Source organism: Mauremys mutica, chromosome 5, assembly GCF_020497125.1.
Source record: "Mauremys mutica isolate MM-2020 ecotype Southern chromosome 5, ASM2049712v1, whole genome shotgun sequence".
Classification (NCBI taxonomy): Eukaryota; Metazoa; Chordata; order Testudines; family Geoemydidae; genus Mauremys; species Mauremys mutica.
Genome location: NC_059076.1, coordinates 43,917,164 through 43,989,252, shown reverse-complemented (window position 1 = coordinate 43,989,252; position 72,089 = coordinate 43,917,164). Strand labels below are relative to the sequence as shown.

The 72,089-nt window shown below is 42.6% G+C and overlaps 1 protein-coding gene and 1 long non-coding RNA gene across 3 annotated transcripts; one reads left to right on the top strand and one right to left on the bottom strand.

The window, feature by feature from the left end:
* Positions 1–39,762: 39,762 nt before the first annotated feature.
* On the bottom strand, positions 39,763–66,899 carry LOC123370655. Of its 2 annotated transcripts, none has more exons than XR_006579497.1 (4): positions 66,781–66,899; positions 43,327–43,404; positions 41,712–42,014; positions 39,763–40,236 (listed from the first exon to the last, which is right to left on the bottom strand). It is a non-coding gene; the product is annotated as an uncharacterized LOC123370655 (long non-coding RNA). The 2 variants fall into 2 exon arrangements; XR_006579498.1 differs by lacking the exon at positions 66,781–66,899 and adding an exon at positions 66,688–66,753.
* Positions 66,900–67,018: 119 nt separating this feature from the next.
* Positions 67,019–71,352, top strand: MAD2L1 (mitotic arrest deficient 2 like 1). Its single transcript, XM_045017336.1, has 5 exons — positions 67,019–67,177; positions 67,687–67,833; positions 68,448–68,568; positions 69,275–69,378; positions 70,354–71,352. Exons 1-5 carry the CDS (start codon positions 67,105–67,107, stop codon positions 70,524–70,526), a joined length of 618 nt encoding a protein of 205 aa, XP_044873271.1. The 5' UTR covers positions 67,019–67,104; the 3' UTR covers positions 70,527–71,352.
* The last annotated feature ends 737 nt before the right edge of the window (positions 71,353–72,089 follow it).

The following is a 72,089-nucleotide window of genomic DNA, read 5'->3' as shown; positions in this document are numbered from 1 at the left end:
ACACTGACTTTCTCCATCTGGAAAGAGCATCAGAGGATAAAGGAGGGGCACCGCATGTTTACACCCCTCCACAAGAGGAGCACTGACCTCACTCACTTGGAATACAGAATAGGTTGCTGTTTGACTTTCCTTTGATTGGTTCTGTATTTATCGTTAATCCTTTTGGCTTAAGGTTTGTAACATAATTGAATCAAACATAGGGTCTGAACCTGCTCCTACTAAAGCAAACAGAAAAACATCTATTGACTACAAAGGGAGCAGGACGGGCCCAAAGTGGGCAAAGAGTTGTTGCTGCATCTGTACCTGTGTAATTGATTAAGAAGCTGAATGTGTTATTCTGGTGCAGGTCTTTGGTATAACACAGCATTCAGGAGCAATACCGAGCTCTATGCTATTTAGTGAGACCAGTAAATAAAGCATCAAAAGACATTCCAAAGCTAAACCAGTAGCAAAGACAATGCCGTGAATGAGGAGCAGGAAGTTCTATGTGGTAAAGTAAATTTGCAGAAGTGGTCCCAATGTCTTTGTAGTGAAGTGGATTAACCTATTTGTATAGACATAGATTTGACACAAACTTTGAGGCATGAGTACATCTGAACATAAATTAGCAGTTATGACATTAATTTAGGCGCAGGTTTCCACTGCCACCTTATTCAGCAGACTCTACAATTAAATGACAACTTTAATCTCCACTGAGAGATGTGGAGAAGGGTGCATCAACACTTTATTTGGCTGGCCTTCATTTTGGCCAGCAGCACATTTTCAGACTTTCCACCACCAGATGGTCTAAGTAGCGGTGCAAGACTCACCACCGTGGCACGTCCTGCTAGCCGCTCTGGAATTAGCTCTGGGCGCCTTCCACAGGGCGCCCTCCTCTTGCTCGCCGTTACTCCCACTTTGCTGTTTCCACCACTCTGTGACCCATGTCGCTCTTGGACTGTGGCATCCTCTTCTGGGCACAGCCCTCCAGCAGTGCCCCGCTCTGCTGTCTTCCCACCTTTTGGGGGAACCGGCAGTCTATAGTCCTGCGATTCACCTTGGTGGTCTGCTGCAGTCACCAGTCTAGTCCCTCCAGGGGCAAACTGCAGTCTGTGTTGGCCACTTCCCTCAGGGCAAGTGTGGGCAGCCTCACACATTATCTGCCCTTCCTCCAGGGCCTCAGTCTGGCAGCAGTCAGCCAGAAGTCCCTTCTGCTCTGCTACCCTGCCCAGCACTGTTCTAGTCATGGTGCTCCTAGGCAGCCAGTCCTCCTTCCTAGCAGGCTAGGGAGAGACTTCCCCTGCTGTGTTGATCAGCCCTTTATATATGGCTCCTGCAACAAGTCACCTCCCAATTGGCTCACTTAGTGAGCCCTCCTCTAATTGGAGGGTTCTGTGCAGGCTCCCTCTGGCCTGCTTTAACCCTTCCTCCCTGTGAGGGGCAGTTGCCCTACCACAGTCTGCCAGACAACTGGACAGCTTCTGTTGGCACAGACCCTCCAGTGAATTTGGCCCTGATACTAAAGGTTCATCCTGTTTATTATTTTATCCCTTAATTTTTAGAGTGTTTTTTTATTGCTTGTGAAGATCATTAACCTGCCACCTTAAGAGAATTCTATTTGGTTTTTAGCTATAGAACAGGTACAACAATGGCAATCAAGAGGCATTTCATAGAATCATAGAAGATTAGGGTTGAAAAAGACCTCAGGACACAATTCCCCCACCAATCTTCATGTGATGGGCCCACTTCTAGTGAATTTGCTTTCCCATTCCCATCACTGATTGGTCTCTCCTTTGAGAACATTAACAAAGGCATCTCTATTAATATCAATTGAGGTTTGTGATGGGCACTACCTATCCACTAGAGAAAGGACTGAGACCACCTACTCACTTAACTGGATAATCAAACAGCAATCAGATAGTAACAGACTTAGAAGGCCAGAGGATGCCAAAGGTCTGCTTAGCACTCTGAGTGGAGTACTGTCTTTGGTGATTTTCCACCTCTAAATTCTGGGGCAGCTGGAGGTTTGCTCACACCCCAGAGCAAGTTAGAGCAGCCCTGAGACTGCAGGCTGTTCTGCCAGTCCAAGATCTCAGCAGCATAGCAAGCTCCAAGCACACTCGCCATACAAGAAAGGCCAAAAGCGTGTGCCATTGAGCTGGCTTTACAACATCCCTGTGCAAGGAGGATTCCCAGCTGGTCCTTTTAGCCAGCTCTCTGTCTCTTTGCCCTACTGTTCCTGGGAGTATTTGAAACAGCAGTTTAGAAGAGAAGCTATAGCACTGAAATGGCATTTGTGGACTCCACTCCTTGGGGATTGTTTTCATAAGATTTCCTCAACATTACAAAATATTCTTAATTATTCTCTGAGTAACTTTGGTAATTAATCATTGGTCAGTAATTACTGATTGGTCAGTAATACTTTGGTAATTAATCATTGGTTCACAAGCAGTTTCTTGTGAGAGACACTGATAGTCAAAACCCAAGCTGTGCCTAGTCTGTTTTAATTGGACATATAGCTCTGTAAACGAGCTACTCACTGCCGCGGCGCCTCCCGCTGTTTTTTCCGGGGAATTAGCTCTTTTTCAGCCCGGAGCGCCCTCTGCTGGCCGGTGGTCTGCCTGTTTTCCTCTCGGCCCCGTGTCCCTCCCAGGATCCCGGTGCCCCTTTAACTGGGTTTCCCCCTCCCCGGGGCACCCCAACCCTGCTTTCCCCGCTTCGCCTCAGAATGGCTACTGCCCAGTCATGCTCTAGCCCCAGCTCCTGGGACAGACTGCAGTATCCGCCTTCTCATCACAGGCAAAGGGGTTTGGACCTGGTGCTCTTCCTACCCCTGGGTCGCCCCTTGCAACCCCCAGTACCTGGGGCCTACCGCTAGGCTGCAGCCTGGGGTTTTTCTGGCTCGAGCGCCCCAGCTCCCTAGCCTGTTACCAGTCCTGCTTCACCCAGGTACTTTAGCTCTGCTCATAAGCAGCCAGGCCCATCCCTCTCTGAAGGCAGAGAGAGACTGTCTGGGCTCTGGCTTCCCTGCCTTCTTATAAGCCCCAGGGCTTCAGTTTGGGGCGTGGCCCCAGCTGCGGCCACTTCCTTACTCAGCCCAGCTTCCAGAGCCACCCCTCTCAAGCCCTGGCAGGCAGCTTTTCAAGCCCCTCTGGGCAGGAGCAGGGTCCACCCTGCTACAAGCTCCCATGAGAATGATTTTATTTTCTGATTAGATGATGGGGAACTCTCAGAAATTGGTTTCAAGCTGCAGATAATGACATTTAGAAGTTCAACATTTGTTTTCCACTATTATTTTCTAATAGATGCTTAAAGGTCACTGTTTTTTCCAAATATTTGTCAGTGAACTTGTTTACTGGAATACTGGCAGAAAAGTGATCAACAAACTCATAGTTAGCCAGATTCAATTTTTTATTTCAGTGAACATTTGCAGGATTTCTTTTTAAAGAAAAGAAATAGTACATTTTCAAAAATATTTTCACAACTCTCACTTTAGATCTCTGAGGCTTGCCATTTTCTAACTCTCAAATCCTCTGATAGGTTTTCTTACATTAAAATTTAAATCATTCGTTGTGACGGGTTGAATCACAGAACCCCCCTTGGGCGCTGCCACCTGATGTGCCAAGACTACTTCTGCCCTTGCTTTCCCTGCCAGCTTGGGACCCCAGCAACCTGTCTTACTGAACCAGACACGCCCATCTGCTCCAACAGAGACCCAGGGCTGCAGACTTAACTGAAAGCAGCTTACAGAAGTGTTCTTGTCTTTAACACTCAGATGCCCAACTCCCACTGGGGTTTAAACCCAAATAAATTCATTTTACCCTGTATAAAGCTTGTACAGGGTAAACTCATAAATTGTTCGCCTTCTATAACACTGATAGATATGCACAGCTGTTTGCCCCCCCCCACACGTATTAATACATACTTTGAGTTAATTAATAAGTAAAAAGTGATTTTATTAAATACAGAAGATAGGATTTAAGTGGTTCCAAGTAGTAACAGACAGAACAAAGTGAGTTACCAAGCAAAATAAAATAAATCACTCAAATCTAAGCCTAATACAGTAATACAATTGAGTACAGATAATATCTCACCATGAAAGATGTTTTAATACATTTCTTTCACAGACTGGATGCCTTCCTACTCTGGGCACAATCCTTTCCCCTGGTAAAGCCCTTGTTCCAGCTCAGGTGGTAGCTAGGGGATTCCTCATGATGGCTCTCTTTTTTCTCTGTTCCACCCATGTATCTATCTTTTGCATAAGGTGGGAATCCTTTGTCTTCCCCCCCCCCAGTGGAAAAGCACCAGGTTAAAGATGGATTCCAGTTCAGGTGACATGATCACATGTCACTGTAAGACTTCATTACCCACTTGCCAGCATACACGTATCCAGGAAGACTTACAGGTAAAACAGAGCCATCTGCAGTCAATTGTCCTGGTTAATGGGAGTCATCAAGATTTCAAACCACCACTTTGCATAATTACAATAGGCCCTCAGAGTTATATTTCATATTTCTAGGTTCAGATACAAGAGTGGTACATTTATACAAATAGGATGATCACACTCAGTAGATTATAAGCTTTGTAGAGACCTTCTGCGTGAAGTTACATTAGCATATTTTCATAAAATCATATAGAGTGCAACGTCACATTTCTATCTTAACCACCCCAAGCTTTTTTATTTATATTGTCCAAAATCTCATTTAGTTAGAAGGTGTGAAATTAGACATACCTAAAACATTCCACTGCCCAGCAAAGTCAATATCTAGGTAGCTGTGATATCATCCTGCATATGACAGAGTGAAATGCTGAAGCCAAATAAAAAGGTGTTTTCCTTACTATTTTGAGGAAAATTCTATCTCCCACTTCATCTCAATGAACAGAGCTGTTGATCCCCCTCTTTTCTCCAACTCAGAGGTAATACTTCAATAAAATGGAATAGATATGAGTAAAATCTCAAGCACAATAATGCTAATAGCTTTGAAAGTCTTACACCATTATTGCTGCAATTATGAAAACATCACTCAGCATTAACTTCCTACACAAGGCATCATCTGATTTTCTTTCTCATTTCAACAGTAGTGCCTACCCAGCTAAAAGCTGATATGGACAGTAAGCTGAATCAATGCCTCACCAACCCTCCCTAAAATTGTAACAAGTTCATAATAGTAAAGGGGGAATGTTGGATAATGTTAGCACTTGTCACTTTCTTTTAATTTTTTATAGACATTAAGCCCGCAAGATATAAGACAAGAAGTTGCCAATGTTTCTTTTTTAGAATGTTCTGTGATCATGTACACTACACCACCTGCACATTCCTAAATTCTTTCATATCAGCTATTTCTGCTCTGATCTAAGCTTCTACTGAGTTAGAGTGAATTAGAAAGCAGTTAAAGCCCAGTACCCTCAAAACTGCAAAGAGATATTTCTGGCACAGAACTCTTTCTTGCTCACATATACATGTCCACGGACAGTTCTGGAAGCTCTGGATTCAATTTTACCATCACCTACCCACTCCAAAATAAAAGGTCTTCCAAACCGACTGAGAATGGACATGTTACTTGTGACACTGGCACCATCTACTGGAATGTGAATAAAAGGGAACATACTGAAGGACCCAGAAATGAAACATTCAAGGAACATTTCCCTCATTGCTTCCAATATAATATTGCACCTTGAAAAATTTAAAAATAATTTTCTCATCTCCTAAAAACTTTCCATTTACATCCTTACAAATTTTTTTGTTTAGAATTTTGTTACTGTTGACATTAAACTGGGCATGCAGTGATAGGTTTTAGGATCTTTCCAAATGTATAAGATTGCCTTTTTGGTTTTGTACGGGTTCTGATTTGGCATGTAACTATTCACCACCCACACACTGAGGAGGAACAAGACTGTCAGCCATGTTCTTAACTGTGCAAAATCCATTCAACTATGGTCACACATTAGGAAGAAATATGACCAGAAAACCGGAGTATGTAGCTTTAGTTCAAAAGGAAAATTTCCTATTTTTGCTTTTCTAGATATTTTATCCCCTAGATAAAACACATTTGCTATGCAGACATCATAATTAACCAAACAGTAAATTGTAGAATTTGTGATGAAAAATGAAGTGGAAAACTTTTGTACATAAAAAAACTTACAAGATTGGAGCTTTCCACTAGGTTTGTGTATATGTAGGAAATCACTAAATGGAGCTTTGCAAATTTTTACCACTAATGGAAAGTCAGTTTCCCAGAAAGGAAACAATTTGCAGCAACATTTTACAACAGTACTTGAAAAGGGCTGTGAAAATGAAGGTAAGATTGTGAAATCCATGACAACCAGCAACATTTCACACTGCATATTATTACATTTATTCTTTTCAATCTACACAAATTTTCTGCAGCAAAAGGTCAAGTAGCTCAAGAGAGACACTGTATGGTATCTCTGTCGCACCTTATTTCATTTGTGGTAATACAGAATCCTGAGAGACATCCAGAAGAAACTAAAAAGATCAAAGTGTATTTGGATAAAGTAAGTAGGAGAAAAGATTAAGAAAATTTGCCTAGGACCAAAATCTACACACAATAATTTCACATCAGAGGGAAAAAGAATTCACCCTGTTACACAAATCAGTGGTGACCAGTTAGGGTTTTATCCACATTAAGAAAGTGAAGGCACTCTAAGAAGATAGTAAATACAATTCCAATTATTATTCTGGAACAATAACAAGAATTGGTCATTTGCAGCTCTGAGCAAAGAAATGAAATGAAGGGAAGGGATATGGATATTGTCTTAAGCCTGCTGGACACTGGAAAGTACAGAGTTGTCATTGCTACGAGGGTTTGCTGATTAATGGTTGGCTTGAGCATAAGATTTATTGTATTAGACCTGCAGTGGATAATTGGATAATCCCTCTAAAATGCAATAATTTCCATAAAGTTCATAAAGTTAACATACTCCAAACCTCCAAGCAGCAGAATAAAGACAGCTAAGAATTTGGTTTCAAAAGTCATTGGCAGAAGTGTATAAATGAGCATATTTCTGTTAAAAGAAGCTTGTATCAGGATTATATTAACACACGAAGAAAAAAAGAAATAGAATTTTAAAATACTTCCTCCACATGTGCATGCGCTGGATCTGATTGAATGGGCAAGGGGCAGTTTCTGATCTCACCATTTTTGCACCAGAGTAATTCCACTGATTTCATGGAATTATACTCTGGGATCACTGGTGTAAGATCAGAAGCAAAGCCAAAGTCAGGTCTAACACAAATATTGCTGGTGTTTTCACTTTGGGGAACAATATATCTAACTGTTGTGTAATCTGGAGGCAAATTTTTGATGTAATGCTCAGGCTTTGTGGCTCTTATTAAAGTCAACAGGAGTCGTGCGGCTTACACCTGACCCTACACTTCTAAAAAAAACCACCTAAATAATGTTAGAGATGCTAATGCCAGAAAACTCAAAGTTTAAAAAAAACTAAATCACACCATGTTCTTCACTCTCCAGGTTATCAGGTGAGAAGGAGGTACAGTTGGGTTAGATAACAATAAAATTATTATTTGCATTACAATAGCACTTACGATCCCTAATCATGGACCAAAGTCCCATTGTGCTAGGTGCTATACAAAAACAGAACAAGCAAGTAGTCTCTGCCCCATAGAGCTTGTAGTCTATGCACTTGATCTTTTTCCTGGCCTTTGTCAAATTTGTATCACATACTTTAACTTAAGAAATGCAATGTCTTTGCATTGTAGTCATTGAGAGTATTCTTCAGAAATTTCCCTTTACCTATGTTAATACCTATGTACAGAAAATAGTTTCTAAATGAAATACTTTTAAAAATTTATCTTTTTTCCTTCATTCCCAATATCCAAGGGCTTTAAGGCCACATCATCTCAAATCCCAAAGCAGTTAAAACATCACCAGGCTTCATGTAAATTTGTCATGTTTAACATGATTTCAATGCCAACTTTAAAGTTGTCCCCTATTTGCTCAAGGAGGGCAACATGTTTGATGGAAAAGTCTGTGACTTCTACTGAAGACAGTGTAAGAATGGGTAGAGTTTGTTCAAAATATTTTGCAGTGTCATGGTTCAACCTGGATGGTTGTCACAGACTGGAATGTGTTATGGTATATGAAACAATCCAAATACAGGAGGAGATGCTGTGTGCTGGATCTTTAAATATATAACACTGCCTTTGGGGGAAGAGGGAAGAAGGCTCTGAATCAATTTCAGATGGCTATTACTAGAGAGAGACTCTCCATTTTCTATCCAGATGTAACTGTTAGAGAGTGAATAACAAATGCTTCTGTTTTTTTTTCCTGTTAAAAATAAAACAAATAGTTTTATTTGTTGTCTCTGTTTGTCTTAATTCAAAAGAAGTCATTCAGACTGACAGCACATCATTTGCTCCTGGTATGTACAGCTGTAACAATCAATCAGATTATCCTTTCACAAGGCCTGATCCAACTCTCAAAGTCAATGGGGGTCTATTTACTTTACTAGGAGTTGGACTGGGCTCATAACACACATTTTATAATCCCTAATATAGTATGATGTCATTTTTATATTTAGCATGATATGTCATCTGATGACACCGCCCAGATTTCTTCATGAAAATCAATTCTGGCACCACCACCCCAAACACCATTATACTGATTAAAACGAGGAGTCCAGTGGCACCTTAAAGACTAACCAATTTATTTGGGCATAAGCTTTCATGGGTAAAAAACCCACTTCTTCAGATGCATGGAGTGAAAATTACAGATGCAGGCATTATTATACTGACACATGAAGAGAAGCAACTTTGCCTCTCCTGGTATTGACATCTCCTCATCAATTACTGGGAGTGGACTACATCCACTCTGATTGAATTGGCCCTGTCAACACTGGTTCTCCACTTCTCTTCATGTGTCAGTATAATAATGCCTGCATCTGTAATTTTCACTCCACACATCTGAAGAAGTGGGTTTTTTACCCACAAAAACTTATGCCTAAATAAATGTTAGTCTTTAAGGTGCTACCAGACTCTTCATTGTTTTTGTATCTTGTGGATACAAAACCCCCCTGATATTTGACATTATATTGATAAGTACTCAAGTATGTTAGTTTTCTCAATAGGGAATTACTCTGCGTTTACAAACAAGAAAGCTTCCTAGCTTTATAATAGCTCACTTATGACTGAACAAAAAATGCCATGGTAAAGCATCTTTAAGTGAATTATCTCATGGCTCTCACTCTGTGAGTCTTTGCCTCTTGGCTTCCCAGGGATTTGACAGACTTCTAATAGAAGGAGTGGGTTATCCCATCCCACTAGAGACTGATTCACATGATTACAAGAGAGGACACGCCACTGAAAGTAGCACACTGTTACCACACAGAACCACGAGTGCTTAGACTTGTCTCATCAGAAGAGAAAAGCATTAGAGATTAAGCAAATCTGAATGCATTAAACAATGACACCAACTAAAAAATAGTGGCAGTTGCATTGTGATCCATTCTTTAATCATTATCCTTTTGTATACTTGAGAGCTGGCATAAGAATGATTTTTGGTGTGTCTTTTTAGAAGGTAGAGTCTCCTTTTTCTATTATTCTTCTTCCACACAGAGAGCATTAGTTACAACATAAGGAGTAATCTTACATTTGGTGGAAGTCACAAAGCTGTTTGTGATTTGTTGCTGGATCAGTTCCAAAAGGTGCTATGAATCAGCTGGGAATTTGTCCAGACAAATCACAGAAGAATTTATTAAACAAATAGACCATCAAATATAGTCTGTAGTGTAATCAAGCTTCAAGGTTTACGATCAAGAAATGGCCCCAAATATGTCAAATGATAATCCCTGGCTAAAGGATTCCTTGTATTCTACCTTGAATAGAGAAGTAGTGAGACTATCTTTGTTTACTTTGAGAGTAATTGTTTCACAGTTGGGTTCATTATCTACAGACTGATTGAAAATCCCTACAGAAATTCCCTTGAACTATAGTGATGCAGTCAGAAAGGGGGAGGGGGATCACTTCTGCAAAACTTTTGTTACTTTAATCTCTTTCAGCACATTTGGAAAGAAAAAGTAGCTAGAGTAAACTAGAGTCTTCTACTATATATCATAGCTATTCTCTAAACAAATAGTGAATCCTTTTGCTGCAATATCCCTTTAACTGCGCATGCTTCCTGTCTCTTCTAATTGTAGCCAGTAGCCAGTGCAGATGAAAGGCTAAAAGGTCCAGTGGCCAGAAATGAGACATGAGGCTCCAAGAGGCACAGGCAAGGGTTTAAATTAATGAGGAGGGAGCGAGGAGCCAATCCACTTCCATCTCCCTCTGTCTGGCCAATAGGAAAGCCAAGGAGAGGAGGGGTCTGGGACAGGAGGGGCAACCCTTGTATCCTGGTGGCTTTTGCTCCCCTTTCTCTCTGAATATTATCTACTCCCCTGCAGTCCATTTCCACCCATTGAAGTGGCACTCTAGGTCTGATTATTCAAACTGTAAGCTCTTCAAGGCAAGGAATATCTTTGTGTCTTGTACAGCACTAAGGGTGAGACTGTAACTTTGTGCCCACTCAGGGGAGTAAGGTGTACTGTCACTCACCTGTGCTGGATAGCTGTACCCCAGGTTGAGTATGTGGTGGGGAGGGCGGGAGGAGGGAAGAGAGCAGCTTCTATAGGGCTGCAATTCCCCAAGCCCATGCAGGTGAGTTGGGAGGGGGTGGAGCCATCCACATCTCCCTACACCAGAGCTCCAGCCAGCAGTGCAGAGGGGGAGAACTGGCACAGATTACTTTGCCCCTGGAGCAAAGGGTAGTGCACAGTTGAAATGCCCCAGGAGCAAGTAATAAAAACCACTATATAAGAGCTACCTGTCAGTCGATCTCAAACTTCTTTACAAAGAATGTCCATGTTATCCCCCGTTTTACAAATGAGAAATGGAATCACAGAGAGGAGAAGTGACTTGCCCAAGGTCATCCAGCAGGCTAGTAGCAAAGCTGGGGATAGAATCCAATTCTTCTATCAATGTCCACAATTGTTTGTTTTGTGGTAGCACTGAGACCTAAACACATGTAAGCATAGTTTGGGCCCAATCCTGTATTTTTTGTCACACCCAATTAACTAAAGGGTATTTTGGAGTTCACAATATATATGAAATCAGACCTTTTATTTGTGATACTAACTAATATTTCTTAAAATGCACAGCATTATCTGAAATAAACTACAATTATTTTCATAATTTTAAGGTTTTCAGTGTTTGGATCCTACATACACAAATTCCTCTCTTGTACTGTAAACATGTGTTGTGTATAGCACAAACTTCTGAAATAAAAACCATAGCCGCTAAAAAATAGCAAAGCCACTATATTCTGTCATATTGATATATATCATCTGTTTTAAAAGACATTTCACATATACAAGGAAACAGATGAGAACAAGAATATTGGAGTCTAGCCATATGTTATATATTTTTAAAAATGGAGATCACACTAGGAAAAAAGAGCCATCTAAATGGCTACTATAGGGGAAAAAAACTTCTCTATTTGTACTGTGCCTTCTGGGATGCATCAGTCCCTAAAATACTACAAGGGCAGTTGGCAGTGATTGCAGCTCTATGAAAAACAGTATTGCTAATTCTGAACTGTGGGGGATGGCTGCTCCCTTAGAGATAACATTGTATGAAACCCAGCCTGAGCTTGCAAACCAAGCAGCTAACTGCACCTGAAAGACAGTTTGTTTGGTTCAAGAAAAGAGATCAATCTCCCTTTTCTGAAAGTGGCCTTAGAGATGCAGCCTGCCTGCCACAAATCACTTCCAAAAAGTCAGAGTTTGTTTGAGGTCTTAGTGAACCAGCTGTCTAAAAAGTGGAAAAAATGATGCCAGAAATGAAAGGCAATTAACACTGAAGACCGGTTCAATGATTTGAGAGACTTCAGACCTAGGAAGATATTTCGGCTTGGGTTTGATCTGCATCTTTTCTCCAAGCCAAACTTAATCCCAGTGTTAACAGATGCAATCCCATTGACTGATATATGGTTGAGCTCGATACAGTACCTGGAACCAAATGCAGTTGGTTGGTTGAATGGTTCCAAAAATACAAATACTGGAAAATACAACCTTGGTGTTAGTGGACAGAACTCCACTATAGTCAATGAAATTGTACTCATTTCAACTACATTGCAGAGTTGTAAAATGTTTATTTGTGTTGAACAAATAGAGAAAGGTAACAGTCTCACGCTTTAAGAGTCCTTAAAAATATTGAAAGAGCCATAGAATAAGAACAGTTAATCAGCAAGAGCCTAGAAACAGAATAATTTGTAACAAAACCAATAAAACCTCACCCAAAAAACAAAGTTCCCATCTCTCAACTTCCCTAAATACCTCCCCTCTCATCACCACACACCTCAATCCTCTCTCAATGACTGCAGTGTTGGCCTTTGTAAAGTGAACTGAAGATCAACAGATTCAAGGCATTTGGACCAAGGACAGAAGACTGAATTCCAGAGCTGAGGAACTCTTAGAGAATGCTCTGCCAGCAGCCCCCAGCCATTAAATGAAAGGTCTATGTCTCAAGCACCTTCACTGATGCCAATGTCATTGAAGAGAGAAGCAATCCCTCAAACAGGCAGGTTCCAGACCATGTTATTATGTCTATACTGTCACTATTTTAATAGGTTTTTCTGTGAAACTGCCTGAACGTGACACTTAGAGATCCTCAAATGTATTTCTAGGGCCAAATCCTCAGCTGGCGTAAATCAGCATTCCACTGGAGTCAATGGAACTATGACTATTTACATCAGCTGGGGATTTGGTCCCTGGTTTTAAATCTTTATTTTTCACCCGGCACTGACAACAAAATGGCTTTCTGGCTGGGACATGCAACTCACACTTTTAATATTACCCTCCAAGGATCAGAGAGTTGAAAATGTTGTGATTCCATTTTCATTAGTGAAAAATGTCTCAGTCTGGGCTGCTAGTGATGCAATACATTTCAGGCATTCTTATTCTCTGAATTAATGCACGTGGGAGCAGCTAATGTCGTTCTTTTCACATAAAAGAGATAGTTATAGAACAAAAAGCACAGTCCAACTACACTAGCAATGCCACTGGAAAACTGGAATTCTGCATTCATTGATAGCCTTTGTTTTGAACCACCTGGTGTTTTCAACTTTGTACCACTCTAAAATGTGCACAGAAATATGGTACTCCAATATACATTCAGGATGCAGAAGTGAATTTTGAAAATCCCAGACAAAAGCATTCTTAAACAATGAGGAATATTTACATTTAGAGTTTGAATAAATTATACATGACACATGCAGATATAGAGCAATGAAAAATAAGGCCATGCTTTTTGTATTGGAGTTTACTGATGTAGACTGTAGGGCTACTGGTGGGTATGTCTACACTACAAAATTAGGTCGATTTTATAGAAGTCGATTTTTTAGAAATTGATTTTATACAGTTGACTGTGTGTGTCCCCACTAAGTGCATTAAGTCGGTGGGGTGCATCCACAGTAACAAGGCTAGTGTCGACTTTCGGAGCATTGCACTGTGGGTAGCTATCCCACAGTTCCTGCAGTCTCTGCTGCCCATTGGAATTCTGGGTTGAGCTCCCAATGCCTGATGGAACAAAAACGTTGCGGGTGGTTTTGGGTACATGTTGTCAGGCTTCCCTCCCTCATTCTCTCTGTGAAAGAAACGGCAAACAATCGTTTCTCGCCTTTTTTCCTGGGTTACCTGTGCAGATGACATTCCATGGCAAGCATGGAGCCCGCTCAGCTCACCGTACATCTCCTGGGTGCTGCTGGCAGATGTGGTACTGCATTGCTACACAGCAGCAGGTTCTTGCCTTCACGGCAGCAGACGGTGCAGTACAAGTGCTCGCTGTTGTCATCGTCTCCTGGGTGCTCCTGGCTGACCTCGGTGAGATCTGTTGGGGCAACTGGGTAGATATGGGTGCTCCTGGCAGACCTCGGTGAGGTCGGTCAGGGGCACCTGGACATAAATGGAAGTGACTCCAGGTCATTCTCTTCTTTAAGTTTCTTCTCATGGAGATTCAGTCCTGCCTGGAATATCATGCGAGCTGGAGGCTTCTGCCTCAGGCTGCTCTCCCAGCCAGAAGCACTGCGCAGTCACACCTACCCCAGCCTACCCTTTGCTCCCCTGGCTCATGAAGCCTGGACAGTAGTAAGGAACAGTTCAACTATAGGCTGAGCAAGTGCAGAATGGTGATAGAATGTGCCTTTGGACGTTTAAAAGGTCGCTGGCGTAGTTTACTGACTCGGTTAAACCTCAGCGAAACCAATATTCCCATTGTTATTACTGCTTGCTGTGTGCTCCACAATATCTGTGAGAGTAAGGGGGAGACATTTATGGTGGGGTGGGAGGTTGAGGCAAATCGGCTGGCCACTGATTATGCGCAGCCAGACACCAGGGCGGTTAGAACAGCACAGCAGGGTATGCTGCGCATCAGAAAAGCTTTGAAAACCAGTTTCATGACTGGCCAAGCTACGGTGTGAAAGTTCTGTTTGTTTCTCCTTGATGAAAATCCGCCCCCTTGGTTCACTCTACTTCCCTGTAAGCCAACTGCCCTCCCCTCCCCCCTTTGATCACCATATAACAATCAGATCCAGTACCTCCCATTCGGTCCATGCTGGAGCTCTTCTGCAATTCTGGGAGTCCATGGTCACCTCTGCTGATGAGATCTGCATGGTCACCTATGAGCTTGCCACGCTGAACAAACAGGAAATGAAATTCAAAAGTTCGAGGGGCTTTTCCTGTCTACCTGGCCAGTGCATCTGAGTTGAGAGTGCTGTCCAGAGCGGTCACAATGAAGCACTCTGGGATAGCTCCCGGAGGCCAACACTGTCAAATTGCATCCACACTACCCCAAATTTCACCCAGCAAGGTCGATTTCAGCACTAATCCTCTTGTCAGGGAGGAGTACAGAAATTGATTTTAAGAGCCCTTTACGTCGACAATAATGGCTTCGTCATGTGAACGGATGCAGGGTTAAATCGATCTAACGCTGCTAAAGTCGACCTAAACTCCTAGTGTAGATGTGGCATGTTTACAGTCATATTGCCTGGGGTGTTCCATACAAAAGACCATTTAAATTCTGAGCTATTGTTCCAAACTAGATCACTGGATGAGCTGTTCATTGTGACTCCATCAGAGCAGACCATTAGCATCATTCTAGTAAATGTGAGTGTGTGGCTGACCTAAGACAGAGAGAGGTGGAGGAGAGAGGTCATAGGGAAGCAACAGGGCCTTCAACATGACTCGTGGACTTCTCTTATTTTGAATAAAGTGTTGGTCTGAGAAGCCCCAGATGGGTTTCAGAGAAAATTGAGGTTTAAAAAAAAAAAAAGGAGCTCTTTACAGGAAGGACAGCCATACCCAGAGAAGTTAACATGCACCAGGAGATGCTATACTCAGTGACTGAGTCTTACTGTAATGAAAATCTATTCCACTTCTCAAGTGGTCATTTCTTTGCCTGAATATTCCTCCCAGTTCTTCCATCTGAAAAGCAATATGTTCTAGGCCAAATTCTGCTCTCAGTTAGGCCCCAATTCAGTAAAAGATAAAAGCATGTGCATATCCTTAAGCACCTTGTGGAATCAGGCCCTGAGATCAGGCTAAATCAGGAGGAATTAACCTAATGGAATTAATGTAAAGCTAGAGAGAGATCAGAATTAGACCCAAGAAAGGCAAGATGAGGATTTCTGGTACAGACACACATCTTAACAGCATAGCCCTGTGGAGTATAGCCATCATCCAGCCAGAAAGTATGAGAGGCTTCCTTTTTAAAAGAGTGAACATTTGTTGAAATTGTACAAGAATTGTAATTCCTTAAACTAATAAAATGAAACAAACTGGTGGCTAATAAAAATATGGACAGAGGTAGTTTGGAACTAACTGAATGTTGCACATTTGTCCTACTAACATTGCATTTTGCGTTAAGCCAGCAAATAGGAAATCTACCATTAAAAAAGGAGAACTTTGTAACACATTGTGTTATGTAGTAAGAAGTTCTATCATGACAGACACTAGCAGACAAGAAAATGGAAAAAGGAAGTGTAGACATGGGAAGCAAGTTACAATGAGCCACATGGGGAATTATATAATAGGATGGAAGTTAGTAATGGCTGATTTTTTTTGCAGAAACTTATGTAAAAAAAATAAAAAAACCTGGGGAGATGTGAGATACCAAGTCTTGCCAAAATTTATTTGCCTCTGAACTAAGCAGGAGAGATCTTCAGATGAAAAACTGTTCGTAACAGCGTTGGCTAATAAAAAGTAAAATTTATGGCCTTCTCATTGTAAATGTTGCCCCAGATGTTCAACCACAAAGTACATAGATTAATCACCCAAACTAACGAAGGGTTTTATTGATCTTTCTTCCAATGTCAAAGATATTCTTTTACCAAAGAGAGCATAATATTCAACCAAAGAGCAAGCAGCATATGGGATCTCAGCTGACACAAATATCTTGCTATAGAATTATTTAAGCAGTTTGTATGAGAATTATAACAAGACCAAAGTCTAGTTCATACTCTTCTTTTACAAGAGCAGAAACAGAGCAGTTTTCAGAAACTGGATTGGACGCTGATACTATCACTAATATGAGCAATATGGAAAGTTCATATAATATAAAACCTTAAAACATGAAAGTCCTAATCTGTGAGCCTCCTTCCACAGAATTCTACTGTACTTGTATTTTATCAGATACAATTTCAAGTGGAGTTAGGTTAATGTTATAACAGTAGCCTATTTTCTGAGTTTCTAGCTAGTTAAGACAATAATAGAATTATTAATATTCAGTGCTGCACACTGGAAGGCATTAAAGTGCAATCCTTCACATCATCCATCAGTTGCTTTCAAGACACACAGCTGCATTTTGATACATCTTCATTTCTATGTAACACTTGTGCTCTATAACCAAGTGCATCCCAGTGCTGAAGTTGTTGACATGAAATCCCATGCTGTTAGCTCAATAAGCTTGATAAAGCCTAAGCCCTCATCTCAAAATGCCTGTTATCAGTTGTAAATTAGATTTTTGCTGTTATTCATAGGGTTTAAGCTAGAAGGGACCATTACAATAATCCTCAGGGTAACATACTATAAAATGGAATCCAGTAAAGATGAATGGAACCCACAAAGGAAGATTTTTGGATGCTTATAGGAACTGAACAGTCAACTTTTTCATGCCTCCCCGCCCCCTCAGTAGTTTTATATGTAGCTCTTCAGTGTTGTGGCCTGTTTCTTGTGTGCTTTTACATCTATCTCAGTTTTAACGCTAAAGTTTGCACATCATTTTAAAATTATATCACCCTTGTAGACCTAGAAATAAGGCAAGAATTATGTAAAAGAGAAAAGACTTATTTTTACTCCAGGGGTCACACTTGAGCAAGGAAAACGTGGAGAGTATAAGATAGGCCTATAGACCAGGAGTCAAAAGCCAACATCTTTTCACCTCATCCCTGCTCTAGTTTTTGTATCTGGCAGCTATGTAAAAAAAACCCAGAACATGATTGGGCAGTAGTTGCCTCATTAATTTCATTTTATATATTGTCCCTGATAAAGGTGCTCTACACTTGATGGCATCTACTTTGGTGGCCCAGAGCTGGGCATGTAGGTGTAAGGCAGAGAACACCTTTGTGTACATTACAGTAGTTCTGATGTGTGAGTCAACCCCACAGCTAATCTCCTGCCTACCTTCTGTGCATTAAGAGTAATACGTGGAGAGGTAGTGTCGAGGGCACCAGAATGGAAGTCAGGAGAGCTAGTTTTAGTCCCAGCTCTGCCACTGACCTGCTGAGAAACACTGGGTAAGTCATTTAATTTCTGTGCCTCTGTTTCCTCCACATCCACTGTTTGTGCAGTGCCCAGCACAATGGGGCTGGGGCGCTATACACTACTGTAATGCAAATAAACATGCTCCATTCCTCATCCAAGGAAGACTTCGAAACCTGAAGATCTCTGCCCCACTGTGCTCTACTCTCAGCTATCATCTGCATCCTCCTCTGCTGCCTTCCTCCTTTCTGGCAACTCATTCCTGCCCCCCAACTTCTTCCTTTCCTCTTCTCAGTCTTGTTATACCCTTACACTGAATAATACTTAACATCATGAACAGGTCAGAGATCACATCTCTTATGTTTTATTTTGTTTACATGACTGTATACGTCCAAACTAGAAAGATGATGGATTGCAGCATTTAACACAGGCCAAATAAGGATTCATCACCACTGATTTTTTAAGTACTAGCAATATTGGTGCTGGTAAACATTTAAAGAAAAATATTGCCACTTATAATGGACAATGTAGGTTCCTAGTGTGATTTTTTTTCTTCTTCAATAAACATTTTTGGTGCTGTAAATAAGTTCCACACAACTGTTTTGAATCTGACAATATAAGGTCACGTAATTTAGACTTTATGGACTCAAGTTAAAACATATAGTCAGCCTACCACCTACTGTGTTTTCCTGCAAGATTATTCTATGACATTTGTAACAACAAAACTGTTAGCAACAGTAAATACAATCCAAATTTCGCTTCCTTTCACATTCTATTTTTGTTAATAGAAAATAGCTGAGAAAAATACTGAAACTTTAATAGGAATAATCTTATGCAGATGGAGGAGGCCCAGATGCATTTAAGCAAAGCAATTCTTTGCCAGTCAGGAGTAGTCCAGTGGACAGATGTGTTGTTTGCTAGTCATTCAGAACACCCTTGGGACAAGAATCTCTTAGACCTGACAAAGCAAGCCAATAGAAAAAAGATGCACAATACACCAGGACCATGGTGTTCCCTTAGGGAAAAGAAGAGCTTCCTCAGCCAGAAATCAGTAAGAACAATGTAAATGAGATTATGCATAAGAGTCAAATAGGCTACACTGGGGATGGAAAGATTTAAGTCCCATAAATCAAAGAGGAAGACCTGGTAAAGGGCAATATTCAACTATCTTACAAGTTAACAAGGCTGGAAGAAAAGAGACAAGAGAATTTCCTTTAAACTCTTACCCATGGAAAACAGAGATTGAGGCTTAGTCCTACACTAGCAACTTATGTCAGTATAACTGCATCACTCAAGGGGGTGACATATTTATACCGTCCTAACCCCCGGTATAGACAGCGTTATGTTGATGGGAGGGCTTCTGCCATTGATATAGCCAGGGCCGGCTCCAGACCCCAGCACGCCAAGCGCGCACTTGGGGCGGCATTTTGCCGGGAGGGCGGCAGGCGACTCCAATGGTCCTGCGGCTCTGGTGGACCTCCCGCAGGCATGACTGTGGAGGGTCCGCTGGTCCCGCGGCTCCGGTGGACCTCCCGCAGGCATGCCTGCGGATGCTCCACCGGAGCCGCGGGACCAGAGGACCCTCCGCAGGCACGTCTGCAAGAGGTCCCCCGGAGCCGCGGGACCGGCGTGCTTGGGGCGGCCAAATTCCTAGAGCCGCCCCTGGATATAGCTACCACCACTCAGGGAGGCGGATTACCTGCACCAATGGAAGAACCTTTCCTGTTCGTGTAGGTAGCATCTTCACAGCTGTATCAGTGCCGCTGTACCTTTTTAAGTGTAGACAAGCCCTTAGAACTAAGCTGGTAAGTTATGACTCCAGATAAAACACAAGTGGAAGCCTGCAGTACCAGAACCCCATAAAAGTCATGTTATAACCTCAACAGAAACTACTAACGAAATGAGTACCAGGGAGCAGGATAAATAGTGAGTATACAATCAGAACTGACATTAGTGATAGGCAAAGATTATGTGGAATGTGGAAATTGTTGAGCATGTACTGAAATATCACACTTGCCCAGTTTTCACTAAAATACCTGCACTTAACATGAGTCTAAAAATGGTTATGGTTAGAGAAGGCTGTTTTTTTTAAACCCAGCATCATGATTACAATAGCAAAACAGCACATGTTCCTCATAGTTCTGAATGCTAAAAAGGCAATGTTTAGTCTAACCACCATACAATAGCTTTCAAGTCATTTCGTCAAATATTGAAAACCTAACTTTCTCCTTCTCCACTATCTTGCTAATTGGCTTTCAATAACTAGGTCCGTGGGATGGATGAGACTTCAACATGTACCTCTTATATTCATCCCTTGCTGAAGAGAATACCTAGCCTCCTGAGAACAACAGGTCAAGCCCAGTGAGGTTAACTCACTCCTTTATTGTTCTGAGCTATGTAAGTAATTTTACTTATTCTCCAATGTGAACAAAATCATTTTTCATCCACTAATTGCCATTTGATACAGAGTTCTGGTGCAATGAGTAAAGTAAATGTAGATCAAGTATTCAGAAAGGAAGTGTAAGTTATTAGGTGACCACTGGGAATAAAAGCAGAAGATTGCACTCAAACAAAGTTAAAATTGGATTGATTCCTTGCTACTCATTCCAACATTTTGGTTCTCATTCATTTGACGCACCGCATTTATACATGCCAGGAACACACCACCACCAAATAATTCTATGCCAATAATATATATTTTGTTATATTGGCTAATAAGTAAATTAACTTACATTTCTATTCCTTTATTGTGATATTGTTAATACACTGTGGTGGACAGTAAACACAAGTAGGCCAATATGATGATCCTAAAACAAAATATATCTTGGACACAGTACGAAAATATCAATATACTTAAGCCAACATTTAGCTCTCACTTTTGGTTTTAACCAGCAGTGTTGCCAGCTGTCTCAAAATGTATAAACAGTTCATAAACTGTAATAGTTCTTTTAGGCAGCTGTAAGACCATTTTTCTTCCTCGAAAGCCTTTGTGAAACATAACAGTTTCCAGAGTGAGTAGATAATTCACAAAGGACATACAAGAAATGCAGAAAAAACATATTTTTTCTCTGTTGGATTAAATTTGGGTTTGTAGAACATATCTGCCACTTATTCCCAGAAATCAGTCCTAAAAAGGGCATATTTGCTAGATATATAAGGCTAGATTCTAAGGTAGTATAAAACAAAGTAGTTCCATTGCCTTTAATGGAGCCATGTCAATTTTCACCAGCTGAGGATCTGGCCTGTAGCCTTTTAGGTATTTGGCTTTTTTCCTTTTTCAGAAATGCAGCATTGGATCCTGACCCATATGTTTTTTTAAACATGTCATTTCTTTTATTAAAAAAAAAAGAGAGAGTAAAAATAGTGATTAATTACAACTGGGCGAAACAGTACCAGTTGTCAAAGTCTATTTGTCCATAAAAACAGTACCATTTATACTTGGAAAGAGGTTCAGTCCTTTTATCCTTCATGTCATTGATGTTCATTACAAAGGGCTATATTTTACTTCCCCCAACTGCCTTCAGAGGAGGGAAGCATATGGATATAAATGACTCCAAAAACCATAGCCACAATAATTTCTATATATAAATTATACAGCATAATGTATGCCATGTGGGGAAAATGGATAGTGGACCAGTAGAAGTGGGGAGGAGCAAAGGAATAGAAGCTCTATATGGCATGCACCCGTGGCAAACTAATAGCTAAAAGATATCCAGACATTTGTTCTGCTCTATGTAGCATTTACTTCCTCCTTACAAGTCATGTGACCCCATCAAAGGAGACATGAGTGTATGTCACAGAAGTACTAAGACAGCAGCAGCACCAGCCAGATCCCAGCATCTGGGGGAAGGGGAGAAAAGGAGAAGGGGAACTGGAGAGATGCCTGAGGGCAAGACATCTGGCCTGGGATCCATTGTTTTGGGGCCTTTTTCACCTTTGGGTCTTCATCTCCTCAGACTCACGAGACCATGCCTCTGCACCTTGCTAGAGGTGGTACTGCCTTACAGACAGGAAGATCTGACAAACCTTGGAGACCGCAAAGCTATAAGTGAGTTAATTCTTCCCTGGCATGTATTTTCCCATATAAAGTGATATACAAATATTAGTGCAGAATCGAGGGGTTGCAATCTCAGATCCTATGCTGATTCTATAAAGCAGTGAATTCATAATGGTAAATGTATGACAAGAATAAAGTTAATTGCCTCCATATTATATAATTTCTTTTTCCAAGTTTACTGCTGCTTCAGATTCTGCTGTAATCGATATATCTAAGGGTACATCCATACTACCCGCCGGGTCGGCGGGTAGCAATCGACTTCTCGGAGTTCGATATATCGCGTCTCATCTAGACCCGATATATCGAACTCCGAACGTGCTCCCGTCGACTCCGGAACTCCACCACCACGAACGGCGGTGGCGGAGTCGACAGGGGAGCCGCGGACTTCGATCCCGCGCCATGAGGATGGGTAAGTAGTTCGAACGAAGGTAGTTCGACTTCAGCTACACTATTCGCATAGCTGAAGTTGCGTACCTTAGTTCGACCCCCCCTGCAGTGTAGACCAGGCCTAAGTGTAATATCTCAAGCTGCTCATAACAAGTTTTCACCTTGAGGATTCTAATGCATCAGATTCTATCACTATTATAATGAAGTAGTTTCTAAAACTCACCTATTCAGTAAGCTACAGGGCAATAAAGTAAACTGCAGCATATACCACCCTGAATCAGATAAACAGTAGCATACAAACGCACAGCTAACATTTCAAAACTGACTAGTGAATGAGGGCCTTTTTTTTGGCTGCCCAACTAAAGACACCTTGAAGGATTTTGATTTTCAGAAGCGGTGGGTGTTTGTCCTCTAAAAAAATCAAGCCCAATAAGATGTCCAAAGTTGGACACCTAAAAAGGCAAGCCCCCAAAACACCAGCCTTTTTTGAAAGTTAGGCCTACATTGATAATCCTGGTCACACGGACAACAGAAAACCTAATAGGTAGATTTATGAAGCTTCTCTATCTAGTTATTACACTTTTTAAAGCACTCAGATGCTTTTAGGTATCTGACTACAACTTTATTCATTAAAGAAAGATTTAAAATATCACTTAGAAACTGAGCAAATAGTCTCTGCAGTTCACAGTCAGAAGACTCAGGCCTGAAGGAAAGACCACCATAATAGCCAGAGTCCCTTTGGCCTTTTCTGTAGGAGGATCAGCCTGCCGTTCCCTAGGTTCCTGCCTGACATAAATCCTGCAGCTAATACTAAGGCCCTCTTTCTGTAAAAAGATAACCAAAATCTTTGTCCCCTCTTTTGTTCCACCCCAGGGCAAAAAGGAACCCTTATCTTATTATATACTAAGAACCATGTCAAGTTTAAACATAATTGTCATGGGGTCACCTTAGCCAGTGGAACATCTCACAATGCTCACCTAACCTTACAGCAGTCCAAATAATCAACTCAGAATGGCCCACCTGGGCCTTACAACCCACAAAGCAAATAAAACGCTCCCACTGATTCAAACAAAAAGGTGCAGCCAGAGTTAGACCCTGACCAGGTTAGGCTTTTTAGGTTAAGACAGATAAAAGATCTTTCCTCCCCTGCCCCAGCTTCATACAGAACTAACCCCTTTAAGAAGCAGTCAGCCATTTTTATCCTACCTACTGGGCCCTGACTGATTTATGCCTGCTCTGCAGCCTTCTAGCCAGTAGAGAGGATCAGTACTCATTGGTTCTACCCACAGCTGATTCTGGCACTTCTAGACACCTCCTGGAAGACTCAACTTAGTGCTCTTTCCCCCCAAAGACTTTGAGGCAGAAGGTAACAGGGAGCTCATAGACAATATTTAGAGGATGCAACAGAGCCATGTCAAACTTGGTAGTTTTCCTTTGCAGGGTTTGTGTGAACATTTTCTTCTGTTTCATATTCCTGAGATTTTTGCATCTCCTGAGTTTCATTTGAGATGCACGGTTGAACCATCCCAAATTCTCATACAAAAACTTAGTCAAAACTGCCAAGTCCCACCTATCTTTCACATTGCTACCAAGCAAAACCACAACTTTTTTATGACTTGGATGTAAAATCAGTGGCCCTGATTAGCTTGAATGGCTTATAAACCATAATGATTCTTTTGACCAATACAATTTCAACATCAAGTTTATAACAAAATGTGAAACCTACTAAGATTCACTGAGTTTCAGAATCTCTTGTGATTCTTTGCATGGCCCTAGTTCTGAGAGAAAGTGAACACGAGAGCAGGATTTGTTTGGTGACTCTGGTATAACATGCTACCGTTTTGTAGCATAATATAAATATGAATTCCTCCACATTAGTCCCTTCTAGATACATTAATTAAGGTGATTAATGGAGGACATAATGTTATGAATGTTCTGCTTCTAAGAGCCTATTCCAGCTTCTACATGGCATGCAACAAAACAGATTTGTGGAATATCAAGCTGTTGGTACTGTGCCTCATTTAATTTGATGGCTTTCTTTGCAGTAATAAAGGTACTTACAATTTATAGATGAAGCCAGACTTTATAGCCTCCAAAGTTCAGGTTTCAACCTACAATAGGTGTTCAATTTCAGGTATTAAAACTTTTACTTTATTTTTCAGTAGCACACTTTCAATGGCACATTTTTATGGCTACAAATGTACTATTAACTTCAAATTAAATACCTTTCTCTTTTAAAATAATCATTATTATATAATCAGTGCCAGAGAAGAATTAATAGAAGTCTACTAGCAAAATCATGAAACTGAAATGTGCATGTTTTTACTAAGATACAATAAGATTAGAGGAAATAAATTATGAAACTATGTGCATCAAGTGGAAAAGTGTTTGGTGATACCTATTAAAATTGTTGCTGGAGGAGATGGCTTAGTCATGTTTGAACAGCCTACACTCTCTGAAACCGCAGGTCCAACACCCAACAGTCACCTCCGCATTTCATCCTTCCAAGATACAGCAGATACACTGATACTGTTTCTTTCAGCAGAGACTTTGATAGAGGAGGTTTTGTTTGTTATGCAACAGACGTTTGCCCGGTCTTGGACTGTCTTAGAAGGTCATTTAGAAATTACAATTGATTACGTAGCTGTGAGCCTGCTATGTGGAGTAATGAGATGGGAAAGCACAACACAATAGTGCTCCATGCTCTACAAAAGCTACCAATGCAATTCTGGAATCATTTAAAGGTTCCATTTCTTGTCAAGAAAGTACTAACAGGCTAACGTTTGGATACTGAAGAGACTGCAAATGCTTCTCTGTACTCCAGTTCGACAGCTCCACTCAGTACAGATGATGATGTTGACTGAGCCCAGGTCAGAAAATCATGTGTGGCAAAGTACCTGCTTCTCCCCAGCTGGCTCAGTCCCTTTTTGCCTTGGGGACACAGGCTTGGGCAAAGTAAAAACCTTCCCAGTCACGCAGGGTCTGGCTGATCCTCCTCTCAGTCAGCCCCTTGCTGTTTTTCTCCTCTTCTGGGGACAGAATGCAGTCTTCCTTGCTGGAAGAGGGCAGAGCCTTGCTGCACCTATTTGCTGGCAGCTTCTCAGCTTCTCTCACTCCCCCCCTGTTTCCCTGCCAGGGAGGGTTTAAAAAGGGCACCAGCAATTGGGGCCAGCTGAACCAAATTAGTTCCCTGGTAACCCTTGTTCCAGCTGAACCTAATGTCTCACAGCTGCCTCTCCTCAATGGATAGGGAGAAGCCTTTTAACCCCCCTGGGACTAATTCCTACCCCCCCCCCTTTGTAGCCATTTGGCCTGGGTTTGCCACATATCCCCCCCCCTGCTCAACACTACGGGGTTGGGCTACTTGGGTCGGAAAGCAGTGCACCCTTGACAGGCCATCTGCATTGCCATGTTGGGTTCCAGACCTATGTCGTACTTTGAAGTGAAAGGGTTGAAGCGACAGAAACCATCTTGTTACCCTCGCATTTTTGTCCTTGTTTTGGTGCATCCACTGCAAAGGGGCATGGTCCGTCACCAGGGTAAACCGCCGCCCAAGTAGATAGTAGCGGAGGCTTTCTATGGCCCACTTTACTGCCAGGCATTCCTTCTCCACTATGGCGTATTTCCGTTCCCTAGATAGGAGCTTCCTACTGAGGAAGAGGATGGGGTGCTCGTCATCTCCAACCATTTGTGAAAGCACCGCCCCCAGCCCTACTTCTGAGGCATCCGTTTGTAGGATAAACTCCTTCCCCCAGTCCGGAGCTACTAGTACGGGGTCTGTGCAAAGGGCCGTCCTCAGATCGGCAAAAGCGGCTTCTGCTGCAGCAGACCATTTTAATATGTCTGGGCCCCGAGCTTTGGTTAGGTCTGTTAATGGGCATGCCCTGGTGGCGAAGTGGGGAATGAACTGCCTATAGTACCCCACTAGTCCCAGGAACGCTCTGACCTGTTTTTTCCGGAGTGGTCGGGGCCACTTCTGTATAGCTTCCAACTTGTTGAGTTGGGGCTTCACCACGCCCCTCCCCACTACATACCCCAGGTACTTGGCCTCAGCTAACCCGAGTGAACATTTGGATGGATTTGCAGTCAGTCCTGCCTTCCTCAGGGTGTCCAGGACTGCCTCCACCTTCTCCATGTGTGTCTCCCAGTCGGGGCTATAGATAATGACGTCATCGAGATAGGCTGCCGCGTACTTTCCGTGGGGTCGTAACAGTTTGTCCATTAGCCGTTGGAAGGTAGCGGGAGCCCCATGCAACCCAAAGGGGAGAACAGTGTACTGATATAGTCCTTCTGGAGTTGCAAAGGCCGTCTTCTCCTTGTCGGCCTTGGCCAGGGGGATCTGCCAATAGCCCTTGGTAAGGTCCAGGGTAGACATAAACCGTGCCTTTCCCAATCGGTCAATCAGCTCGTCTATCCTGGGTATAGGGTATGCGTCGAATCGGGACACCTCATTCAGTTTGCGGAAGTCATTGCAGAACCTCGTACTGCCGTCTGGCTTAGGCACTAAAACCACGGGACTGGACCATTGACTATGAGATTCTTCGATGACTCCTAAGGCCAGCATCTTCCTGACCTCTCTCCTAATCTCTTCTCTCTGGGCCTCCGGGATCCGGTATGGCTTGATGTTCACCTTCACCCCGGGCTCTGTGAAGATGTGATGGTGAACCTCAGTCGTCCTGCCTGGTTTTTCTGAGAACACATCCTGGTTGCGTTCTATCAGGCTGATCACTTCTGACCGTTGTTCCGGAGTCAACTCCGAGGATATTCCCACCAGGTCGGGCTGGTTGCTTGTAGGGGATGGTGCCCCCAGCGCAACCACCGGAGTTTCTCTAGCCTGCCACGGTTTCAACAGATTTATATGGTAGATCTGCTCCAGCTTCCGGCGACCTGGCTGTCGGACCTTATAGTCGACTTCTCCTATAGCCTCTATTACCTCATATGGCCCCTGCCACCTGGCCAGGAGCTTGCTCTCCGCTGTGGGTATGAGCACCATCACCCGGTCCCCTACCTGGAACTTCCGGGTCCTCGCTTGACGATTGTAGTACGTCCGTTGTGCCCCTTGGGCCTTCTCCATGTGTTCGCGCACAAGGGGGGCGACTCGGGCTATTCTGTCTTTCATCTCCAGCACATGTTCTACAACGTTTCTCCCCAGGTTTGGCTGTTCTTCCCAGTCTTCTTTAGCCAGGTCCAGTATGCCCCTGGGGTGGCGACCATATAACAGCTCGAAGGGGGAGAATCCAGTGGAAGCCTGAGGAACCTCCCGTACAGCAAACAGGACATAAGGCAGGAGGGCATCCCAGTCTTTCCCATCACGACTAATCACTTTCCGTAACATGTTTTTCAATGTCCTATTAAAACGTTCAACAAGGCCGTCGGTCTGGGGATGGTAGACTGACGTTCTAAGGGTCCGTATATGGAGCATGGTACATAGGTCCTTCATCAGATTAGACACAAAGGGGGTCCCTTGGTCTGTCAGGATCTCCTTAGGTATTCCTACTCTGGAAAAAATTTGGACCAATTCTTTGGCTATGGTCTTGGACATGGTATTCCGTAGGGGTACGGCCTCGGGGTACCGGGTGGCATAATCTAGCACTACCAGAATGTACTGATGGCCCCGGGCTGACTTCTCCAATGGCCCTACAATGTCCATAGCTATTCGCTCAAATGGAACCTCGATAATTGGCAGAGGTACCAAAGGGGCCCTTAAGTATGGTCGGGGCCCATGTATTTGGCATTCCGGACAGGAGGTACAATATCGCCGGACGGCCGCATAAATGCCAGGCCAAAAAAACCTCTGTAGGATCCGATCAAGGGTCTTATCTACCCCTAGATGGGCCCCAAACAGATGACTGTGGGCCAGATCCATTACCGCCCTCTGATGCTTTCGGGGGACCAAGAGTTGTTCTATAACTTGGTCTTGGACCCGGACTACTCTATATAGCAGATCTTCCTTAATCATGTAATATGGCCCTGGGCCCTTAACTCTCCCCTCCACTGGGACCCCATTTACCTCGACTACTTCCTTGTGAATATTGTGGTATATGGGATCATTGGCCTGATCCTGACCAAAATTCCCGCGTGCGGTCACCATTTGACCAAATTCTGGGGGGTCTACCTCCGTCTCCTCCTCGGGGACAGCCCCTGGGGAACCAGGCCCAACGATAGGGTTTTGGATGGCCGACCCAGTCCCGCTGTCAGCCGAGCCCCTTCTTTCCCCTGCCAGCGTAGACTTCTGGTACTGGGTCAGGATCCTCGTCCCCCTCCTTTTATCCGCCCTCCGTTCCCTCCGAGTCTTCCTGGGCTTCCCCGGCGGGGAGAACAAATCCTGGCTAAACTCATGGAAGGCTGGGGAAGGGTCATCTATCTGGACCACACCTTGGGTCCCAGGGTCATTATTTTCTTCTACCTCGTCCCCGGGGAGTAGGCCATCAAACCCCGGGAAATCTCGTCCGATAAGGACAGGGTACGGGAGTTTCGGAACTACTCCCACTGTCAACTTCGTGGGGTTTCCGAGAACTTCTATGCTTACGGGGATGGTTGGATAATAGTTGACATCCCCATGCACACAGGATATTCCCGAGCGTTTGGCCCGGGATAGTTGGTCCTGCCTGACCAGCTTCCCCGAGACTAATGTGACTGCACTTCCCGAGTCAATTAATGCCGTGGTCTCTATACCGTTCATCTAAACAGGCCTAGTGTATCTATGCGGGACCATCGCAACCCCAACCAGACTTATTAGATCACATAGTCCCCTTATATCTCCCAGTTCACACTGCATAGGCTCTCCTAGATTTGGGCATTGGGCAGCAATATGCCCCAATTCGCCACAGGCATAGCATCGGTACCCCGCTTGGGGCAGCCCCCTATTTTTCGGGCTGCTGGGATTTATCCCCCGAGTCTTTCTCCCCCAGTCCTCCAGCCTCTCCGGGACTGCCGGCTGCTCTCCCGCCTCCTTCCTCCTCTCCATTGTCCGGCCTGGCGTTAGGGCAAACCGGGGCCTCGGCGCAGAGACTGGTCTCCGATTCTGGCGCCTCCCTTCCTCGGTGGTCCGAGAAAGTTCTTGGGCTGCCAAGTGTCTCTCTACGAGAGCAACTAATTCATCACAAGAGGAGGGATCATTTTGGCAGACCCACCCTCGTATGTCTGGCGGCAACCCCCTCATGTACCTGTCCAATACCAGGATTTCCACTACCTTCTCTGGCCCATGGGTCTCAGGGCGGAGCCACTTCCGGGCGAGGTGTATCAGGTCAAATAGCTGGGACTTTGGTGCTTTGTCGTCCCGGTATTTCCACTCATGGAAGCGCTGGGCCCTCATGGCCGGCGTCACGCCTGTCCTCGCCAGGATTTCCGCCTTCAGCTGGGGGTAATCCATAGCTGCGTCTGCGGTCAAGTCAAAGTAGGCCTTCTGGGCCTCCCCACACAGGAATGGGGCCAGGAGGCCTGCCCACTGGTCTTGGGGCCAGGCCTCCCGCAGTGCCGTCCTCTCGAATGCGAGGAGATATGCCTCTATATCGTCATCTGTAGTCATCTTCTGTAAATAGTTGCTAGCCCGTAGCAGCCGGGTCCCCTGGGCCCCGTGCGTCAGCGTGGCCAGGGCTTTCAGCTGGCCCACTACTTCATTCAGGGTGGCTCGATCTTGGGCCGCCTGGTTCATCAGCAGCTGGTTGGTCTCCTGTTGGACACGTACTGCCTCTTGCTGGGCCGCCGCCTGTACCCTGGTAGCCTCTTGCTGGGCTGCAGTGGCCTGTAACAGCGCCTTCACGACGTCCTCCTTTTTTTTTTTTAATTAATTTTTTTTTTTTTTTGTGATTTACCTTGCCCTGAGGTGGCTTGCCACAGAGCCACACTCACTAACACATCCCACCCCTGACACCACGTGTGGCAAAGTACCTGCTTCTCCCCAGCTGGCTCAGTCCCTTTTTGCCTTGGGGACACAGGCTTGGGCAAAGTAAAAACCTTCCCAGTCACGCAGGGTCTGGCTGATCCTCCTCTCAGTCAGCCCCTTGCTGTTTTTCTCCCCTTCTGGGGACAGAGTGCAGTCTTCCTTGCTGGAAGAGGGCAGAGCCTTGCTGCACCTATTTGCTGGCAGCTTCTCTGCTTCTCTCACTCCCCCCGTTTCCCTGCCAGGGAGGGTTTAAAAAGGTCACCAGCAATTGGGGCCAGCTGAACCAAATTAGTTCCCTGGTAACCCTTGTTCCAGCTGAACCTAATGTCTCACAGCTGCCTCTCCTCAATGGATAGGGAGAAGCCTTTTAACCCCCCTGGGACTAATTCCTACCCCCCCCCTTTGTAGTCATTTGGCCTGGGTTTGCCACACATGGAGGTGGGGGTTCGTGACGAGGCTTTCCCAATGGAGAGTCCCCAGCTGTGGAACTCACTACCACTAGAAATCATGCAAAGCCTGAGACTTTCAACCTGCTGAACATATTGCAAAGCGTATTTAATTCTACCTTTATAGGCCCCTTGATGTAGTAAAGTGAAAAACTGTGCCCTGGCAGTATGTGGTTCTAGTTTGAGTAAGAAGGGAAGAGTTCAGTTTATTTCCTAGAAGGAAATGCCTTTCTAAAGTTATAGAATGGAGCCTAAAGAAGGGGTGAATGTGAAAAATCATAAGTGAAAAAATGAAAGTCTCATGGTACTTCCAATGAGAGTTTTTTCTTCTGATGTCCTGGGGCAAAACTACTCTGCTCACCACTGCTGTCCAGTACCTGGTGCATTAATTAGCTCCCACACACAGGTGGCTGAATTTTGGCAGTTCTGCTTGTATACTGGTACAGGCAAAGATTCTGTAGGCTAACTCCCACCAGTCAAGCATAGGTGAGGCACATAAGTCTCAGCCACATTCTCTGCACTAGGGCCAAGCAGAGGGCTGGGGGTGCATGGGCAGTATGTCCAGGGAGACTGAAGTGTTCTACTGGCTTTTGTATGTTACCATTCCTGATGTCTGATTTGTGTCCATTTATTCCTTTACATAGAGACTGTCCAGTCTGGCCAATGTATATGGCCGAGAGGCATTGCTGGCACATGATGGCATATATCACATTAGTAGATGTGCAGGTGAATGAGCCCCTGATGATGTGGTTCATGTGGCTGGATCCTCTGATGGTGTCACTAGAGTAGATATGGGGACAGAGTAGGCAACGGGGTTTGTTACAGGGATTGATTGCTGGGTTAGTGTTTCTGTGGTGTGGTGTGTAGTTGCTGGTGAGTATTTGCTTCAGGCTGGGGGGCTGTCGGTAAGCGAGGACTGGCCTGCCTCCCAAGGTCTGTGAGAGTGAGGAATCATTTTCCAGGATAGATTGTGGATCGTTGATGATGTGCTGGAGAGGCAGGGAAGGCTCCAGGCCCCAGCATGCCAAGCGCGTACTTGGGGCGGCAAGCCGCGGAGGGCGCTCTGCTGGTGCTGCGAGGGCGGCTGGCAGGCTGCCTTCAGCGGCTTGCCTGCGGAGGGTCCGCTGGTCCCGCGGCGTCGGTGGACCTCCAGCAGGCATGCATGCGGAGGCAGCCTGCCTGCCGTGCTTGGGGCGGCAAAATGCCTAGAGGCATGCCTGTGGGAGGTCCGCCGAAGCCGCAGGATCAGCGGACCCTCCGCAGGCAAGCTGCCAAAGGCAGCCTGCCTGCCGTGCTTGGGGTGGCAAAATGCCTAGAGCCGCCCTTGTGGAGAGGTTTTAGCTGGGGGCTGTACGTGATGGCTAGTGGTGTTCTCTTATTTTCCTTGTTGGGCCGGTCCTGTAGTAGGTGACTTCTGGGTACCTGTCTCGCTCTGTCAATCTGTTTCCTCAGTTCCCAAGGTGGGTATTGTAGTTTTAAGAATGCTTGATAAAGATCTTGTAGGTGTTTGTCTCTGTCTGAGGGATTGGAGCAAATGCGGTTGTATCTTAGGGCTTGGCTATAAACAATAGATCATGTGATGTGTCCTGGATGGAAGCTGGAGGCATGTAGGTAAGTATAGTGGTCAGTAGATTTCCGGTATAGGGTGGTGTTTATGTGACCATCACTTATTTGCACTGTAGTGTCCAGGAAGTGGATCTCTTGTGTGGACTGTTCCAGGCTGAGGTTGATGGTGGGTTGGAAATTGATGAAATCCAGGTGGAATTCTTCAAGGGCCTCCTTCCCGTGGGTCCATATGATGAAGATGTCATCACTCTAGTGCAAGTAGAGGAGGGGCGCTAGGGGATGAGAGCTGAGGAAGCATTGTTCTAAGTCATCCATAAAAATGTTGGCATACTGTGGAGCCATGTGGGTACCCATAGCAGTGCCACTGACTTGAAAGTATAAGTTGTCCCCAAATCTGAAATGTGGGTGAGGACAAAGTCACAAAGCTCAGCCACCAGGGATACTGTTCCTGACAGCTTGTAGTCCATCCTTGTGTGGAATATTGGTGTAAAGAGCTTCTACATCCATGGTGGCCAAGATGGTGTTTTCAGGAAGATCACCAATGCATTGTAGTTTCCTCAGGAAGTCGTTGGTGTCTCGAAGATAGCTAGGAGTGCTGGTAGCATCTGAGGAGAGAGTCCAAATAGCCAGATAATCCTCCTGTCAGGGTACCAATGCCTGAGATGATGGGGTGTCCAGGATTTCCAGGTTTATGAATCTTGAGAAGCAGATAGAATACCCTTGGTCAGGGCTCTGGGGGGGTGTCTGTGTAGATTTGTTCCTGAGCTATAGCAGGGAGTTTCTTGAGTAGATGGCGTAGTTGCTTTTGGTACTCCTGAGTGAGATCGGAGGATAGTGGCCTGTAGAATGTGGTGTTGGAGAGTTGCCTGGAAGCCTCCTGTTCATAATCTGTCCTGTTCATGATGACTACAGCACCTCCTTTGTCAGCCCCTTTGATTATAATGTCAGAGTTGTTTCTGAGGCTGTGGATGGCGTTGCATTCTGTATGGCTGAGGTTATGGGGCAAGTGATGCTGTTTGTTCACAATTTCAGCCTGTGCACATCTGCGGAAGCACTCTATGTAGAAGTCCAGTCTGTCATTTCGACCGTCAGGAGGAGTCCATGCAGAATTCTTCTTCTTGTAGAATTGGTAGGAGGGTTCCTGTGGGTCAGTGCACTGTTCAGTAGTGTGTTGAAAATATTCCTTGAATCGGAGATGGCGAAAGTAGGCTTCCAGATCACCGCAGAACTGTATCATGTGCAAGGCGGTGGTGGGGCAGAAAGAGAGTCCCTGAGATAGGACAGACTCTTCTGCTGGGCTAAGTGTGTGGTTGGGTGAGTTAAGGGGACCACTGTTGTAGCCCCGTGGCATGTAGGAGTTTGGATCATTTAGTGTCCTTTTTCCTCTGTAGAGAAGTAAAGTGTGCATTGTAAATGGCTTGTCTCATTTTTGTAAAGTCCAGCCATGTGGAAGTTTGTGTGGTAAAATGTACATCTTTAAAGAACTCCCTTTGGTCTATCAATATTAGGACTCTGCAAGTTCAAAACTAGGTAGCTGAAGCTGAAGTTTGCCAGAAACTGTCTACAATGCCAAGGCAGCCACAGTGGCAAAGTAATCATACCTACCAGATGGGATACAGTCAGACTGAAAGAAGCTAGGTAAATAGGAGAGATGAATGAGAAGTAATGAAAAGTTTTTTTCCCCTCTCTCTGCATGTTTTCTTTTGGGACGTGGTTTGTGAGGCCTCTCTAGACTACCAGAAAACTTCAAATGTTCATAAGGGTTGTGATGAAGGCCCCATAGAGTTTACAGAGGTTGGTGACATTCTTTTCCATCTTGGGCTTCATGGAGTTTCCTGCTCATGCAGAAAGTCAAATCATTCAAGGATATGGAAAACTTCCTTTGTGCTTCATACAATGAAACTTGTCATAAGTAATCACTCAAGCAACCAACAGGGGTCCGCTGTTTAATGGAGATGGTCTTGCAATGAAAATGAAACAAATATATATTTGGGAAATAAGTTAGAACTGAGTCTTAAGACAGAAATTTAGCTAATAAGGATGGCTTGTTATACAGGTCTTGTATGGGATTCATATTTTGGTCCAAATTACAAAACTAGTCTTAGTATTTTGTTTACCATGAGTCTGTTAAAAATGGGTCTAGGTGTAGTCCTGTTCAGCCAAACTAGAGTTTCCTGTTGACACCATCAAGATCAAAAGAATCCTTTTGTCCATGTTCAAATTCATTCACCTCTGCCTGTGTCACCATGTGTGCGTATATCAACGCATGGCATCAGACTTGCCATTTTCTATTGTCAAAGTGAATTGGGTATTTCAAATGCAACCATAAATATTTCATGAGGGACAAAAGAAGGAAATGGCTCTAAACAGCACAACTCTTCCAAGCTATCATTATTTTACAAACCAACGAGTTTGTGACTCTTTATTTATGAAACCAGTAGAATGACAAATGGCCTATCACAGTTTCAGCCAGTACCCTAAAGCAATGTGTTCTTGGCTCACTCCTAGCAATCTGAGGAGTTCAGGCCTCCTAGTTCCAGCCTATATATATTTACCTTTCCCTCGTGCCCCCTTTTCTTTTTTTCCCCTCTTTAAAAAACTTTAGTACCCATGTCTTGACATATTGAACTCTGCACTCCAGGCTGCTTTTGATTTGTGAGGAGAGTTACAATAATTAATTACAGAGCATGGTCTTCTGTGACTAAACCTTTTGCATTTATAGGTTCTTGATGTAATCCAGAGCAGGAGGCTAAACCATATTTAATTTGTCCAACACGTTTTTGGTTAAAGCTCCATCAAATGAGTGACTGGATTCCCTCCGATTCAGCTGGAAGAGTCACTTTGAAGAAAGCGTTTATTAGCAACATTTTCCTTATCACAACAGGAGGCCCCGAGGGCCGGGTGGGGGAATCAGTTGTTGCTTGTAATAGTCAAATTTGGCTAATTCCTTGCTGGATAATGTGTCAATAATAGGTTAGATATTATTTGGACCTGCTTTTACAGGGAGCACACAATTAAAGAAAAAGAGTCAATTTCTATAGCTTGTAAAAGTCTATTCTTTGAAATGTCCTCAAGTTTGACCCTTACATCTGTGGTACTATAGGAACATTTTTGAGCTACAGCGGAGGTTTACCTACTGATCAGCACGTGGAATCTTTACACAGCTGTTATTGGTGGAATAGGGGATACATAACTGAAGAAACAAGGCACTTAACACAATTAAATCAACACTCTATAGCTCATTCCTCCAATCTGACAGAAAAAGATCAAACACGGACAGATTTCCCTTTTTTCCCTAGCCTAATATTTTTACCCTGACTTTTGTATCCTGCTCAGCACTATAGCACATTAACATGAAGAGTCAGTGGACATGTGGCTTAGACTGAAAAATCATAAGTTTAGAATATCACTCTTTTAAATATCATTCTTTTAAAATGCCATATTTGATATTTCATTACTTTTCTTTATTTTCAGAACAAAGCAAGGAGGGCATGGCACTGAACAGCAGCAAAGTCCAATCAGCAGCAAAGTCCAATAAGCAGCAAGACCCACTTCAGAGGAGTTTTATAAAGAATAACACCTAGATTTATTTTAAATCAATCAAAAAGAAGACGAAACAACAAGGAATACCTTCCATAACAGGGAAGGGCTAACTACAGTCCGTGGGCCGAATCCGGCCCATCAGGGTTTTCAATCCAGCCCAGGGGATTGCTAGCCCTATGGCACAGCAGGGCTAAGGCAGGCTCTCTGCCTGCCCTGGCCCTGCGCCGCTCCCGGAAGCGGCCAGCACCACATCCCTGCGGCCCTTGGGGGAGGGGAAGGCAGAGGGCTCCATGCCTGCAGGCACTGCCCCCCACAGCTCCTGGCCGGGAATGGGGAACTGCGGCCAATGGGAGCTTTGGGGGTGGTACCTGCAGGCGAGGGCAGCACACGGCGGAACTGCCTGCCCCACTCCACCCCCCAGGAGCCACTGCCGAACATGATGGCCACTTCTGGGAGCAGTGCAGGGTCAGGGCAGGCAGGGAGCCTGCCTTAGCCCTATTGCACACTGCTGCCACCTCGGAGCCGCTAAAGGTAAGCACACCCCAAACCCTTCCTGCACCCGCACCCCAACTCCATGCCCTGAGCCCCCTAGCCCCCTGCCTTGAGCCCCCTGCTGCACCCCGCACCCTTCCTGAACCCCAACCCCCTGCCCTGAGCCCCCTGCTGCACCCCACACCCCTCCTGAACTCCAACCCCCTGCCCTGAGCCCCTTCCTGCACACTGCACCCCCTCCCGCATGCCCAAGCCCTACATTCATGGCCCTGCATACAATTTCCCCATCCAGATGTGGCCTCGGGCCAAAATGTTTGCCCATCCCTCTTTCATAACTTAACTCCAACAGGCCAAATTCCTCTAAATAAGTCCTCCGCCCACACTGTAACACTCAAGTGCAAGCCAGGGAGTTTTATAGAGGGCTTCCTTACCCAGAACCCTTGGGAGTTAGGAAAGTCCAATCCTGAGCTCTCCAAATGATTGATAGCCCAGCTAGTCAATCAACTCTATTCTCACTCACTCTGGGCTCTACAAGAACTTCATCCTATCACAGAAAGTTTCTAACAGTTTTGTCCATATGCTGGAACTTGTTGTGCAGTCTATAATCACTTATATCTATTTCCGTTCTTATAAATGATCCCATGGGATCTGAGCATCTCCACAAAAAACAACAAAAATCACATGGCAAAGGTCTCATTCTAAGACTGTTTTCAAATTTCAGGAAGAAGAGTCTCCGGACTTAGGCACAGCTCCTCAGTTACTTAAGCTCCTAACTTCCACTGAAATGGAAATGGTTTCAGTAGAAATTAGGAGCACAAATACTTGTGAGGAGTTGGGCCTTAGTGCCTATGTCACTTGAAAAAAAGATTTAGGATAACATTTTCAAAAGTGCCTATGTGATGCCTAAGTCACTTCTGAAAAATGGGACTTAAGCTGCTAAATTTCTGAAAATTTTACTCATTGAGCTAAATTCAACCCTGGTGTAATCAGGTCCAACTCTATTAGCATATCTGGACTTATTCCCAATTGCATCAGATCTGAATTTGGCCTAATAAATTTAGAAACTTGAACAAATAAAATATCATTTAATTCCTTTAAACTTGGGCTGTCATTTTACTCTTCTACCCAGCAGTTTTCCCGCCTTTATTCCCTTATCTTCTTTCAAACTCTCCTTTTCATTCCTCTGTTTTGCTTGTTTTTCTATCCCCTTAGTGCCCCTTCACCATCTTTCTTTCAGCCTCGTTAAAAACCAGACAGTTTCTGGGCATGTCTACACTAGAAAAAATAGAAAGGAGTCTTAGGGTAAGCACAATCCACTTTAATGGTGCTAAACTCTGTCTACAGGAAGAACTAAGTGTTGTTTTTTTAATTGTGTTAGCTATCATGTTCAAAATGCTATTTAAAATGCTAATCTAGACAGGGCCCATGACTCAGAAGATGGTGGCTGCTGCTTTGATATTGAATAAGATGTAAAAACTTGCACAGCTATAGTGTACAATAAAGTGAGGGGAAACTCTCTCTGCCCATGTCAAAGTACATAGTGTATACCAAAATATACTTAGTTTTTGGTAAGCAGCTGATGTATCCTGGAGGACCTATTTATTTTTGTAAATAAATTTTATAATTTTCTCACATGAAGTTCCAGCAATTACAATTAAACAACATTCATATACAGGGTACATTTAAATTAATTAAATAGCTCTGGCAGAGTATCCGCACTTTTGCAATTGATCACCCTGGGCTGAATCCTGATTTTCTAACATGGCAGTAAGATGTGTGGTAGCTTCTTATAGCCATAGCTGCATAGCCTGGTTCCACAGTGGGCTGACCAATCCTAGAATGGTTGGGCCCAGGCACAGAAGAAAATCAGGGAGTTCTGTATTCATTCTATATTCAAAAGCCATGGAGTTGCTTGGCTATGCAAATAAACTCTGTTCCCTGAAGCACCCCTCTGAAGATCCTGTTGTGCCTATAGAAGAAGCCAGGGACACTGTAGTGGTTTCCCTAGGGTGACCAGACAGCAAATGTGAAAAATCAGGACGGGGGGTGGGGGTAATAGGAGCCTATATAAGAAAAATACCCCAAAATCGGGACTGTCCCTATAAAATCGGGACATCTGGTCACCCTAGGTTTCCCTCCATTTATGAATCCCAAAGTAACTGTTTATCTTTTGGGGTAAATGAGATCTTATCCTCAATGTTGGAGGGGTGTGTGTGAAGAGAGAGACAGTTGGCCCAGTGATGCCCTAGGTTGTCTCCAAGCCATCACCAGAGTGTGATTTTTCACATGTGAGACCTCTACGTTTTCCTCACTAAATGAGTCATCCTCCCCTCAAGAAAGCAATACATGTGCCCAGTGCCTGTCTGACATCAGCCCAACAGTGCTCAGGTTGGATTGGAACAGAAGGTAGGAAATGGGTAGTTGCATAAGGACTATACATGTCCCTGAGTAGGGACATTATACCCTTAAGTCATCGTAGTCATGGATCCTGGACACATCATGTAGATTATATATTGTGGAGACATGTAGGACCAGTATTTGGCCTCATGAAACTCTATTAATATTATTTATAATACTGTAGTGGTTAGAGGCCTCAGTAAGGATCAGGGCTTGTTGTATTAATGCTGAACAAATAATGAGTAGAGACAGTCTCTGCCCTAAGTAGCTTTCATATACAGCCTTAACAGACTCATCAATCATATAACAACCTTACCTACAATTTAATTACCCTAATAACTATGTGTGATTTATCAATTTAATTGTAAGCAGGTATTATACCACAACCATTCATCACTAAGCATGCCAAGTTTAAAAAAAAATATAGAAAACACCATGAGAAAAGGGAGGAGCAAATCTGAGCTGCATCAGTCTAATCAATTCACCCCTAAGCTTCCTCTCAGCTGTGTGTCCCTTTTTTGGTTCTTGAAATTAAAATAAATAAATCCCCACATAACCTTGATCTGAGTGAAATCATCATATAATAATCTATATATTAAATAGTTATTGGAGATGATCTTCAGCATGTCCTCATAACAGTATTTTCTGATGGAGTGTGTAAAGAAAAACCAGTTTGGACTATTAAGCATATGTGCTATTTAGAAATGTGTGCAAAAGGAACAAACAACCATATGTGACAGACAGATGAAAAGGCTAACAGTCAATTCTGTAAACTTAATATGTGCCAAATGTGGGAATCTGATTCTGATCCTACATGTGTGTAAAGCAGAGATAATTTAACTGAAATCTCTGATGTTACACTGGTACAAATATGGCAGGAAATCAGAATCAGGGAGCAGAGTGCTAAATGGTATCCCAAACTGAACCTAAAGTAGTCAGGGTCCTTTTCTTTTAAGAGAAAAAAAATTATTTATTTATTTAATGTAGCACAGTGTGAGATTTTTGTATAAGGTTCTGTGCTTTTATGTGCAAACCTGTCCACTTTAAATGAAATATTTGCTACTTTACTGAAAAGTTGCCTTTAATTTTCCTCCTATGATTAATATTTAAGAATTATTTTTGAAGAAAAAGTTTTATTTTCATAGCCATCTTGTAAATAATATTTTGAAGCCTATTTCGCTATTTTTATAATTGTAAACAATGAATCAATCATTTTTCAATAAAAAATATAGTAACCAAGCTAACCCAAAAAATTCCTTAGACTACGTTGGCTAGCTAGATTCATGCTGAAGAAAATAAATTGAAAATACAAATCTTGACTAAGCATAATTCTTGCCTTTAGGCATCATCAACACTGATATTTAAGACATTCAGTATTTTTATAGCAACACTCAGGTACACCATTTTTAATTTTCTGTTTGGTTTCGTTTATAAAAGAGTAGGTAATAGTGATAGCCCTGGCAGTAGTAATTACACATGGAAACAGAAAACCTGAAGTAAACCTGGTAGCATTTTAAGAATCCAGTCATTATGAATTCATCTGGTATTTATTGGAGTAGCCCTGTTCATAATGAATTCATGATGTACTGTTATCAATGTCACATGTACAATCGTTGTTCTACTGAAATCAACATTATTTAATGAACTCAGTGGTAATGTAAGATCAATTTTGTTTCAACAGTAATGGTCTGTGTAGCTTTTCTGCATGGTACTTCCTGTAATACAAAAAAGGAAGATGTCATAAGATAAAAAGTGCAGTATAGTATGTTCTTTGAACTTCAGTATACGCTTCCTGCCCCCCCTCCCCCCCCCGCAAGTGCAAAAGTGGCCATAACTTTAAGTATATACGGGCTATACAAAGTCAAGAGTGACTGAGATGCAGTTAAGTTAATGTGGCACAAGTTACTTCAGCTGAAAAGAAAATGATGGAGTCTCTCTGTACAAAGACACTGTATAGTGTGTGTCATTTCGGTATATTTGCTTTGTCAGACTTGCTAAAGAAGAAAAAAAGAGTATTAATATGCAGGTTTCTCAGATACCATGTGCACACTTGGGGCATGACAAATAATGAATTAAACAACAGATTCAGTAGCTTTGTTTGGAAGGGAAAGATGTTCTAACCTGCACTGCTATATTCTAGGAGCTGCACTAGAATGAGTAATTTTATTTTAAATATACTGTATCCAATTTGCTATAGTAATACACAAGGGAGATGCAAATTACAGGTGTACTGCTGTTTCTTATATAATTCCAGAAATGAGGGTAACTACAAACTGAAGTCACAGAGAAGAGTTTCAGCTCTCTATTGAAGATGTTTACATGCTCACTCAAAAATCCTAGTTTTTGAACTTTCTACTTCTAGATGACTTGGTGTTTCAGGTTATGACTCATTTTCAACACAATGTATTTTTGCTTGAAATTTTAAAATTCTAACTTAAAAAAAATGAGTTATGGCCACAGTGAAATATTACACATGATGTTTTATTGAACAAGAGTGTCAGATATCAAATATATTAGCCCTTTTTCAACTTAGGTCCTTTATATTTTTGGGCTTACATGACAGGCCCAGGGCCCAGACTTCCATGAGTTCTTTGGCTGAGTTGATGGCTCAGACCATCAAACTTCCTGGTCTGACATCGAGTGACATCCCTCAACATTGTAACTGGATCAGCACTTCTAGCTTCTTCAGACATAAAACAGAAATTCATAGATTCATATTCATAGATTCTAGGACTGGAAGGGACCTCGAGAGGTCATCGAGTCCAGTCCCCTGCCCTCATAGCAGGACCAAATACTGTCTAGACCATCCCTGATAGACATTTATCTAACCTACTCTTAAATATCTCCAGAAATGGAGACTCCACAACCTCCCCAGGCAACAGGCAATGTCTATGAGTTTACTGGCTCAGCACCAGTGGTTAAAGTAGATCCAAAAGGATGGGGGAAATTCACATATTATGATGTTTGGATGTTTTGATTTATAGATTCAAAAGCCAGAGGAGACTATTGTGGTCATCCAGTCTGACCACCTGTATAACACATGCCATAGAACTTTCCCCAAAATAATTCCTAGAGGATACCTTATAGAAAAACATCCAATCTTGATTTTAAAATTGCCAGTGATGGAGAATGCATAACCACCCATGGTAAACTGTTTCAGTGGTTAAACTCTCACTGTAAATATTTATACCTGATTTCCAGTCTGAATTCGTCTAGCTTCAGCTTCCAGCCATTGGATCATGTTACACCTTCCTCTACTAGATTGATGACCCCATTATCAAATATTTGTTTTCCATGGAGGTACTTATAGACTGGGATCAAATCATTAGTGCCAATATGAACCATCACCAATGGGTCCTTGCCCATGAACTTCAGAAGCCTATTCAATCTTAGTGTGGCATCTCATGTTCTGGCTCCAGAAAGGTAGCACACCATCCTGTTGTCCCTTGCAGAATGTTCTTTCTATTCTTCTGAGTACTGAATGCAAACATATCTGTTGAAAAGATGCAGAGAAGTGGCATTTATCATCTTGAATGATGAAAAATGGCACAGAGCAAAGAATGAGGACAAGGGAATGTGTATGAAAGAAGCAAGCTTTTAGAAAGCCAAAGTATGTGTACCAGTGTGCACATGCAAATACACTGTGGGGCTATGTAGGGGAACAACTCTTCTGCTCCTAACCACATTCCTTCTGTGGAGAGCCAGAAAAGATGAGGGCCACTGCATTTCCCCTGGATTCTAGGCAAGTAAGGGGAGTTGGATGTGCCATGATTTCCTTCTTTCCAGGGGATAGCTAGCTTGAACAATTTCTCTCCTCCCATCTGGTACACGTGCTGTTCCCCAATGAGCATGTAGGCTTGGAAACACCTTATCCAACAGCATCTTCTTAGGCTCCCATTTCAGATTCTTCTGCACAATAATTCCTCTCTCCACTGACCAATGGGAAAGCAGAAGGGAGGCAGAGCAAAGTTCCTTACGTGTGTGTCTTTAGGCCCTGTCTTTAAATAGAAACCATGAAGACCTAAAGGGCAGGGAAATGGGATGCAATGTGCTTTTTTTCCTTTTATCTCATTTTCAGATTTATATGAGGCACTAAACACTATGCTTTCACAGGTATCTCTTATATGGTATCTCTTTCACAGGTTCTTTCAGTTTTACTTATCATATGATCTGATACTATTATTCTATTACTACTTCCAGTTTTCAGCCATAGAAATTCATCTCCAACTTTAGTTCCTGTACTCTGCCTACTTCTATTTGCAGTTAGTATTTCTTTGGCTTAAAGACACATTTCATTGTTCTTTCTTTTAAATGGCAACTCACCTGGAAAAAATGTATCTACCTGTCTCTAGTTAATAAACTTGTTTTATTGTTTTATCTAAACCAGTGTGTTTGGACTGAAGTGTTTGGGAATCCCAATTTAGGATAAGAAGGCTGGTGCATAATCATTACCCAGTGTTGGAATGATGGACTTACTATGAGCTTGCACTATCCAGGAGAATACTGAGCAGTGCAAGATGCACATTTCTTGGGAACAAGGCTGGGACTGAAGAATTTGTGGATGTTGCCATGTATGTAGTTCATGAGTGGCTGGGAGAACATTCATGTATTTAGCTGGGAGTGAATTTACTGGCTGAAGGCTGCATGAGCAGACCAGGAGTGGCTGTTCTGGCAGTAAAGCAATCTAAAAGGCACCTCAGGGTAGAGTGTTCAGGGGACAACACTGTTGAACAGTCCAGATTGTACCCTGGGAAATGTCACAACGTCATGCATGTCTAACTTATTTCATCAGAGATTTCACCCACCTACTTCATATTCTCTATAGTGGTTTTACCATTCTCAGCAGGATTACATTTCACTTCAAATTGTTCTTCAATTTCATCCTGCAGAATAAAAATATTGGTCAGTAACAGAACCACATTGCTTCAGTTTAATAAGAACAGAAACATTCATAGACCTTCACATCCCATTTTCATAATATTTTGGTTTCATTCATCTTGTCCTTGATGAGATACTTGCTGACAGCTAACATTTCTCAGAATACCACTAGACAGACAAGCACATATTGTGGCTATTGATGATGTCTTCTCATTAAAGTATTATATATTCCCTTGAAAATATGAAACAGACAATAAGCACTACATTGGCTTTTGATCAAGCTCTTGATCCTGTAACCTACCTCTCTGTTTTAATACCTACCTCAAGTTCCTCCTATATAGGGCCACTACCTTCATCTATATACTGGACAGTACATTTCCTCAGGCAACCATCGAATTAAATGTTCCTTTTCAAAGCGGGTGCATTGCCTTCATCAAGCACAGCCACAAAGTGTTTATAATGCTTTAAATGCAGTCTTTAATTAGCAATGGTAAGATCAGCAGGTGTGCTGATGAAAATGGCATGCAACACAGCCTATCACTTTTAGATGTGCAAATAAATGCCCAGTGGATATGATTTTTTAAAAATTTCATGGGACACAAGAATTTCTCCATAAAATTGTCACTTCAAGGGAGGAAGTGTTAATTTCATGCAAGTGTAGGTGAAAAATATATTTAATTAAATTTAGTGGCATGAAGTTCATGGAATATATAGTAAGCATAGAAAAACGACAGCCCTGTTATATGAGGAACGGAAAGGCACAGTCTTCGAGTTTTCCTGCATAGTCCTCATGAAACAATGAGTTTGCTGAGTCAAACAGGTAAAAATGAATGCAAATATAAAACTATGCCTCAAAAAAATGAAAATATCCCAGTATTTCATTTTAAATTAATATTAATATTCTAATAATACAGTTGCTCCAAGGTTTTCATATTTTCCTGCTAAACTTCTCTAGAATTTGCTATTATGCACCAAAGGATCTTTCTCAATTATTATTTGTATTACCATGGTTCCTAGGATCCCCAGTCATGGACCAGGACCCAATTGTCTGTACAAATACAGAACAAAAAATGGCCCCTGCCCTCTTTTCTAGATGGGTAAAAAGTTTCTCTAATTCAGGCCCCCCATCCCTTTCTTGTATAATGCTGTGTATAAAACAAGAAACAATGTACCGCTTAGCCCAGATCTTTGATTTTTAGCAGGATATGCCAGTGGAATATGAACAAGCTTCCCAGCTCTGGGCTCTATGTATTACTTGAATTCACCAAAACTGAAGAAGTCTGTTTCCTCTCCCTCTTTGCCCACCACCAGTACACTCTGACCTTTTTATACATACTGGTATACCATGTGCACTCAGGTAATTTCATTAACATATGTTAGTTGGAGGTATCAGGGTTTGTTCCATAAGCTTGTGCTCAGTATTAATAGAAAGTAAGCCCAGGAATCTTCCTAATTGAATAGATATGTTGTTATCTTAGGCATTAATAGGCAAATAGATTTACCAACGAGCTGATCAGCTATATAATGAAATACATTGAGAAGTCATAGCATAACTGAACATGAAAGGGGAAAGAGAAATCTGCTCTCTGCAGGAAATACATTATGCGGCATTTACAGTATTTATTGTAAATAAACAAACTGATATGTTGGGCTGGTTTACTAAAAAACAAAGGCTACAAATAAATTATTTGTAAGCAGGAATAATATGAGCATCAGAATAATTATTGCAAAGTAAATGTGTGTAACCAGGGAGTCCATTTTCGATAACTTAATAAAAGTAAGAGAAGCATCAGGTTATAAATATCCTCTACAATTCTTGTTGCTACTTGTGAGTTGTAAAAAGACACCTGGCTTTTACGTCAAAGTTTGTTGTCCTTTACACAAGTGTAAATTTGGAGTAAATATATTGGTTTAACAGGTCAGCTGAGCTTTCCTTGCTGAGATTTCCCGTTGGGGGGTGTTAGGATATTAGTCAGCATTCCTGAGGGCATTCCCATGTGGGGTTTGTCATGTCATGACCATTGCTGAAACTTGTAAGGGGTGTTCTCTCACATAGTCAAAGGCTTTAACTCCTCAATCATCACACAGGATCTGAAACTTTCTATATTTATTGACTTAAGTGCACAGAGGGAAATTGCAAGTTACAAAGCAAAGTTAGTTTTCTAAAACTAACTTTTTTTTAAAAGGAACAAACAAGACACACGTCAAACTTTACTGTTGCCCTTTCCCTCCACTGGTGCTGAAAGCTATAAAAGCACCAGAACTACTGTACTTCCACTGCGGGGGCCCCGCAGAGAGGCTGAGTAAGAAGATCCACACACACTGCATGCTGCAGAGCCTCTCTCTGCAGCAGCTTGCAGGGGTGTGTTGTGAGAAGAGCATGGAAATAGCCAGGGTACTCAAACTCTGTGTAGATCCACAGGCTTCACCCTCCCTCCCCCCAGTTCAGCGACCCCGCTCTTAGTACAGTTTGTAGGCTAGAAGTGGGGCTGCACGTTCTGTGCACGCCAAACTCCCAGGGAGATAGAAAGCATTCATGCCCCAAGCCCAATCCACCCTAGATCCCCCACACAAAACTCTGTCACAAGGATGATCAAATTTGGCCTTGAGAAGGAGAGAGAAACAATCACAAGTACCAAATGTACTTACTTATAGACATAAACAAATGCTGGTAATACAATTGCTCACTCAAACTTTGCATTTCCTTCAAAGGGTGAGAAGGAAATATATTATGAATATATATAATTTACTCTTCTATTACCTGCAATAAGTATCACAGGTAAAGGAGACCAAATCCATCAAAGCAAATAGAAAACTGTCTGAAGTGGAATTAGTATATGCAAAATACATCATGGTGAATTCAAATGAATAATACTTAAACTTGACTTGCTAATGGCTGCGTTTCATTCCATCACACCTAAATCTTTATTTTATTTTTAGATAGATCGATCGATCTTATTCCTTTTATTGGTTCTTTATATGAACTCAGGACAATTCTGTTTTTCACTTTACTCAGATATGGACAAATTTGGTGATTTATAAAATCTGCCCGCAAGCTGTTGCAAATTTTAATATAGCCCTTATTTAGACACGTTTTCATTTTAATTGACATTTTCTTATTTGAAACACAAAAATTTCCATTGAGGGGGGGGGAAAAAATCACATTTTTCACAGGATCATGGCAATATCAGTAACAGCAGACCATAAATCACCAAACATGATTTCTAGATTAAAGAACTTTCCCCATAGAATGAGTTTGATAGAGAAGACATTTTTTTCTGGACATAATTCTTTCACTTTACAAAAATGAGTCCAATTGTAACAGGATTATCACATTCTGAAGGCAGCAAAGTTTCTGTAGACCTGTTTAATAATTAAATTAATCAAATGTAACAATTAATTTTCAAGCTAATTAATGAAACAAAAAAAAATTAATAATGGCAACTTCTCCAGACAGAAGAAAAGGCAGAATCCACAAAATCTCACTTTAATGCAGTGAAAGACAGATACTTTTCTACTATAAATCTTGAATGGATAAGACATTCCATACATTTATACTCCTGCAGCCACAGCTTATGTCTTGTTCATTCAAAGAGAATGAGAGAGGATCTGCAGTTGGGAAAAGGAAAACAGAGGGGCAGAGGAGGTGTGAAGTGCTGGCAACCTTAATGATAAAAAAAAAAAAGAACTAAAAACATATTGACTTTTGTTGAGGTGATTGTCAATAATTATTGACCCAATAGGTATATTTCAGATGAGAAGCTCAGAGATAATACATCAGTAAATATTTTATTTCAGGTCAGTGTGTAGTTGTTTTCATCAATAGACAGGTCTGTTTATTTATTTAATAGTATTTGGCCAGGAGCTGTTTATGAAATATATTGCAGTCACATTTTTCAAAATGTTTTTAAATTAGCCCAGTCATTTAAGTGTATCATTAAGCACTTAGCCACCTATGTATGAAATCTTCAAAAGCAACAATTTATTCTGTACAAGAAAACCAGTTATTCAACGTAGAAGGAAGCAGATTCTGCCATTAATTATTTTTTGCCTAGTAAAACAGTTGCATACCACTGCAAATTCATGTTTAAGTATTTTTGTGACACTGGTGGGACTCTGTAGGTTGAGTGCTCAGATGTTGCCATCCAGAGACAACATGAGAACTCTCTCAGCAGGGGCTGGCTGTCATGGGTATATTCCGCCTGCCATTGTCTAGCAACCGCAGAACATATCCAAGGATGCAACGTTCTTTACAAACATAAGTTAATCATGGTAATTCTAACTGATAACACCCCATGTTATAGATAATGAAACTGAAGCACAGATGGGGTAAGTAAGACACAGGAACTCAGAGAAATGAGTGGGAATAGATCCTATGATTCCTGAATCCCTGTCCTGTTTTAATCATTAGAACACACACCTTTATGGAGGTAATCTCCCCTTGTATCAAATTAATTTTGTTTATCACATATTTTAAGGGCATCACATTTTTTTTTATTTCCTCTAATAAACCATTTGAACCAGGATGGGTATTGCTCTGGTTATGCTGGTTTGTGTAGTCCTGTAGAATTTTTACCAAGCTGTGAGGTTTCTTTCCTTCAGCTTTTTGGTTAATCTAGATAATTTTGGATCCAATTTCGCTGCCATCAGTCATTTTTACATCCTGACTAGTGAATTAGTGTACCTGGTGTGTTACAATATTTTACTGAAATATCAATTCAGTTTTCACTGGAGATGAAACTCTGGTCTCAAGCTATGTACATTCTATATCTGTGGAACATTGGCTAAATTTTCATTTGTCCTTTCATTAATAATTATGGTACTTGTCTGGTCAAGATAACACAAAAATCATTCAACTGGGGGAGTCTGTAGAAACCTGAAGATCACAAAGAGCTATTATTGCTTTTAAATCTATATGCAATGTGATATGTCAAAATGCGCAAAAGGATAAACTAAAATTAAGACGGCTACAGAGATGAAGTCTAAACATCATTAATCTAATGTAAAACAGTTGTATGGCAGCAATCAGAGAACTGAAGCACTCAGCAGAGGAAGGTCAGCAAATTGGTAATTTTTTAGAAGGGGAAAAGCTGCTCACAGCTTTTGAAGAGTTTAGGAGTCCTAAAAATATACTAGGGGCCCCATCAGTTACTATCAGCTACCAACATTTCAAATATTTAAGATTTTACTTGTCAAACAACTTCTGTTCATTACTACATAGGCACCAACGAGGTGCACTGAATTAGTGTCTTACAGCATTTCTGGAAATGATTCAAGTAATAAAAAAAATGGTAAGTTTCCAATTACAAAACACCCCTAAGCATTCCTACTGCTGCTAAAGTGGCATGCTCTTGTCATTTTCTGCCCATATGTCATTCTGAAAAAAAGTGGCTGATTTTCCTAGTTTTGAGAACTGTTGTGAAAATATTGCATAAAACACACTATCACCTACTTATAAAAAAGCACAGGTTAAAAAGAGATTAAACAAAAAAATAGTTTAATTTAGAATGTGACATGTCAATCACTTTGGATTCATCTTATGTTCAAGACTCGCTGGGACATAAAGGAAAACGAACCCGCAGCAGAATACATGCAGCTCCTTTAGAAAGGATCGAGTATACTGCTAAGTGCCTTATCTCTGTGTTTCAGGATCTAGATGTTTCAAATTCAGACACTTTATTGGTACTAAATTCAGCAAACACTAAACTTAAGGGAGGCACTGCTGTCAATAGTCATTGGGACTTGGCCTTTGAAGGAAAGGGGAATTATGGAAAATGTAGTCCCCAAAAAGATGGGGCTGATGGGCGGTGAAGGCTCAGATGGGTCACATGACAGAGGGGTCACATGACAAGGTTAAGTAATTAGCCCAAATTCATATTACAAGTCACTCCCAGAAATGGGAACACAACACAAAAGTACTGATTCCCATTTCCCTGATCTACTCACTAGAAGATACATTTCATCCTATTTTAAGGAACTTCCCTCTTATTTGTATTACAGTAGCTGTATCATTGATCAGGGCTCCACTTTACTAGGCACTGTACAAACAAATAATAAATAGATGGTCCCTGCCCCCAAAAGCTTACAATGGAAATATAAAGTGAGACAGCAGATGGATGCAACAAACAGATACGGGTGGTGGGAGAGAGCACAAATCAACGAGACAACCCCTAAATGGGATAGGTAGTGCTTACTGAATTATTTTCTCTTGTTAAGCAGATAGTCTGTACACTTTTTCTGTCATAGTACAGTAGATTGTCACATTGCAATTACATTGCATTTCTGCAATAATTTCAGTAACAGCAATACCATATGGGTCAATTTATGACCCCTTTTTGTTCTGTTCTGTTCTACAGTGCATGCTAAGGCCAGGGAAACAGCTAATCTGTATGTCATTGCCTCAGGCTGCTGTTTTGTTTTGTTGCCTCCCCCGACACTGTCTTTAACATATTTAGGACACTTAAAGGAACTAATCATGTCAAAGTTGTGGCAAATCAGTCAGAATAACTACAAATGAGGTACAATATTGCTTTATATAGACCAATTTTCCTTGGTATTATGAGTGATCTTAACCTTGAAGAGCATGGTGTAAATATTTACCCTTGAACAGAGTGGTTCCATTTGCCCACCAGCTTGGCTATTTTAAAAACAAAAAACATCACCAAGAAAAATAATGCCATATTTTTACTCAAATTAGATTTCAAAGAAGGGGAGAAATGGGGGAACAATTAATGTCAAACTGCTTCTCACATTACTGACCCATCTGGTTTCAATTTTTTCCTTCTGGCAACATCTCATCAGGAGGCTTGGATGATGCCATCATTGCAGAGAGAAGTTGCTGGTAACTAGTATGAACTTTCAAAAGATTAGACAAGATTAAAGAATTTTCCCTCCTAACAACATTGGCAGCACTGACTATACTGAAACTTGTTGCATAAGACTGTTCTCCAAGGCCCAGTTATGACCTAACAATGAAGTGGTGGTAATCAAATTGTCCCAGTAAGCCCTTTCTTCACTTATTTTTCTTGGCTACCTTGCAAAGGGTCCACTGATTATCTTTAATTGCCTTTTTTGGTCTTCAAAGGAAAAAGAACATCCAAAAAGAGCCTTCCCAAGTTTTCTTACAGCATGAAAAACTGGAAATGTGTCAAGAACTAAACTCCAAGAAAATTCTGAATGTAGCACCAAGTATTATTTATTACTTGTACATTGCCATTAAAAATATATAGGAATTTAAAAAGATTTGTTCTTTACTTTCCCTGTGAGCTGTGAATTCTGATGTAACTCCATAGTTAAAGTTGTAACTGAGTTTTGTGAGACTGATTTGTGCCCCATCCCCTCCACAGCACACCAACTCATTCAGCCCATAGGAGTTTTCCTTACACAAAGACAGCATCTTTTCTCACTTTCAAGTTACTGATGTAAACCAAATATTTCTTGACCATATTTTCAAACACATGCACTTCCTGTCATAACAATCCAGATAACCCCCATGTTTCCTAAGCTTTCTTCCACTATTAACTGACACAGCAGAAAAATATGATAAAGTATTCCTGTAAAATGAAGAAGTTGCTAGTTATATAGGGCTAGATTCCCTGGTGCAGCAAAACTGCACTGAGAGGGACAGGGCAGGATGGAACATGAAGAATACTGGTCAAAATTGTCAATTATTTCCCATGATCCCAAAGTCTGTCTCTGCCTGAGTTACATCAGTGCAACTCAGCTCATAGTCCCAGAACATCTGACCTGAGCAACACAAAAAGAAATGGCCAGGCCAACCCTGCCATCACTCCTGCTCACCTAGCCACATGACAAGCAAAGAGGTCCACATGGTACACAGAGATTGGGAGCAGTAAACAGGATTGGAAGGCAAATTAAGTAGAAAAATGCCTGCAAAGCTCCTCAAATTACCGTAAGGACAGAATGGATGCCAGACCCTGGCCAGTGCCACAGTGGGTACTGAGTGCTGGTCATAATGCAAGTGTAACACATATGCTAATATAGACAGAATTCATAAAATGAGGAAAGGTGGTTGGTGCTAAATTGCACCAGGCCCTTATGGTCAGTCTGTATTTCCCAAGACACTGAGGATGAGCAAAGAATACTGGCAGGCTAACCAACCATCCTCTTCTCCTGGGACTTGATGTATAATTGATTCAATCAGCAGACTGATGGCAATCAAATTGCTTTTGGTCAGATGTGAACTCCACACTCCTACCTCTGGTTTACATTAATTTTAGCAGACATATTTGTTACTGAGGTGATAATATTTGTCTCTGTCATCCTTACAAAGAAGAATGAGCCCACATCCCAAACCTGCGTGTATGGACTTGCAACCACAGCATAATCCATTGGACAACAAGCACACTGTTTGGTTGGACTCTGAGTGCAAACCATGCAATTCTCCTGCCATAGCAAAACAGGCCCGTTTTTGGACAACTCATGCCCAAATGCATTCTTTAACCATTCATTCTGGCACAGCCCAGGTTGTTGTCTCATACATTTGTGTGAAGAGAATCTAGGATTTTGTATGCATTTAATCTGGTCATTCAGGTTAAACAGGATTTGGCCCTGATTTTGCAGATGTTCCAGGGGATTTGCCTCATAGTTGCAGCAGTTTTTGGACTATCCAGAAGGTGGGAGGAAAACATTCATCTTAGTTGCTGGTGTCTAATCAGCACGTGCCCTGTCTTGGAGCGGTCATTTAGTAGGGACCAGGAGGCATTGGCCTGGGCCCAGTGTATTTGCACAGCAAGGAGACAGCTTTCCTGTCTGTCATAGATTGAGGAACCCCTCACCTGTATCCTTAACCATCGCACAAGGAAAGGGTAGTAGGGATCTCAGCTGTGGAGGTAGATTATAAAACAGTTCATACATGGAGGTGAAGCCATGGGGCCTTCAAGGCCATTGTCTGCAATCCCAGTTCTGTTATAAGAGGGGTAGGATTATGGTTACACAAGCACATCTGTTGTTTGTCATTAACATGTTAATAATGTTGCATCCACTCGTTTTAACTTATACAGAGTGTCTGTGTCTCATTCCTTGTTGTTAGTCATTTCAGGAGGTTGCTTTGAAATTAGCCCAAGTAATACATTACTCGCAGAGTCGTTACAAAATATTTAGAAGAGGGCCACATGTACAGAGAAAATGGGGTAGGAAAAAAGATCTCTTTCTTTCATAAAAAGTTCTCTGGTATTTCCTCTATGTCATGGGGGTAAAGCTTTTGCAGCATAGCCCATTTAGAACTCTAGCGGGCATTTCTCAGCATTTTACAATAGAAGTTTATTGTATTAACCACTCTCCAACTCAAATCATCTGTCTAGAACATGAAAAGGGATTCAGTTCCTGAATAAATTATGCTCTCCAAATGTACTGCTCTTTCCAGACTGAAATGGATATATCTATATATTACTCTTCCCTTGTTTTCTCAGTTTGATTCTGTATGTTAAGGGTGTATTATTCTGAAAACAGGGCACATGATGTGTGTGTGACTGTAGATCCAGCCTGGAAAAATCTATTTTGGTTAATAAGATGCAGGCTATAACAATTCAAAACAAAGACTTATGTGCTTATTTGCATGACAATACCCAGCGTGGTTTTACTGTTCACTAGCATAGACCTGGTATCAAAGGTCTAGGGAAAAGAGCAAACATTCTGAGATTGTGTTTGCACCAAAAAGTTCTCTTTTCTCCCTCTTCCTCTAACACTTTGCTTTGCAGGTGAGAACTGTGGGGTTACACCCAATTTTTTATTCCAGATTTTTTTGTGATGTATTTTGTACCACCCATTCATCTACATGCTAGTTATTTATATAGCACCAGTCACCATATAGTATCTAGATGTGGCTCTCTCATGTAAGTTCCAATCTTAGTCCTTTTAGAGTCACTGGGAGTGTCAAGCTGCCTGAAGTGGCTCAGGAGCGTGAGTACCAACCCCAGGACATATTGTTAAGAAGCAGGGCACAAACCCCAAACTGTCTGTGAGTTCTATACTTAGATTTCACCAAACAAGTATCAAGTGTGAACTTCTCAAGCACTGCAACAGCCTTAACATGGAGTCACAGGCAGTCCCCTTGGCACTCTTGTCTATCTTGCCACCCAGACAAGCTTGCCTTTGTGATAGTCCCTCAATATTCAGGTTACTCCTAGTCCCAAAGGACCAGTCACTTACCCAAGTTCAACTGCACCTTAGACCCTACACACCAAAGACAATGCTTGTGGCCAATCCTATAATAAATTAACTAAACAAAAAAGAAAAGAGTTTTTTACAAGGTTAAAGCAAGTAAACATACAGACACAAATGAGTGGTCGCCCCATCTCAAAAAAAGATACATTGGAATTGGAAAAGGTTCAGAAAAGGGCAATAAAAATGAATGGGGTATGGAACGGCTTCCGTATGAGGAGAGATTAATAAGACTGGGACTTTTCATCTTGGAAACGAGACGGATAAGGGGAGATACGACTCAGGTCTATAAAATCAGGACTGGTATAGAGAAAGTAAATATGAGGAGTAATTAACAACACTTCCTTAACAGAAGAACTAGGGTCACCAAATGAAATTAATAGGCAGCATATTTAAAACAAATAAACGGAAGTATTTCTTCACACAATGCACAGTCAACCTGTGGAACTCCTGGCCAGAGGATGTTGTGATGGCCAAGACCATAACAGGGTTCAAAAAAGAACTAGATAAATTCATGGAGGATAGGTCCATCAAAGGCTATTAGCCAGGATGGGCAGGAATGGTGTCTCTAGCTTTTGTTTGCCAGAAGCTGGGAATGAGCAACAGGGGATGGATCACTTGATGATTACCTGTTCTGTTCATTCCCTCTAGGGCACCTGTCACTGGCCACTGTCGGAAGACAGGATATTGGGCAAGATGGATTTTTTTTATTACCTTTACCTTTTATGGATCTTTGGTCTGACCCAGTAGGGCCATTCTTATGAGTTACGGTCTTAGGTTCCAAAAGGTAATAGAAGCTGCTGTAATATGCAAGCTCTATAGTCCCCTAGAGATAACTCATGCAGCTGGGGATCTCTTGCTGATGCTTAGAAATTTTGCCATCTTCAAGCAGCATAGAGATCCAGTTTCTTCCTGTCAGGGATTTTTATTCCCTTTCCCCATGGTTCAAATTGATGGGACAAGACCACATGTACATCTCCTTTTGTTCTTTGATATTTCACAATGGTTCATTTGCCTTCAGTGGGCCTTCTTGGTGGGCGGGACCTAACACCTTCTGTAGAAAGACAGCATTTCACACCTGATGACCGGTTTGATGACTTACACAATTACAAAGTTTTACAGTGCCAACACTCAGTATAAACTAACAACATGAGGTACCGATGTTATAAGTGAGATTACTACATGAAGCATCCTACAAGCATTTCATAAAGTCTAAACACTAAACACATTTTTATAAACCTAACATCTATTTTAACAATGCTAACACATAGATGAGCCAGACTGGTTTCCAGCTATGGATTGGCAGTGTTCAGTTGAGGCCTAGGGGTCTTGGCATGAGCTGGCATCTGATCTGCCAGCATCACAGGGAGTATTACCAATGAGTTGGGGAAGGATCAAGAATCATCTTACTTCAACAATCCCATCATGATTATGTATCAGAAGTTACAGATTAAAATTTAAATGGCAATAAAATGTTAAGCACAAGAAAATGTCTCACCCAAAAGGTTATATATTAATTAAAACATACTTAGCACACTTAGCCTCTCTTCTCCTTCCCACTCTGTTGGTATTTAATAACAGAACAGGTATGCTAACCATTTCATCACATGGTCTGCCTGGACATTTCGATTTCTAGTATTCTTCTGAAAAGTTCTGAGCAATTTTGAATTAAATGATAGATGGAAATACACCAAATTGTCATGCCTAAATGATTTCAGAGCAGCCCAATCTTATTTTAATATAAAAATAAGAAAACTTCTAAACTGAGATTACCTTGGGAGCCAACATGAAGATTAGCACCCAAATTACAACCTTTTCAGCTGTTTAATTGTGGTTATTAAAGAACCTTGGTCTAATGGATGTAACATTACCCATTACCACTGTGACACGACATCATACAACACTGCAATGTTGTCAATTTAGAAAAGCCCGTTAATGTTTTGCTTTTCCAGACTCTGAAATATGATTCCTATACTAGCTGACAGTTCTCTTCAGAACTGCCAACATTTAACTTGGTTTTAGTGTGATAGAAACCAAGGTTTAAAATAAAAATCCGACATCTTTTGCATACAGTTCATTAACTAACCGTCATTAGGCTAACATGGAATAGCATTTTTTAGCATCATTAAACTGCTTTATATTTTCATCCATCACAAACAGAACTGCCTTTCCCCTTATCGTTCTCTGTAAAACACAAGGAAGTGCTGAAAGAAATATTATTTAAATTATATAGGCAGCATTTATTTTATACCATATAATTCATACTTCATTAAATGCACAAACTAAACAGGAAATGGTGACCCAACAACAAAGATCTTATGCTAACAACTGAATAAACCTGCAATAATATAACAGGCATTTTGATATAATTTATGCCACTTCATCCTCAGTTTGCAAAACTCTGCCTTTTTTTTGTGCACTACACGAAATGTGCACGTTACTTTTCTATAATGTGTATAGTGAAAATCATTTACCCAAAGGTCAACACTTGGAGTTCTGGAATATTTTGAAAAGTTTATAAAATTGTAAAAGCCAGCATCACACATGATACTTGCATTCTTGTCAGTAGTCTCAACGGAGACCACAGAAAGAATGGGCTTGTACACTGATCTAGGCTCTTGCCCTTACCAAAAAAGGCAGACTGTGAGCGAAGTTCATGGTGTACTTGTTAAATGGATAGAGTGTTGACCCCTATCTGAAGCAGTAAATTCATTTTACAAAATCAAGTAAATTTGAATGCGGGGGAAGAACTTCATAACTATTTTATAAGTTTTATGGAAATTAGATTGACAACAATTTATACTACTGAAAAATATTTCCTTGTGGAAAAAAGTAATGTTAGATGTTGTGTATGAAACAAACAGTTAAACAGCTATAAAGTCTAAACGTAGATTAATTCCCTTGGGATGAATTTTTAGTTTCCAATTTTCAATTAAATGTCTCCTTGACATTATTATGTTTTTAAAATTGGCAAAAAAATCTGGGTTTGAATTAAATATTTTAAAGCCCATGAAGATTCGTGAAATAAATCTATTTCATGAGCTAAATGAAAAGGCACGGATTTCATATGTAAACAGTGCCATCTTCTGGTAGTCCAGATGCAAAGCTAGCATAAAAATCCCTCCTAATTTATTTGCATAAATATCAGTTTGAAATAGTCAGGGTCTTTGTAATGAAATTAGCCAATCGTTACTCCATAATAATTACTAAATTTTTCAAAATTAGTAAGAAAATTATCTTATATGAAGTAAGGACTTGATCTGCTCCATTCAAGTCAGTGGGTGTTTTCCCATTAACTTTGATGAGGCTGTAGCAAGCCCAAAATCAATTTCTTCTTCCAAGAAAGAAACAGTCATCTGAATAAGTACAGTTTACAAAACACATGCAGTACTATTTACATTATTCAAAATGAAAAGTAAACCTTAAAAAAATATCCTACAGGTTTATACATTTTGATTTTTAATTAAAAAAAACTCCACTAAAAAGAAAATGACACAAATTTCCAGATGATTTTTTTCCAATTTGCATGACTGAGCATTCAGGTTTTTGGGGATCTTTGTCAAGAAAAAAACTGAACTTCAAATAACCATATCTGATTCCTCTCATCAGAGTTATTGGGAGAGGAACAAAGAAGTCTAGGGTGTCCTAATAGCTCTCAACAATTACTTGACGTTCTCTTTTTTCCCCCTTCGATTTTACAGTACTTGTCTGAAGCATATAATAAACCTTTGGATATGTAAAACTGTAGGTGAAAGAGCACTGGATTAAATTAGTTAGAATACTAGCCCATGGTTTACATTATTAAAGATGGCTTTAGCCAACCAAAACTGAAATAATTGTTTAAAGTATTTTGATTGTTGATATTAAGTGCCAGTGTATATCCTGTAAATCCAATACTAGAGATACAAAACTACAAAGGGAACCTTTTAAAAACAAACTACATCAACAAGAAAGAAACTGAAGTGAGCCAAACTGTACCAGTAATATAAGACATGTCAAGAAGTTCAGAATTTTACAAAAACAAATTTCCTTAGCACTTATTTCAAGAGTAAAATGTTCTATCAATTATTTATGTAACCTGTGATGGCTGAGTACAGGACCTTCACTTGTAACACAGAAAATGCCCAGACACTGGTAGACTGTCACACTTTCTGTGCTTTACTCTAGCCAAAAGTGATTTAATATTGATGTCACCTACTTCCCTAGAAACAATACATTTACTAAATGTACATTTAGTACAATACATTTACTACAATACATTTACTAAAAGCTAAAAGCTAATTTCATGTTAGGGATGACTAACAGGAATTTTAGTTATAAGCTGGGGACGCACCAGTTGGAAGTAACGGACGAGGAGAAGGACCTCGGAGTCCTGGTTGATCGCAGGATGACTATGAGTCGGCAATGTGATGTGGCCATTAAAAAAGCTAATGCGGTCTTGGGATGCATTAGGCGAGGTATTTCTAGTAGAGATAAGGAGGTGCTAGTCCCGTTATACAAGGCGTTGGTGAGACCTCATTTGGAGTACTGTGTGCCGTTTTGGTTTCCCATGTTTAAGAAGGATGAAATCAAAGTGGAACGGGTACAAAGAAGGGCCACTAGAATGATCCGAGGAATGAAAAGCCTGTCGTATGAAAGGAGACTTGAGGAGCTCGGTTTGTTTTCCTTAACCAAAAGAAGGTTGAGAGGAGATATGATTGCTCTCTTTAAATATATCAGAGGGATAAATACCAGGGAGGGAGAGGAATTATTTCAGCTCAGTACTAATGTGGACACGAAAACAAATGGATATAAATTGGCAGTCGGGAAGTTTAGGCTTGAAATTAGACGAACGTTTCTAACCATCAGGGGAGTGAAATTCTGGAACAGCCTACCGAGGGAAACAGTGGGGCCGAAGGACCTCTCTGGCTTTAAGATTAAGCTTGATAAGTTTATGGAGGGAATGGTTTGATAGGATAACGTGATTTAGTCAATAGGTCATAACGTGCCACCACTGGTAATTAGTACCGAGGGTCAATGTTGGGATATTGAAAGTCTTTTTCCTGAGTGTCTGGCTCGAGAGTCTTGCCCACATGCTCGGGGTTCAGCTGATCGCCATATTTGGGGTCGGGAAGGAATTTTCCTCCAGGGTAGATTGGCAGTGGCCCTGGAGGTTTTTCGCCTTCCTCCGCAGCATGGGGCAGGGGTAGCTTGCTGGAGGATTATCTGCTACTTGAAGTCTTTAAATCAGGATTTGGGGACTTTAACATCTGAGTCAAGGGAGAGAATTATTTCAGGAGTGGGTGGGTCAGCTTTTGTGGCCTGCATCTTGCGGGAGGTCAGACTAGATGATCATAATGGTCCCTTCTGATCTTAAGTTCTATGATTCTATGATACTAAAAAGAAAGCTAATTTCATGCATTTTTCACATTTTATTTCTATTGCACACTGACAACTCCTGACCTATTTTAAGTATTTTCATAACACGCAGAAGCACTTCAATGCACAATAGCTAAGCCTTCCATGCTTAGGGTGACCATATGTCCTGTTTTGGCTGGGACAGTCCCTTTTCAGCTCTGTTCTGGTCGCCCCTATTTTTTCACTAAAACTAGGCATTTGTCCCTGATTTGTGCAGGCAGCGCTGCCTTCAGAGATGTTCCCCCAGGCAGCAGCCCCCGCTCTCCAGCTGCAAGGCTGAGCAGAGAGCGGCAGCTGCTGCCTGGGGGTCAGTTATGAAGGCAATGCTACCCACTAGCAGCTTTATAGGAGAAATTTGCTGCTGGCAGGCAGCACTGCTTTCAAACCTGTCCCCCTGGGTAGCAGCCCCTGCTCTCCAGCTGGACACTACAGGTAGTTCTTATGTCTGGGTCAAACTGGAACAGCTGTCCACTGCTTGCACCACAGGATAGTGAGGAATTTACTCAAAGGATTGTGCCTCAGAGATGTATAATCCCTTCCCAAACAGCCTGGTGTTCTGGTAAAATGAGTGTGCTGCACACATTAGAATGGTGCACTCCTTTCTGAGTTCAGTGACTGCAGCCACTGGTCTTTGAGCAGGATGCACCAAGAGTACAGTGACAAAGTGGAGAGTTGTGGCTGCTGCCAGAGGCGGGGTTAGGTCTGAAGGCAACGATGCCTGCCAGCAGCAGCAGAGAAATTTCCTGCTAGCAGGCATTACTGCTTTCAGAGCTGACCCCCTGGCCAGCAGCCCCACTTGGCTGCAAGGCAAAGCAGAGAAGTAAGGGTGACCTGGTATTCCCATCCTTACTTCTGCACTGCCTCAGAGTCTGGGCCTTCCTTACTGTGAGGTTCAATGTAGAATGCTTTGACCAACTTGACAAAAGGCTGTATAGAAGCACAAAATCAATTGTCTCTTGTTGTCTTTCAGACTGGAACCATCAGAAAACACCCATCACTAAAAGGTGGCAGAAGAGTTTTCGTGAGATGGACCGTAATGCAGTACAATACACAGATCTAGCCAAGGCTGCGGAATTTGTGCTGTACCTGCCAGGTAAGACAGCACCTGTTGAACGTGTCTTTTCAATTATGAATGGTGTGTGGTCTACTGAAAAAAAATCGTGTCTGAATGTCTCCACCATGAAGGCTGTCTTGTCTGAGCGAGTTAACTTTTCTCTAGATTGTACTGCATTATACGACAAGGTGCTGAAAGGCAAGCAAATTCTCAGAAAAATAGCATCAGAGAAATACAACTGGTATCAAGCAGCTTCACACCCTGAAGAACAGCAAGACAAGGAACAGTGCCGGTAACTACTGAGTTTTAAGTAAAATAAAACCATGTATAAAATAGATGAAACTGCAAGTAAACTCCCCTGAGCACTCACCGTCTCTTACCCAATGTCCCATTTTCAGTTTAGGGAAATATGGTCACCCTATCTATGCTGTAGATACCGATCTGGAAGAGGCACACCTAGATGAGAGAAGGGTCAGTGGCAGAAGAAGCCAGTATTGAAATCAGAAGAACCTCTGGATGAAAGCTGTGGGGCCAGAGGTGAACAGAGAACTCACGTATAGTAACAATTATTTCAATTGCTAAATATTATATATAGATATATATATATATTAAATGAGGGGAATAGCGATGTTACCCAGCAGGAATGGCAGCCTACTCTACGCAGGAAAAGCAGCAACAAAATCTGCATCCATCAGCTACCCAAACTTGCACCCCAACACCCCACAAAGTTGCTTAGTGGAAGTCTAACAGTCACACCTAAGAGAAAAAGAAGTGAGAATTTTGCCATGCCAGGAGGAACTGTCTCAGTCCAGTGAAGGAAACAAACTGGTATCTGTGTTGTGGTGTATAAACTCCAGTCAGAGCAAGGAGGGATTAAAGGTCTAACCTCCAGACAGAACATCTTCAACGCCTGCCATAAATGTTGAGCTTGGAAGATATTTAGAGACTATGGTGGTGGGCAGCACTGTAAAATCTTAAGACGACTTCAGGAGTGGAACAAGAAATAAAAGGAAGAAAAGCAAGTTTTAGACTGCTGGCTGCCTCAATAGAGGGAGGATCTCTCTCTTCTAAACCTGGAAAGAACTGGATCTAAAAGCCATGAGAACTACAGGGAAAGAAGCAGCAATAAGGCTATCCTGCCAAGGAGAAGACTTGCTTTTCCAGCTGGATGTACAAAGCCTGAGGGCTGCAGTTGGCCAGTAAGATGCAAGGGTTTTCTTTTCCTAGGGAAGAGAAGTTTAATTGTACAGACCACTTATCCTTGGAACCAGATCCTTCTTTTCAGCTTCTGCTGAAACCTTTTGGGTTGACACTGAGCTACCATGCATTATCTAAACCAAAGTAGATGGAAAAGGAAAAAAGGTATGTTAGCCACCAAGGCCAATACTAATGAACTTTTGTTGGAATTTCAAACATAAGAACAGATACACACACCTAATTACTGGCTATAAAGAAAAGCAGCTGATCAGGAAGAAAGGGTAAGTACATTGGGAGCTGGAGCAAACGCTGTTGTGATGATGAACATGTAGACATGGAACAAAAGACCACAAAGAGTTCCAGAACATTTAGAAAACGAGAAAATCTGTTCTACTAATGCCAAAGACCTTTTAGGAATTATTTCACAGAAGTGGTGATAGATAGAGACCTTTTTTCTTTCTCCCTAGAGTTGGCAACTGCCCAAGGGACATAATTGTAACAGGGCCGCCCAGAGGGGGGGCAAGTGGGACAATTTGACCCAGGCCCCGGGCTCCGCAGGGGCCCCCACGAGAATGGCTGAGTCTCCCTCCCTGGCCCTACCCAACCCCGTCTCCGCCCCTCTCCCAGAGCCTCAGCACATCCAGCAGCGTCCCGGACAGCTGCAGTGTGGCTCTGGCGGGGCCCCTGAGCTCCGCCCTGCTCAGAGCCACGTGGTAAAGGGGTGGGGCTGCGAGCTCCAGGCTGAGCTCAGCTGTCTCCGCTCGGCATGGAGCTCACAGCCCCGCTCCCTGACCACACGGCTCTGAGAGGGGTGGAGCTCAGGCCCCGCCAGAGCCACGCTGCACTGCTGTCGAGCGAAGCTCCTGGATGCACTGAGGCTCCGGGTGAGAGGGGAGCCGGGGGTAGGGGGCCAGGGCCGGGGGGGGTTGGATAAGGGGCAGGAAGTCCCGGGGACAGGGAGGGGGCAGAGGTTGGGGGGTGGTGGTCAGGGGACGAGGAATGGGGGGAGGGGTTGGATTGTGGGCGTTCCGGGGGTCTGTCAGGACTCAGCGGGGGGGTGGATAGGGGTGGGGGCAGTCAGGGGACAGGTCCCAGGGTGGTGGTTGGGGGCTCTCTGGGGGACAGTGAGGGGACAAGGAGCAGGATGGGTCGGGGATTCTGAGGGGGGCGGGCAGTCGGGGGGCAGGAAGTGGGTGGGGGTCAGATAGGGGGCAGGGCCAGGCTGTTTGGGAGGCACAGCCTTGCCTACCCTAAAGCTCATTCAGCAGTTTGAGGCTTGCAGAAGAGCAAAGCTGTTAGCTTTTCCATTAGGGCTACCATCCCTTTCACTTCTCAAATGCCAAATTATAGTCTATATTTAATTTCAGTGCCATAGGGAGATTCATGTCAGGGGAGGGCAGCTTCATTTAAAATTAGCCACTGGGGGAGGAATCACATGAGAAGAGCAATATCGTACACCACCTACCTCCTTCCCAACCCTACCAAGGGAGACCCCCCCCCACCCCTACATTCCCTGAGACTCCAGAGGGGTTAATTCAGTGGTTCTCAAACTTTTATACTGGTGATCCCTTTCACATAGCAAACCTCTGAGTGCGGACCCCCCCATTATAAATTAAACACACTTTTTTATATATTTAACACTATTATAAATGCTGGAGGCAAAGCAGGGTTTGGAGTGGAGGTTGACAGCTCGCGACCCCCTATATAATAACCTCATGACCCCCTGAGGGGTCCTGACCCCCAGTTTGAGAACTCCTGCGTTAATTTAATTTTAGCACCCTGTGTCCATTCACATGCATGTGCTATTTTGAGCATTTAAGTTTTCACAACATAGGCTCACTCCAGATTCTGGAACAAGCTCAAATGCTCAGTTTGTGGAGTATGTACATAAGCTATACTAAAGACAAACCCACAGTAACAGTCTCCAGTTTGTGAGGGATCCCATGGAGCCAGTCTCTAGGAAACAGATAAATGCATGGAGGTTAAGTCCATTAATGGCTATTAGCCAGGAGAGGTAAGGAATGGTGTCCGTAGCCTCTGTTTGTCAGAGGGTGGAGATGCATGGCAGGAGAGAGATCACTTGGTCGTTACCTGTAGGTTCACTCCCTCTGGGGAACTTGGCATTGTCCATTGTCGGTAGACAGGATACTGGGCTGGATGGACCTTTGGTTTGACCCAGTATAGCTGTTCTTATGTTCTAACCTAAATGAACCCAAAATTATGGAGACAGATATGAGTCAAGGAAGCCAGCAGAGTATCAGAAACCTGGAAAAATCTCTGACTGGATGGGCTCAGGCGTTTGGTCACAAGCTGAGGTGGTTCAAAAGTTTTGGATTTTTTTTGTTTCTTTAAACAATCAAACACAGCAAGCAGCAAATATTTGGCCACACACTTCTGAAACCCCAAACCATATTCAGGTTTTGGCAGACTAATTTCAGCTTTTCAATTAAAAAAAACCACAACAAATTTTGAAGGAAAGCAGACATTGTCCATGATTTTTTTCTGCTTTTTAAAACCCCTAGTTTTCGATCCAGAAAAAGTTTTGACGGAAAATATTTGCCCAACCCTTTTAATGAGCTTTAGTGCTTTTTAGCACTAGCTGATGATGAGAACCAGTGATACCTTGTAAAGAAGTTTTCCCAAAACTGGGTTTGTGCCGAGATGCAGGTTTATTTTTCCCAGGGCCGCCCGTCGGGGGGGGGGGGGGGGTAGCAAGTGGGGCAATTTGCACCGGTCCCTGCAGGGGCCCCCACGAGAATATAGTATTGTATAGTATTGCAATTTTTTTTAATGGAAGGGGCCCCCGAAATTGCTTTGTCCCAGGCCCCCTGAATCCTCTGGGCGGCCTTGAATTGTAATATTATACTATTTCCAACAGAAAGAAGTAATTATGAGAAAAGCCAAGGAGGATAAAGGATATCTTATGACCTGCTGTGGATCAGCAGTTAAAGTAATCTTTGAGACAAATCAAGAAAATACAATTTAGAGCTGTATGGGATTATGACAACAGAAGGTCTAAATCAGTTCGTAAAGACACCAAAATGGTCATATAAATAATAAAGTCCCAAGGCAATTGCACTGAGACACATGAGAGGGATTTCTTCATCACCAAAATACAGTTAGTTGCCATGGGAGTCATTGGGGATGTAAAGGAGCTAATTTTGCATGAGATGACATCTTATCCCACACTTGTGATTTTGCTTTTGCTGTAGGGTGATTAAAGAATCCAAGCAGTCAGACAGCTTTAGTGATTGAAGGCAACTTACTGATTGTTGGTTTTAGGCATATCATTTGTTCCAGTTGGACCCAATGTTTTTCCGTGTTAAAGTGTACCCAATCAACTAGAGCAGAAATATGGAAAGCTTGATAACAGAAGTGTCATTTCTCCTAGTCCAACTGGTCAATACAGTGCATTTGCTTTTTCCCTTTATTCCTAAACTATATAGCCAGAGAATCCAATTAAAATATGTGGAAAGCCAGCTGGAGGGAACAGAAGCCAGGGACTATAATAGAAGAGAACATGATGATGCCTGAGAGCTAGAAGAAAGAAAAACAACCCCTGGGCCAATTTGTAACCCAACTGTATCCATTTAGCTATTACTGCACACATAAATTTACAGTCAGGCACACTTTGATATGAAGCGGGCATCAGCAGATTAAAGCATTGTTGATTTTACCTTTTGTATCAGTAGCCAAACTGGCAGACCTGACAGGCACCAGCAATCAGGTGAATCAGCAGTGGAGAAAGCATGCACTGTGGAGACATTCCATCCAAACTGCCACAATAGTGGGTGTAATGGGTCCTGGCTCCCCCTGGAACTGGGGTACCCCTGAGCCCTCTGACCAACCAGCCTGGGCTCCCTCTCACACTGTGCTGCTGTGACAAGCTGCAGACCCGCTCCCAGGCCTACACTTCCACCAGCACTCACACAGGTAGGGACACACCCAGCTGCAGTTACATGCTGGCTCTCTGAACTGCCACTGCATGTAAACCAACAATAGAGAGGCTACAGCCAAAATAACCACCAGCTTCCCAGCCTAGGACACCAGAGTTGTACCATCCTGCCCTGGTCCAAATCCAAACCAGTATGAATTTATTATCCAGTTCGCCTCCCCCTCAATGTGGAGAGGAATATGCAACAGCCTTTGCCCTTTGAGCTACGATTCCCAAGCACTTCACTCCAAACTCACTGGTTTAGATTAAAACTTAAAATAAATTTATTGATTTCAAAAAGATAGATTTTAAGTGACTATAAGTGACAGCAAACAGAGCAAAGCAGATTACCTAGCAAATAAATACAAACTACGCCTAAGATACTAGAAAGACAGGATATGAATTAGCAAATTCTCACCCTGGCTGATTATACAAGCAGCCTGCAGATTCTTAATGAACAAGCTGCAGTGGCTTTACAGGTTGGAATCCCCAGGTCTGTCACATACAGACTAGAAATTCTTTTAGCCTGGGTTCAGCACTCCCCCCAGTTCAGTCTTTGTTTCTCAGGTGTTTCCAGGAGTCTTCTTGTGTGGGGAGTGAAGAACAACAGATGATGTCATTCCTTGCCTTATATAGCTTTAGCATATAGCAGCAACCCTTTATTTCAAAATTTGGTTCCCAGACCAGTTTGTGGACATCCCAAGATGGAGTCCAGTCCAGAGACATGTGGGCTGGTTACATGCCCTTGCAGTGTATCAACTGCCATTACTTGCAGGCTGGCCAAAACACCCACAGGAAGGTCAAGCTATTCCACAGCCCATTGTCTTTGCTGATGGGCCATCAGCCCTGTCTGGATTCTTCATTGTTGTACTTGGAAGGCTGACTGTGTTTTCCAGAGTAAGGCCATTTGAAATACAGATTCCCTAGTCAATATTCATAACTTCAGATGTGGGGAATGGAAATGTATTTCAACAGGCTTGGAAACATGGTCCTTAATTTTCCTGTCATTTTAACAGCTGTACTTTTACTTCTCGTGTATAGAAACAAATTCTGATTCTTACAGATTAAAAAAAAGGAGATGACCTGGATGGATTCTGGCTATACTGAAAATAGGGATGTAAAATGTTAACCGAACGACGCCCCCACCCCGCTCCAGAGTATTAAAATACTTCAACCACGTGCCTAGCTAGGGGCTGCAGTCCCACGGCTGGGCCCTGGTGCAGGTGGCGTTGCATCACGCCAGACTGCACTTTATCAGCCATTTCAAATCTCTCCCCATGGAGCAGTGGCCCCAGCCCTCGGGATCACACACTTGGCGGCGGCAGCTCCCCCTCCCCCCCCCCACAGCTGATGCAGCGGCAGACCCTCTGCCCACCTTGCGTGCAGCTAACGTTTGCTTTTAGTAACATGGGGACCCACCCCCTTTTTGCAGTCACTCGTAGCCCTTCCCCCCCGTGCACGCGCGAGGGCCCCTAATCAACGCAGCGTCCCAGCGCGTTTGCAATTTCAAACCTCCCCGCCAACCTCCGTAGCTCGACGCGAGACGACGCGACGCTGTCTCGCGCACAGCCCGCTGCAGGCGCAGGGGAGGGCACGCGCTGCAGCTTCCCACCCTACCGGTCAGCGCGTTCGGAGGAACCGCCCCCGAAACAGATAGAACGTGCAGCTCCCCAATCCCCGCCAAGCAACGCTGGCAACTCGGGCTGGCCCGCCGAAGCAGAAAAAGTTACTGCGCCTGCGCAAGAAGGGAGGTTCCGGGAGAGACGGCGCATGCTGGAACTGTTGTCAGCGGGCAACGCGCATGCGTCAGCGGGACCGCTAAAGGGACTCGGCTTGGCGAGAGCCTATGAGGCGCTTTTGTGGCGGCGGCGCAGGGGGCGGCGCCTGATTTGAACGGGCCGGCGGCGGGGTCGGGGACTGCGGGCGCCGCCTGTCTGCGCCATGGCCAAGCAGCAGAGCCGGGAGCAGGGCATCACCCTGCGGGGCAGCGCCGAGATCGTCGCCGAGTTCTTCTGTGAGTCAGTGAGCGGGGGGGGGGGCTGCCCCCGTGCCCCGGGGGTGAGGGACCCCGCCCGGGGCTCCCTGCAGCGCTCCGGGCTGCGCGCTGCCCCCGTGCCCCGGGGGTGAGGGACCCCGCCCGGGGCTCCCTGCAGCGCTCCGGGCTGCGCGCTGCCCCCGTGCCCCGGGGGTGAGGGACCCCGCCCGGGGCTCCCTGCAGCGCTCCGGGCTGCGCGCTGCCCCCGTGCCCCGGGGGTGAGGGACCCCGCCCGGGGGTCCCTGCAGCGCTCCGGGCTGCGCGCTGCCCCGGGGAGGGAGCCCGAGGCAGCGCGGTGACCCGGACATCGCTCGGGGAGCCCTGGGAGTTGTGTCTCCGCCCAGCTACTCGCGGCTGCGGAGTTTTGTTCCCTTCCCATCCCGGTAACGCGGCGGAGGGAAGGGGCCGCCGAGTGTGTGGCTGCACGTGGGGGCGGGCGGGGCCGGCTGGGAGAGTCCAGTGACCAGGCCACTCTACCTGCCTTTCAGCTTATGGCATCAACAGCATTTTATATCAGCGTGGGATCTATCCCTCCGAGACCTTCACACGTGTGCAGAAATACGGGCTCACTCTGCTGGTAACTACAGATCCTGAACTTAAAAACTACCTGAACAACGTGGTAGAACAGCTAAAAGGTACCGCAGCTCAAATGCACCTAGATGGTAGCTCACAAGATGTTATGAACTTTGAACTCCCATGTATTCATCACCTAGCATAATTCTTTAGAATCATGACGTGTTTTTAGAGTGTGGCTTGCATATAAACTGATGTTTCACGTTGTGACAACACAGGCTGTTTTTATTTATATTTACCTATTCTATTTATTTCTATTAGGGAAAGCCTTAGTCTAGCAAACACTTATACATTCTGACCAGCCTTCTCTGAGGCAGAGCCATGTATTCAATCTCTTCACCATTCAGAGCTCAAATGTGAATTTTTTAATTGCTAGGAGGTTACATTAGTCTTAACGTGTCTGTTCAGTGTGCCCATTTACATAGCCAATTTCTTTCTACCCTATTGTTTTTATATTTCTGGATTAGCTATTAGTATTGGAGAGAATGTACACCTTGAAGCTTGTCACTAATTTAGTATGCTATGCAGTCTTCAGTTTGACTATATTAACTGCTTTTCCATAAACATTGATATTACTAGCATAGATAGAAAATATAGATAATGTAGGAGAGTGAGTCTTCATTAATGCTACATTTACTGACTTTGGGGAAGTTTATTTTTCTCTTGCTTCTTTCAGACTGGTTATGCAAGTGTTTAGTACAGCGGCTGGTGGTGGTAATCTCTAGTATTGAAAGCAGTGATGTTCTTGAAAGGTGGCAGTTTGACATTGAATGTGACAAGACTGCAAAGGATGAGAGGTAATATAGTCAAAATTACACTGTTATAAACCCTTCCTGTTGACTACTGCTAGTAGTTGATTAGGTGCAAGTATTAAAGGCCTTTGTTTTGTATTTATAAACTGCCACAAAAAATAATCTGGGTCAATCATTTAAAAAAAACAAAGAAATTCAGTTATAGAAGGAAAACACACCAGCTCAGGTTATCTTTGACAGCATTTTGTAGCTTTTTAGTCTACTGGTGTGCTTCACTCTAAATCAAATGGGGGAAAAAAATTGATCTCAGATGAATATGCAACTCACTTTAAAAGGAGCTGCATAGAAAAGGTAAAAATTTTCCTTGGTACATGTGTGTTTTTTGTTTTTTTCACCACTGTTCTACTTCTTGATTTCTTACTCCATGAACTCCAGATCACAGGGAAATCAAGACAGAGATTGGTATCCTTAAGCATTGAGGGGCTTCATGGAAGAACAATGAACTGAAATTTTAAACAGTAATTTTTGGTTATGTTTTCCAAACCTTGATCATCCATCTTGTATTTTACTATATAATAATTGTGCAATTGAGACTTACATTTCTTGAGTGAGGGATAATATGTTCCTTTATTGTATAGCAAGAACAATAACCGCATCTAAATAATGAAGAGAGGTAGATTTGGAGAAACTTCTCATCATAACAGAAACGTCATTTTTCCCCCTATATTGACAACTTCTTATTCTCTTGCAGTGTACCAAGAGAGAAATCTCAGAAAGCTATCCAGGAGGAAATTCGATCTGTTATCAGACAAATAACAGCCACAGTAACATTTCTGCCTTTGTTGGAAACATCCTGTGAGTATTCCAAACCTTTGTGTCTAATGAAACACTACAAACTTTGTGTAGAAGACAATACCTTAAACCTGAGCTGAAATTTCAATCAGAATGAGACTACCACCTTTCTAATTATGAGCAGTATACTGCTTATGTAGATTTAAATGACAGTCTACTTCAAAATGAAGGATTTAAGTATGACACCTGACCTATTCTGCAATTATATAACATTCTATGTGCAAGTTGTCTGCTTTTGCAAAGAAGTACAGTTAAATGTGAATACTGTAAGTCTAAAACTATATGCTATTCCTGGTTTGGAATCTAACTTCAATTGAGAAGGATTTATTTAAATGTGCTAATAGTTCTAAACATGTTTTCTCTTCCTCCCACTGAAGTATTTGTAAATCTATTCCTGCTTAAGTGACCCTCTTCAAAAAAGAGATGAACCCTGCTACTGAATTAAAATTATTCAACTTTTGAGTTTAGGCATACATATTTGGCAAAAAAAAAAGTTTATCTACTATGTATAGCAGAAATGTTCTCCAATAAATTACTATAGAATTACAAATTACTAGTTTGTTTGAGCACAGCTGTGAACTAACTTTTATAAAGTCATTGCTCAAGTGGATATTTAAGCCCTGGTACTGCAAACATACAAGTAACTTTTGTACAACATGTCCTGGTTATACTATAGAACTATTGAACTGCATAAACGAAGTAAAAACTGAAAGGTAAGCACTTACTTGCAGCTGTGTTTTTAGGTGATCTTTTAGGAGGCTAAACAAGATTGAAAATTGTTAGTCTGAAAATATGTTTCAAACTTAAAAAGCTCACTGTTTTTAACTTGGCTATACATGGCGTGTATGCGAGGCTATGTGTAGCATATATGTGAGCTGGGTTTTGTGGGGGCTTTTGGTCAATGGTTTGGAATCAGGTTATGCATTTGCACAATCTAAAAGGTATACATAACTATTGACAACTCTCTTTTGCCTGCAGGTGCCTTTGACTTACTCATTTACACAGACAAAGATTTGGCAGTGCCAGAAAAATGGGAAGAGTCAGGACCACAGTTTATTGCCAACTCTGAAGAGGTCCGTCTTCGTTCCTTCACTACCACCATTCACAAAGTAAATAGCATGGTGGCCTACAAAAAGGATTCTTTTCCTTGACGGAATGAATAATGTGGTCAGTGTCCATAAACTGCCTTCTTGTAAAGCTGACACTATGAACTGTAGTTTCATCCTGAACAGTATTTTGTGTGGGTGTTTTTTTTTCCTGTATCTTTTACTGGAGTTTGGATCAAAATAATAGCAAAAAAAAAAGCAGTTCTCTTGTTCACGTCACACTATGCTGCGCTGAGTCCTTGTTGATCTATTGTCATCACTCTAATGAGACACAAAGGATTTACTTAAGAAAATATGGCAGTGTCTTATACTGAACAGTATGCCAAATCCATTCTAGATTGGAGCACCAAGAGCAATGTCAAACACTTAACCCCTCTAAAACCTGGCTTAGAAAGAATGCCTAGAGATAATACATTTACGATTGCCCTGGAATACTCTTTAAATGGCAATTGTTACCTAATCTTCAATACGATCTCATAATGAATACATATGAGGTGCACACTAAAAGACTTCTAAAAATATACTGTTACGCTAAAAAAAATGGTTCTGACAAATCGGGGTTGTTCTTGATCGCAATTTAGGTGGATAGTGATGTTAATGAAGATGATCCTGGGATTAATCGACTACTGAAGTCTCCTCTGTTCTTCCCACTTCTCTGCTCCAGGGGCAGAAATTATAAAATCAGTCCTTTCCGCTGTGTAATGAAAGGTCTGGATATAATGAATGATTGATTTGTACTCTGACCTCTACAAAGATTTTGGGTATCATTTTACTCTGTAGGTAACATTTTCTTGTTAATATTTGTCTTATTTTGTATTCATGTTTTATAGAATAAAGCTCTAAAACCTTTAATGAAAACTTTACATTTGTGCAGTATCTGTGAATTACAAGTTTCATGCTTCTTAGACAATGTCCTTAAGTTTTTGTGCAAGTCAAATACTATTCCCTCAGAAAGGCTTAGCATCACTATCAAAGCTTCTGTTACTTATTTCACATGGTCTAAGGGTATGTTTACACTACGAGATTAGTTCGATATAAGTTAATTCGAATTTGTAGAATTGACCTTACAAAGTCAAATTTGTGTGTCCACACTAAGGACACTAATTCAACTTAGTGTGGACTCACAAACAGGGCAAGCGTCGAAATTGGAAGCGGTGCACTGTGGGAAACTATCCCACAGTTCCCGCACTCCCCGCTGCCCATTGGAATTCTGGGATTTCCCCCCAATGCATGCTGGGGGGAAAACTGTCGAGGGTGGTCTTGGGTAACTGTTAGCATTCAACCGTCACTCCCGCCGGCAGGAAATCAGTTCGCGCACTTTTCCTGTTAGTGACAGTGCGGACGCCACAGCACTCCACTGCGATCATCGCTGCACTTATGGCCGTTGTCAACTCCTCGCACCTTATTGTACACCTCTTCAACAGTCAGATGCTGAGAAATTGGGCGAGGAGGCAACGGCAGCGCGGTGAGGACATGAAGTCACAGAGTGGCACAGACCTCTCAGAAAGCACGTTATGCCGCACCATGGAGATCATGGTGGCAATGGGTCATGTTCATGCTATGGAACGGCGATTCTGGGCCCGGGAAACAAGCACGGACTAGTAGGAC

Bases quoted from the DNA above. Each gene is read 5' to 3' on its own strand.
- MAD2L1 (XM_045017336.1), top strand. From the start codon at position 67,105: ATGGCCAAGCAGCAGAGCCGGGAGCAGGGCATCACCCTGCGGGGCAGC. The intron at 67,834-68,447 runs GTACCGCAGCTC...TGCTTCTTTCAG, and splicing joins CGTGGTAGAACAGCTAAAAG to ACTGGTTATGCAAGTGTTTA. The intron at 68,569-69,274 runs GTAATATAGTCA...ATTCTCTTGCAG, and splicing joins AAGACTGCAAAGGATGAGAG to TGTACCAAGAGAGAAATCTC.